At 39.3% G+C, this 72089-nt stretch overlaps 2 protein-coding genes across 4 annotated transcripts; both read left to right on the top strand.

Annotated features, from left to right (window-relative positions):
- The first annotated feature begins 22840 nt into the window (after positions 1-22840).
- On the top strand, positions 22841-27689 carry LOC143032067 (uncharacterized). Its single transcript, XM_076196532.1, has 2 exons — positions 22841-25089; positions 26908-27689. The coding sequence occupies exons 1-2, from the start codon at positions 24070-24072 to the stop codon at positions 27679-27681; spliced, it is 1794 nt and encodes a 597-aa protein (XP_076052647.1). The 5' UTR covers positions 22841-24069; the 3' UTR covers positions 27682-27689.
- Positions 27690-52380: 24691 nt separating this feature from the next.
- On the top strand, positions 52381-67672 carry LOC143031798 (uncharacterized). 3 transcript variants are annotated; one of them, XM_076196097.1, is made up of 2 exons: positions 52381-52586; positions 64237-67672. In XM_076196097.1, the coding sequence occupies exons 1-2, from the start codon at positions 52396-52398 to the stop codon at positions 65417-65419; spliced, it is 1374 nt and encodes a 457-aa protein (XP_076052212.1). In that variant the 5' UTR covers positions 52381-52395; the 3' UTR covers positions 65420-67672. The 3 variants fall into 3 exon arrangements, with proteins under 3 accessions (XP_076052212.1, XP_076052213.1, XP_076052214.1); XM_076196098.1 differs by lacking the exon at positions 52381-52586 and adding an exon at positions 52748-53041; XM_076196099.1 differs by lacking the exon at positions 52381-52586 and adding an exon at positions 60833-60997.
- Positions 67673-72089: the final 4417 nt, after the last annotated feature.

Raw genomic sequence — 72089 nt, 5'->3', positions numbered from 1 at the left:
GGTACTTACAGCTCACAGTAGATGTCCCGGAAGAGGCCTTTATCAGGCATCTACATCCATCTCGGAGCTCCCTGCTACTATCATGGCAGCAGTAGTTCTTCCATGTTTTGTCCAAGTTGGATTCAAATTCTTTAACTGATTCAGATGTTATTGCAATAGGGGGCAGGAGATTCCAATTATTGATCACCCTATTACAGAAGGAGTTTTTATTCTTGTTTAGCCTCGACCTTTTCCTGAAATTTTTTTTTGCTCTGCCCCCATGTTTGTTGGTCTTCTTGGAGCACAAACGTGTCCCAACAAACATCATCATATATACCAGTAAGGATCTTGCATGTATCTATCATGTCCCCCTTGCTCTTTTTTATGCAAGTGTTGGAAGTCTCAGTTTCCTTAGCCTTTTTTCATATATGAAATAGCAATATAAACATAAATTATAAATACAAAATGGAAACAGAGATGTAGAATATAAATGTATAATAGAAACATATATGTGGCATATAATATAGATACAAAATATAGAAATATGAAAATTTATTTATAAAATAAATAGAAAATATAGAATAAAGATATAAGCTATACATTATGAAATATAAAGTATAAAATATAGAATAGAATAGAAAGTAGAAATCAAATCAAATTGTATGAAAGTCGCAGTTGCTGACAAGTCTACCAAAATAAACATGTACTGTACTTACCTAGTTGCAATATACGGAAGGGAGCTATGCTCATGGTGACCCATCTTTGCATCTCTCCGCATCAAGTTTTATCTTAAAATCTTGTATCGTGTGTGCACATACTGTTTTGTTGTCTAATTTGTTCCATGTATATTTATCACTGTGTGGGAAACTGTTCCTTTTCAAGTTTTTTCTATAACTATCCTTTTTCAGTTTTTTTCCGTGTCCTCTCGTTTTACCGTTGTCCCACACTAGCAAGTCGTTCCTGTCTAAAACTTCCATTCCTTTCATTATTCTGTAGATAGTCAGCAAATCTCCTCTTTTCTTTGTTCCAGAGTTGGTAGATTCAATTTGGACAGTCTTTGCTCATATGTTAGCTTGGCGAGAGTCAGTGCTAGTTTGGTTGTCGCTCTTTGTAATCTTTCTAGTTTCTTAATATTTTTTTTGGTACTGGGTGTCCAAAGTGATGCTGCGTACTCAAGTTTTGGTCTTATTAGTGTAGTTATTTTCTTTATAATTTCTTCATCCATATAAGCAAATGCCACTTTGATTGACCTCAATAAGTTGTATGTTTCTCTGAATATTTTATCTATATGCTTATCTGGTTTCATGTCCTTTCCAATCATTACTCCAAGATCTTATTCCAAGTTTGCTTCTTTTTTTTTCTTCCCCAATTCTGTAATCTTTTGATATTCTGTTTTTACTCTTTCCAAATTCATTTATACTGCATTTCTTTATATTAAATTTTACTTCCCACTTTTGAGTCCAATTCCATATCGTGTTCAGGTTTTGTTGCAATGAGTTGCAGTCCTCTTCCATTTTTACCTTCTTTAGTAATTTTGCATCATCTGCAAAGAAATTCATATAGTACTCCAAGCTTTCATTCATGTCATTAATGTACCGGTATACAGCGAACATGATTGGGGCCAGTACTGATCCTTGCAGGACACTGCTTTTTACTTCTTCCCAGTTGGAGAATTTTTCTCTAATTACAACTCTCATTTTCCTCCCAATCAGGAAGTCTTTCATCCATTCCAATAATTTTCCTCTGATGCCACCTTTTGACTCTATCTTATTTATTAGTTTCCTATGAGGTTCCTTATCAAATGCCATTTGCAGGTCCAGAAAAGCACAGTCCGCCCACCCATCTCTTTCTTGTATTATATCTACTAATCTTGAGTAAAAGCAGATCAAATTTGTTGTACATGATCTCCCTTGTCTGAATCCAAATTGATTTGGGTTCAGTTATAGATTTTGTGAAAGAGTTGTCAAAAACAGATGGGTTAAATACCCATCTGTTTTTGACAACTCTCACAAATTTTTGCTATTGTGCTTGTTAGTGAGACCAGTCTGTAGTTAGATGGATCTTCCTTATCACCTCCCTTATAAATTGGTACAATGTTTGCCTTCTTCCAGTCCAATGGCACTTTTCCTTCTTTAAGTGAGAGTTTGATTATATTATATATTTTGTCAGTTAATTCTTCCATACATTCTTTCAGTATCCAGTTTGCAATTCTGTGTGGGCCATGTGGTTTTCTGACATCAAGGGTTTTAATTTGGTCACTGGTTTCTTTTTATGTTACATTTATTTCTTTCATTGCTGGGGATAATTCTCTCTATCTACACTGTTAGGCGAGTTTTCTATTGTGAATACTGATCTGAAGTGGTTCATAATTTCATCCATTTCCAGTTCTTCTGTATATTCCTTTTTATCTTGGCACAGTTTTTCTATTTCTTGTTTGTTTTTCAGTTTTCCATTTACATACTTGTAAAATAGTTTGGGTTCTTCCTTACATTTGCCTATTATCTTTTTTCGTATTTTCTCTTTTCATCTCTGCGTATTTTTACATATTCGTTTCTTAGGACAGAGCCTCGATTAGTACAACATTTCGCTTCTTACAACTTTATCAAATACATAGTCATAATCAGGGATGGACTGGCCATTAGGCCATCATTTGGGCATTGCCGGGTGGGCCAGTTCTTTTGTGCCCAACTGGGCCAGTACAAAGGTCAGCTCTGCGTAGGAAAAAGCTTTTTTTTTCAACTATTTTTCAATTGTATAATTATGATAGATATTGTCTAAAATAGTCTAATTATGCCCTTGCATAGGCCTCAAAATGCCCCTAAAATTGCTTAGCTCACTTCGCCCGCCATTCGTCCCTTCTCACGAGGCTGCTCTGAGTGAAAAATGCCCAAGCTGCTTTAACATCCCAGTCCGCCCCAGGTCGTAATACACATGACAGATTAAAGAAGAAGAATGGTGGGTGGGGGGTCACTGAATATTAGGAAAGGTAAGGAGAAGGTGGACCAAATGTCCAGGAACAGGAAAGGTTAAGGATAAGATGGGTGAAGGACATACGCTCACAACCAAGGAACAAAAGGAAGAAGAAAATATGAAGGGTGGGCAAATGCCTACTGGGGGATGGATTTTGGAGGGCAACTAGGAATAGCTTAACATTTTGTGAACAATGTGTATTAAAAGAATTGGGTGTGGTGAGATACTGAACATGCCCCTCTTTTGTTCAATTGTGTTGGTTCCTTGTATGATGGCTGCTTCCAAACATTTTCTACAGATCTTGTCGGGTTCGTGTACTAGAAGTTCTGCATTTTCCCAGTCCATCAAATGGTTGCTACTGTTCCCATGTGCAACACACGCGTTGGTGGTGACATCATGGCGGATATCGTATCGGTGTTCTACTATCCGGGTTTTTAGATTGCGTGATTTTCCCCCCAATGTAGGACTTTTTACATACCGAGCATGGACTCCGATAAACAGCGGCTTTATTATTCAGCGTTTCGCTGATGTTTATGCTCGTCCTCGTGATGTGTTTAATTGTCCTACTGGTCTGGCACACTACTTCCAAGTTGGTGATTTTTAGAATACGAGTGAGGTTAGTGGCGACGTCGTTGGTTGGTAACACGAGGCGTTGACTGCCCAGCCAATTGTTCCATCTTATCCTTAACTTTTCCTCTTCCCAGACATTTGGTCCACCTTCTCCTTAACCTTTCCTAATATTCAGTGACCCCCTCCCCCTTACATCCCTTAACCCCTCCCTCCCTCTCACCATTCCCCCAGTTCTTATTTAATCTTAGTCATGTGTATTACGACTATGTACTTGAAAGAGCCGTGACAATTAAGCGAAACGTCGAACTGATAAAAGCTCTGTCCTCGCATGTTTACTTCGGTAGACAAACCAAATGAGCCATCCTGAGTCCACTGCTGAACAAAGGCCTCCTTCATAGTATTCCATTATTCGCACGACCGCGCCAAGCTCTGCCACGTCACTCCTGCAAACTTCTATCTCGTCTCTCCGCCTGTCTGGTCTCCCTCTTCCACGCTAATCTGCCTATAGCTACTATGGTCCTTATGATCTCCTTTTTTATGAAGCAAAATCCCTATAGCATTACACCACGATTCAGGAACGCTTTTTTTACTTAAGCACATTTAGTATAAATTTTCCCTGCGTCGTTCAACAGATCTATCGATATACCATCTTCCCCAGGTGTTATTCCCCGTTTCATATTCTTTAGAGCAAATTCTACTTTGTAATCTCTGGAACAGTACTAATATCTACGGATGAATTTACTGACTCAACTACGGTCTTCGACGACTAAAGCTCTTGATAAAATTCTTCTTCTCTTTTTATTATTCTATCTCCGCAGTTAATGATCTCTCCGTTTCTACCTTTCAAACACATCATTTGCTGTCTTCCTAAAGCATGTCTGCGTTCGGTCCCTTTACCTTTCAGAATAGTTTCCTCTATTTCATCCATGTTTATCTCTCTTTTCTCGATCTCTAACTTTTGTTGATAAGCTTGTTTAGTTCTACACTCTCTATTTTGTCTCTCATGTTTATAATATGCATGGTTCATCTTCTTTTAATTAAGTCATTTGTAGCTTTGGAGTATTTGATTTCTCTAATACTTTTTGTACTTTCCACTTTGCCAATTCCCTAATGATATTCACTATATTCAAATTCATATCCTGGACGGTTTTCTCATTAGTTTTTAGCGCTTCGAATCTATTTTTGATTTCTAAATTAAATTCCTTTCTTATTTGTGACCTGTGCGACTCTTCTTTCTCATAAAAGGTTTCTCTTACACAGCATACGAGGGAAGCCTTTCCGATGTAATCTGTGCAATGCAGCTTTTTCACGAAAGGATGACCTCAAATTTCATATGGCTCACACTGGAGAGAAGTCATTCCGGTGTGGCCTGTGTGATAAAGCTTTCACACAAAGGTGTTTCCTCAAAAATCACATGATAACCCACCCAGGAGAGAAGTCATGCCAGTGTGACCTGTGTGATTCTGCTTTCTCTCATAAGAGTTCTCTCACACAGCATATGAGGACCCATACAGGGGAGAAGTCTTTACAGTGTGACCTATGCGATTCTGCTTTTTTCACAAAAGGGTGATATCACAATGCATATAAGGAGCCACACAGGAGAGAAGCCTTTCCAATGTGACCTGTGCGATGCAGCTTTCTCACGAAAGAATGATCTCAAATTTCATATGATGACCCACAAATGAGAGAAGCCATTCCATTGGGGACTGTGCGAAAAAACTTTTCACATAAAAATGTTTCCTGAAATATCACATGATGACCCACACAGGAGAGAAGCCTTTTCAATGTGACATGTGCTGTTATGCTTTCCCAACAAAGGGTTATATCACACGACATATGAAGACCTACACAGGAGAGAAGCCTTTCCAGTGTGATCTATGTGATTCTGCTTCCTCTAAAGATTTCTCTTATACACCATATGAGAACCACCACAGGAGAGAAGCCTTTCCAGTATGACCTGTGCGAGTTTGCTTTCTCAATAAAGGGTTCTTTCACAAAGCACATGAGGACCAGCACAGGAGAGAAGCCTTTCCAATGTGACCTGTGCGAGTCTGCTTTCTCAGGAAAGGATTCTCTCAAAAACATATGAGGACCCACAGGGGAGAGGTTTTCTAATGAGACCTGCGTAGCTCTGCTTTCTCACAAAAGGGTTATCTCACATAGCATATGAGGACCCACACAGGAGAGAAGCCTTTACTGTGTGACCTCTGTGATTCTGCAGCTTTTGTACAAGAGTGTCATCAGACTTCTCATGATGACTAACATACTGGAAAGAAGCCATTGCAGTGCCATCTGTGTGATGCAATGTTCTCACAAAAGAGAATGGTCTCAAATCTCACATGACAGCCCACACAGGAAAGAAACTATTACAGAATACTCATATCAAACGTCATGTGCTTATATATGTATATATATATACATATAATTATTATATATATATATATACGTATATATATATAATTATATATATATATACATATATATGAATATATATATATATATATATACACACACACACACACACCCATAAGGGAGGTAAACAAAATAGCATAAAATCCACTCCCACCCATACCATCCTAACATACTACATGTATATATATCACAACAAAGATATGTCGTAGCACATTTGTAAAATAATACTGATGACCCACTTTCGGAGAAGAATAAGCGAAGATATAGAGATCTGTATATTTCGATCACTTACTGTGATCCTCTTCAGCAGATATGAGTTACAAAGTAGAGAACAATGTGTATTTATAATGAAACAGTGAGGTAGCAAGAAGGGACGGGGCTCAGGTCACATGCCCGGCACACATGCTCGAATCTTGGTGGCTCAGGTCACATGTCCGGCGTTGCATGGACCTTGGTGATTTTTGTCCACCGCTAATGTAAATGGTAACATTTTATTTATAGCAAAAGAAGAAATACAATCTGGTGACCATTGACCATGGGAAATGTTGTAATTTGGAAAATTGTTTATTAAGGAGGATTCTACTATTTTTCTTCTGAAACTACATTTGAATTTGTAAATTATTTCAGCATCGTCCCAATTTATCCGGTGGTTTTTATTGGCGACGTGCTGAAATACCGCCTTTGTACCTCGCAGTGTCTAATTTGCTTTTAAGCTCATGAATGGTTTTTGCGCACACTATTTCCTTGCCCAGTTTGTTCCAAGTGTCTAACACTCTATGTGGAAAACTGTTTTCTTCAGATCTCTGCTGTAGCTATGTTTTTTTTTCTTTCCATGTCCTCTTGTGCTTCTCCTATCCCAGTTTAACAAGTCCTCTCTATCAAGTATTTCTGTGCCCTTCATGATTCTGTAGATGGTCAGTAGGTCACCTCTCTTTCTTCTTTGCTCCAGAGTCGGTAAATCTAGTTTAGCCAATCTCTCCTCATATGACAAGTTTGCGAGTGCAGGTGCCATTTTTGTGAGTGCTCTTTGGATTCTTTCTATTTTCTTTATATTCTTTTTGGTATTGGGTGACCACAATGTCACCGCATATTCTAGTCTAGGCCTTATCAGTGTGACCAATATATTTTCAATCATTTCTTCGTCCAAATATGTAAATGCTACTTTTATTGATCTTAGCAAGTTGTAGGATTCTCCAACAATTTTGTTCATCTGTTTGTCATAGGACAAGTCGTTTGAGATGATTACACCCAGATCTTTTTCGGATCCCTCCTTCTTTACCTTCTTGGTTCCAATTTTATATTGTCCTGATACTGTATTCTGTTTTTGCTTTTACCAAACTCCATTATGCTACACTTCTTAATATTGAAGTCCACCTCCCATTTCTGACTCCAGACCCATACTTTATTCAGGTCTTCCTGCAGTGATTCGCAATCCTCTTCAGTTTTTACTTTTATTAACTGTTTGGCATCGTCAGCAAAGAAACTCATTTAACATTTCACATCCTCATCCATGTCATTCACATAAATAGCAAAGATTATTGGAGCTAGTACTGATCCTTGCGGTACTCCACTGATCACCTCTTTCCAATCTGAATATTTTTCTCTGAGCACTACTCTCATCTTTCTACCAATCAGGAGGTCCTCCATCCATTTTAGTAGGTTCCCTTGTATCCCTCCTATATGTTCGAGTTTCTTTAATAATTCTTTGTGTGGTACTTTGTCAAAAGCTTTTTGTAAGTCCAAGAAGGCACAGTCAGCCCATCCATTCCTTTCTTGCACTATGTCTATTAATCTTGAGTAGAAACATATTAAGTTTGTGGTGCATGATCCTCCTTGTCTGAACCCAAATTGTCTTGGGTTTATTATATTGTTGTCTTCCAGGTGTGTGTGTGTGTGTGTGTGTGTGTGTGTGTGTGTGTGTGTGTGTGTGTGTGTGTGTGTGTGTGTGTGTGTGTGTGTGTGTGTGTGTGTGTGATTCACCTTAGTCTTTGGATTACGTGTTGGATTCGTGATCGACAGCTATTTCCCTCCCGGAAGAGAGCTCAGAGCTCGTATGACCGATCTATGGGTAATGCTGACCTTACACACACGCCCACGAGAGTTAGAGCAACGACTCGAAGCGCAGCAATACTGAAATAATTTCAGCCCTGGGCAGGATTCGAACCAGGTACCGCTGTCACCCCCGTGCTGACAGTCTGACACTCTACCAACCGCGCCACCGGTTGTGTGTGTGTGTGTGTGTGTGTGTGTGTGTGTGTGTGTGTGTGTGTGTGTGTGTGTGTGTGTGTGTGTGTGTGTGTGTGTGTGTGTGTGTGTGTGTGATTCACCTTAGTCTTTGGATTACGTGTTGGATTCGTGATCGACAGCTATTTCCCTCCCGGAAGAGAGCTCAGAGCTCGTATGACCGATCTATGGGTAATGCTGACCTTACACACACGCCCACGAGAGTTAGAGCAACGACTCGAAGCGCAGCAATACTGAAATAATTTCAGCCCTGGGCAGGATTCGAACCAGGTACCGCTGTCACCCCCGTGCTGACAGTCTGATACTCTACCAACCGCGCCACCGGTTGTGTGTGTGTGTGTGTGTGTGTGTATGTGTGTGTGTGTGTGTGTGTGTGTGTGTGTGTGTGTGTGTGTGTGTGTGTGTGTGTGTGTGTGTGTGTGTGTGTGTGTGTGTGTGTGTGTATGTGTGTGTGTGTGTGTGTGTGTGTGTTTACCTAGTTGTATTTACCTAGTTGTATTTTACGGGTAGGGGAGCTATGCTCGTGGTGTCCCGTCTTTATATCTCATTTTATCTAAGCTATTTTTAAATTCATGTATTGTTTTTGCGCACACTATTTTCTCATCTAACTTGTTCCACTATGTGTGTGTGTGTGTGTGTGTGTATTCACCTCGGATCTGCTGCAGCCTCTTTTCGAGACAGCCAGACACCACCCTACGGCAGTGAGCTCAGAGCTCATTATTAGCAGATCTCTGGGTAGGTCTGAGACCACTCACACTCCACACACCGGGAATGCAAGGTCACAACTCCTTGACTAACGTCCCGTACCTACTCGCTGCTAGTGTGTGTGTGTGTGTGTGTGTGTGTGTGTGTGTGTGTGTGTGTGTGTGTGTGTGTGTGTGTGTGTGTGTGTGTGTGTGTGTGTGTAATTATATATGGTAACAAGAAACGCTGGTAACTTGTGTTCAGTTATTCAAGAATGATCGCTGGGAAATGAAAACTAAAGGAACCAAAGCGCTTCAGTGCAAAGTACATGAAAAGGAAGTCAATTAGGTAATTGGGTGAGACGCCAGTTCCCTGTAAAAAAATTCTCAGCAGATTTACGACCAGCCCGGCGGTCTAGGTAGAGGTTCTTCATTCGTGCCTGTAGAGTCATATAGACCCTTTTCTGGCGTTTCTTGGGAAGCTCACCACGAGATTCTTGCAACATCTGAGTAGCTTTAGTAGCATGGTCAGCTTGGAACCGGCCCAGTCAATATAGTGAATGTAGGAAAAATTGATGACGAAATGTTCGAAAGAATGGTTCCGATTGTTAGTGTAGTTTCATGACAGCGAAATACTCGAAACCCAAATGATACCTATAATTACTGAAAACCATACTGTAACATGCAAATATTTTTGTGTACTATTTTTTTCCTATGCCGAAAAATGTGCTGTATTTTCCCGCGCTATATTTTCTTGTACCATTTATCCCTATATTTACATATAACGTCATGGCCCGTCAAGCCTTGAGTTACACATTCTCAGCTATTTGAAGAATTTGTTTTCGTAGTTGTGCTTTGTTCAGAACAAACAAGTGCGCCTTCTTCTTGAATTTGTAAGTTAAATGGTAAGGTGGCATAGTGCATGCGTAGTGTGTTCGCCGTTGGCATTTGCTACACTTCAATTCCCGTCTGGAACTTTGGTAGTAGATAGGTTTACGGCAGTAGGATGCACAGAGATAAAAATGCAATGCATGAAATTGTGAGGATAACACAATAAAGCATATGAAACTTATTTCCATCGTGGTAGTGTATTTGGCATTCTGAGCAGGAGTAAACATGTGGGAGATAGTTGTCCATCTTGTCTTCCTCAAGATGTTTGCCAGTCTCATAGCTACAGTTACCTATATCTTTGGCTAGCTCTCATCATTCTGAGTATTTTGAACCCCAACTGAAGTACTGAAAACTAATAGTAATGTTAGTAGCTATTAAAAATAAATTGAGATGGGTGTACATCTTTATATTTACCATGGGAATAGATTAGGTTAGGTTAGGTCAGGCCAGGTCTCTCAGCTGCAATTCTAACTGATAATTTTAAGCCCCATATAATACTGTAAATAATATTAATGACATTAGCAGTTTAGAAAATATTTTGAGACTGGCAAGCACCTATGATTATCAATGTGTGTATCCTGTTTGCATACATTGTTCTTACATTCTTATTGGGGAATAGTAGTCCATCTTGCCTTTCTCAGTATGAAAATCAAGAATCTATGAAGTTCACTCTGAATTCAATGTGCACTGATTATGATACTCTTGTGAGTAAAATCTTGGTATTCACTCCACAAGTTCATTTTACATCAATTACAAGTCATTGCATTATAGTATGAGCAGTTATACCTTCCTTTACATTATCTTACATAGATACTGGCTACAGATTATATGACCTATATGTACAGATCACTTCCAGCTTGGGTAGGTTAGGCCTCTGATTTATGTCCTCTGTGTCCTCCCCCAATTGACCTCAACTGTTAGTTTAAGATGGTCTTCAAAATTAAATTTACTCTCCTGATTTGCCCAGAATTGATCAAGTCTTTTTGAATTGTATTACTTTAGAAGCCTGATTAACAAGTCGTTATTTAGCAGAGGCCAGATTTAATGGAAGTTTAAAATAACTGGGGGGAGTATCTTAGAAAGCTTGAATTAGTGAACATAATTCCATTAAAAGAAGCATATTTCATTATTTACAGCCATCCCCCAATAATACCAGGTTTCATGGTCTAAGACTGCAATAGGAGAAAATCTGCAATATAGAGAGGATGCCCAAAAACATTAGTTTTTATAGTCTAAACCTAAGAATACCCTCCCAAACTCTTGAAACACATTCAAACTAACTTAAACACTTTTTAAACATATTCTAAAAACATTTAAGCACAAAAATTTGCAAGGATAAAAATTTCCAGAGAATGTGTGCATAATTAAGTGCATATATATATAGATATATATGTATATATATATATATATATATGTGGGTGTGGGTGGGTGGGTGGGTGTGGCAATTTTATGCAGCTTGAACGGATCTCCCTGTCATCTCGTTTTCTACATGAGAGTGGACAGAGAGAGGGGGTGGTCATCGATTAACCCATTCAACTCCGATGACAAGATGTCTTGTCATTTGGTCAAATAAAACAAAAAATCATAAAACACCAAAATGTTTGATCAAACACCAGAAAAATATGACGTCATATTTTTCTGGTGTTTGATCAAACATGTTGGTGTTTTATGATTTTTTGTTTTATTTGACCAAATGACAAGACATCTTGTCATCGGAGTTGAATGGTTTAAATGAAGCTGCCTTCCTGTGGATGGACTGTGTCTTGATGCAATGTGTCTGACCCATCAATGACTGGGATACAGGGATAACCCATCATCTATGAGGAGCTATAATCATAAGAGGGAGGAAATGGTGGTGGATGGGAGTAGAATGGGTGGGAGTGGTTGTGTGCCTTTTGACTTAGTTACCTCCCTGCTCAGAAGTAGTGTCGCAAGACACAGCACATCCACAGCAAGATTGCTTCATTAACTCGGTGATCCCCCCTCTCCGTCCCCTCATGCAGAAAAAGAGAAAATGGGGAGAATCCTTTCAGGCTGCATCAAGTTATTTTTTCACACATACTCCCATACCCCCCAATACACACACACTCCCTTTCATGCATCACAGCATCATCCATACACAACCATTCTCCATTCACCTCTATTTTCTGTCTTCTCCTGTCCTTCCTCAACAGATATTCCCCTCTTTCCCAATGCCCATCTTACCCCATCCATCCATCCATCCATCTCATCCTTGGTCGTCCCCTCATGTTCACTCCTACCTCTACCTTCCACACTTCTTTTACTAATCTTTCTTCACTCATTCTTTCCATGTGTCCAAACTATCTCAATACTCTTTCATCAACCCTACCTCCCAACTCCCTTTCCACCCCCGTTCTCCTCCTCCTTACCTCCTTGTTCCTCACTCTGTCTAGCCTAATAACCCGTATCATACTTCTTAGGCACCTCATCTCAAACACATTCAAGCTCCTCCTCTCTTCCTCTCATATGTTCCATGTTTCTGCCCCATACAGTGCTGTTGGCACAATCACTCCTTCATACAATTTCCTCTTAGCATCCATTCCTAAATGTCTTTCTCATTACACTTTTTAATCCCCCAAGGCATTTTCTTGCTTCTCTCAGTCTATATTCTGCCTCCACTTTGACTCCTCCCTTTCCCGCCACATTTGCACCCAAATATCTAAAACTACCATTTCCTCCAGCCTCTCTCCCCCTTAATACTCTCTTCCCATCTGCTGCCACTCTTTATCTTTAACTTGCTTTTTATGCACACCTTCCAAAACTCTGTCATTAACTTTCTCAATCCCTCCCCTGATCTTACCATGAGTACAGTGTCATCAGCAAACAACCACTGGTTTATCTTCCACTTTTCTCTATTTCCTTTAACCATCTTTAATCCCCAATGCATACCTCATTCATCCATCCATCCCATCCTTGGTTGCCCTTTCATTTCATGTCTACTCCCTCCACCTCTGCCTTCCAAACCTTCCCCACTAATCTTTCTTCAATCATTCCATCCATGTACCCAAACCATTTTAACCCCTTCAATACGGGCCACATCACACGTCTGGCAGCATTAGCTGCCAGACGTGCGATGTTGCGTCATAATACTCACATGATAAAAAATAAAGTCACTGCTCTATCGCTCATTCTCTTTCACCTGTGAATTTTGATAACCATAGAAAATATGATGAAGCCAGTTTACAGAGTATGGGGGTCATGGAGGTATGACTACAATAAATATAATTAAGATGCCGACATCGGCATCCTCTCATACCCACTTGCTCCTCATGACGCCTATGTAGGCGTCACCGTATGGAAGGGGTTAACACTGTCATTAACCCTATCTCCCAACCCCCCTCCATCGCCGCTCTTTTCCTCAACTCGACATTTCTCACTCTATCCAGCCGGCCCACCAACTCCCACCCTACTTCTCAGGCATTTCATCTCAAACACATTTAAACTCTTTCTCACTTATATACCCCACACAGAGCTGTCACCACGACCACCCCATCATACAGTCGCATCCCTGCATCCACTTTCAAATGTCCACCTCCCATCACACTCCCCAATCTCCCAAGGCATTTACTTTCTTCTCTCAATCTACATTCTATCTCCACCTCCACTCCTCCCATTCCTGCCATATTCACCCCCAAGTATGCTATCCACTTCCTCCAGTCTATCCCCTTAATATTCATTTCCAATTTGCTGCCATCCTCTCCCCTTATACATCTCATGATCTTACTTGTACTCTTATCTTCAACTTCCTTCTTCTGCACACCTTCCCAAACTCCATCACTAAGTTCCTTAATCCCATTTTTGATCCTGCAGTGTTGTCAGCAAATAACAACTGGCTTATCTCTCATTTTTCTCCATTTCCTTTAACCATCTCCAATCTCATACCCATTACCCTAGCATTTACCACTCTTGCCTCCCCATCAGTGTATAAATTGAACAGCCATGGCAACATGACACATCACTGGTGAAGTCCCACCTTTATCTCAAACTGTTCACTCTCGCCAGTTCTAATTCTAACACAGGCTCTACTACTTCAAAAAAAAAAAACCTCTTGACTGCTCTTAACAGCTTTCCTCCTTTCCCATATATCTGCAGTACCTCTCACAGTACCTTTCTGTCTACCCTGTCATAAGCCTTTTCCAAATCCATAAAAGCCCAAAAAATATCCTTACCTTTTCCTAAAGCTTTCTCACATATCTGCCTTACCTTGTAAATCTGACCCACACAACCCGTACCTTTCCTAAACCTACATTGTTCCTCCTCACCATTTACCAGAGCTGGGTGCATTACCCTCGGACAGGTAGTGCATTACCAAAAAATCTGGGGTACATATCTGTCAGTGCATATTATATACATATATATGAATACATATGTATATACAATGTGTATATGTATACACATATATAGATTTTTTGGTAACACACTACCTGTCCGGCGGTAGCGCCCCCAGCTCTGCCAATTACTCTCTCTATTCTTCTCCTAAACCTCCTAATCAAGCCCTCTCATAAGCCATCACAGCTACACTCAGCAAACTGATGATCCCTCTGAAACTACTACACTCATACTTGTCCCCCTTTCCCTAATAAAGTGGAATTATACAGATGCTCCTCCAGTCCTTTGGAACATTTTCCTCATTCATCACAGGTAATTTTCTTAGCATTTCCCACTGCAACTGCCTTTCCCTCCCTATCCTCCTTCACATTTAGCAACTCTCTAAAATACTCTGCCCATCTTCCTCTTACTGCCATCTCTTCTATTATCATCTCTATCTGCACCTTTTACCTTTTCTTCTCTACTTGATCTTTGATCCTCATATGGCAAGTACATCTACAATTTCTTAGACCGATTTATTATGTTTTGCTAAAATAATAACACAGGTACACCACTTACCAGTGTATCTTAAATGATGTGACTTGCAGTGGTGGATCCAGGATCAAAATTTTGGGGGGAGTGGTGCCTAACCTGAATTTTGTAAATGTAGATGACACTTGAGGTGGGGTGGCTAATCTGAATTTTGTAAATATAGATGACACTTTTAAAGAGATATACTCTGCAGCACAAATACAATGTTTTTGAATATAAATTGCAGTATACCCTCTCTTTTTTTTCAAATTGTGGGACAAAAGTAATACAAAATCTTACATTTTAAAGATTTACCCTCAATGATGTATTGAATGTACTTCTGCCACTGTAATACTGCTTTGTGCCATGTACTGGTGTACACATGGTAGGTTTCTCAATCTCTGCAATGAGCCATGAAATAAATGAATAGAGTAGGTCATATTTAGATTGAGGTCATGTGAGTCAAAATGTGGGTAAGTTACGGAGTTCTATTAAAATGTGACTGCTGTGGCCAGTTGGGCCTTTCCTTACTTCCAAATCTCATGATGTGAGGAAAAATTTGAGTCATTTTGGTCAAGGTGGGGTGAGTGTACATGTAGCTGTTGGATGGTTTTCAGCACATTTCTGATGAAAAAGAAGAATAACACTGTATCTGTCAGCATTTCTACCTATTTTATGTTATATGATGGCATGTACAAAGGGACTTGAGTATGAAGTAGTTTATGTACAAAATATCCATAATCCTATTACAATGTATTATACAATATTATGTATATATATATATATATATTTTTTTTCCAGGATGAAGGTAACTATCAACATTTCTTTGGAAGAGTTATCCATAGATTCCATACATGTGATATGATGAAAAGGACCTGGTGTGATATCTGTGGCATAGCTATATCACAAGTCATCTTGATATTGCATGGTGACCTACATTGGAGAGAAGCCTTTCCAGTGTGACCTGTGCAATTCTGCTTACTTTTAAAAGGGTTCTCTCACACAGCATATGATGACTCACATAGGAGCCTTTCCAATGTGACCTGTGTAATGCAGCTTTCTCACAAAATAATCACCTCAGATTTCATACAATGACCCACACTGGATAGAATCCATTCTAGTTTGACCTGTGGGATAACATTTTCACAAAAGAGTGTTTCTTCAAAGAACACATGATGACCCACACAAGAGAAAATCCTTTCCAGTGTGACTTGTGTGATTCTGCTTTCTCAGTAAAGAGTTCTCTCATACAGCATATGAGAATCCACACAGTAGAGAAACCTTTTCAATGTGATCATTGTGATTATGCCTTCTCAAAAAAGGATAATCTCACACAGCATACGAGGACCCATACAGGAGAGAAGCCTTTTCAATGTGACCTGTGTGATTCTGCTTTCTCACGAAAGGATTATCTTGCACAGCATATGAGGACCCATACAGGAGAGATGCCTTTCCAGTGTGACTTGTGCAATTCTGCTTTCTCACAAAAGAGTACTCTCACACAGCATATGAAGACCCACACAGGAAACAGGCCATTTCAATGTGACCTTTGTGATACTGCTTTCTCACAAAAGAGTACTCTCACGCAGCATATAAGGATCCACACAGGAGAGAAGCCTTTCCATTGTGACCTGTGTGATTATGCTTTCTCACAAAAGAGTTCTCTCACACAGCATATGAGGACTCATACAGGAGAGAAGCCTTTCCAATGTGACCTGTGTGATTCTGCTTTCTCAAAAAAGAGTTCTCTCATAGAACATATGAAGACCCACACAGGAGAGAAGGCTTTTCAGTGTGACCATTGCGATTCTGCTTTCTCACTAAAGGGTTATCTCACAAAACATATGAAGACCCACACAGGAGAGAAGCCTTTCCAGTGTGACCTGTGCAATTCTGCTTTCTCACGAAAGGGTACTCTCACACGGCATATGAAGACCCACACAAGAGAGAAGCCATTCCAGTGTGGCCTGTGTGATAAAGCTTTCGCACGAAAGGGTTATCTCCCAAAGCATATAGCAACCCACACAGGAGAGAAGCCTTTCCAGTGTGACCTGTGTGATTATGCTTTTTCACAAAAGTGTAATCTCACACAGCATATGAGGACCCATACAGGAGAGAAGCCTCACCAATGTGACCTGTGTGATTCTGCTTTCTCACTAAAGAGTAATCTCACAAAGCATATGAGGACCCACACAGGAAAGAAGTCTTTCCAGTGTGACCTGTGCCATAGAGCTTTCTCACAAAAGAGTTCTCTCATAAAGCATATGGGGACCCACAAAAGGAAAGAAGTCATATCTGTGTGATGCAGCTTTCTCACAAAAGAATTGCCTGAAATATCACTTGACCCACACAGGAGAGTAGCCTTTCCTGTTTGACCTGTGCAATTCTGCTTTCTCACAAAAGGGTTCTCTCAATCAATCAATCATCACATGGTGACTCACACTGAAGAGAAGCCATTCCAGTGTGACGACATGTGAAATGAAAAGTGTTGCCTGTAAGTTTGATGTATGTGTGCACACACACGTTTTGCAATGAGCACCCAAGGGGAAAAAATATGTGCACACAAGCTTTTCAAGATGAACTTGTAATTTTTTTTTATTAAAGAAATCGATTGTATAATTTCATAATGATGAATTCAAAATGAAAGATGTGATTTTGAGAATTTGTCTATGACCTTTGAAATGGAAGTGTACAATTTCATTATTTTACATGTAGTTTTGAGATTGTACTGTGTTCAGCAGCCATTTATCAACCGTATTTGTTCAGTCAAGTGAAATGAATCAAGTAGCATGTTATCAATATCAACCCCTCAACTTAAATAGTCCAGATGGCCTGATTAACTGAACTAATAATAATAAGAAAAAAAAAAAAAAAGAAACAGTGGTATTTTCTATACAGACCTACTCTTCAAGAATAATGAAAAAAAAATGGAAAAAGGCTACTAAAAGAGCTTTGGAGTCGTACAAATTTTATGATAAAAGTGCAACACTGAAACAAAGCCGAAGCAAAGATCGGAAGTCAAATTTATGGTCAAGTAAAAGGGAGCTATTGGAAGGCCCATTCTGATTTTCTACTTGCCTTTACCTAAAAATAAAACAAGGCAACAACCATAATCAATGAATACAGCACACAGACATGGCCAATTCTTTAATCTGTAGCCATTTGTAAATTTACAAAACAATAAAAAAGTATTCTAATAAAATTGCAAAAAATTGGTGCACCATGATGTCAAATTCAAAGGAAGCAAAAGATGTGAAGGAAAAATAAACTGGAATAGCTGCTAGGGAATAGCTAGATGAAATCATGAAAACTGCTATACCCATTTACAAGACAGATTCCCTAAGGATGAAGTACAAGAATGGTCAGTGTTTGATATCTCGTCTATTTTACATGATTTTTCATTTGGTAGTGAACATGTTAATGCCCTTTGTCTTGAGTATTATGATTTTCTGGCTGATACTACAGAAATAATTGAATAATTTCCAATTTTCTGTGCAAGAACAGATAAATCCATAATCATAGAAAAATTTATACAAATGGTGGAACTTGCTCAGAATGGATAACTCTGTGACTTGGCAAAGTTGATGGATATTGGAGGAACCTTTCTTGAGTCTAGTACTGACTATGAAGTTTTAGTCAAATGAAAAACAAGCTAAGAAACCATAGGGGAGAATGTAATTTGGGTATGTTTATAAGAATGAAAAGCTACAAACTATATGGAAATTCAATCTATTTAAATAACGTGTATAAAGAGTGGGTAAGTGCCAAAGACAAAAGAGAAGAAATAAGAAATATGAAGCTAGAACTAAACAAATTGAGCATATGTAATGGTCTTATTTTCTATGTATAGTTATGTATTTACCTAATTGTATTACATAGGAAGGGGAGCTATGCTTGTGGTGACCTGTCTTTGTATCTCGTGATATCTAGTATGTTCTGAAATTAATGTATGGTGTTTGCACACACTATTGTTTTGTCCAATTTGTTCCCAACATCCTCCACTGTGTGTGGAAAGCTTTTTTTTTTTTTAAGATTTTTCTATTACTGTCCATTTTTAGTTTCTTCTCATATTCCCTTGTTTTTCTTCCATCCCAATTTAATAAAGCTTCTCTGTCAAGGACTTTCATGCCTTTCATAATCTGTAATGGTCAATATATCCCTTCTTTCTCTTCTTTGTTCTAGGGTTGGTAGTTCTAGTTTAAACAATCTTTGCTCATATGTTAGTTTTGAAAGTGTTGGGGCCATTTTTGTCATTGCTCTTTGGATTCTTTCTGTCTTCCTTATATTCTTTTTTGTACTGGGTGTCCATAGTGTTGCTGCATGCTCCAATGTTGGTCTTATCAGTGTAACTAATATTTTCTTTACCATTACCTCATCCAAGTAATTAAAAGCCACCTTTTTTTTATCTTAATAAATTGTAGGTTTCTCTGACAATTTTGTTTATCTGCTTGTCAGGGGACATGTCATTGGTGATAATTACTCCTAGGTCCTTTTCAGAACCAACTTCCTGTACTTCCTGTGCACTCACACCAAGAAACATTAAAACAACACCCAAAGACCTGTATCACACACAGATACTCTCCTCTCTTCTTCCACAACCACCAAATACCAGCCTCCGGAAACATATTCATAATCATATCACTCACCGCTCCATTAACACACTGAAAGACAACACACTGCTGCATGCCAGACCCCCTGATATCCACCCTTCTGAATCCTCTCTCCCACGAAAGGACAGAGTCCACCTGGCCAGACTGTGGTGCGGCCAGCACCCAGCACTTCTAAGCTACCAGAAGAGGGTGGATGACCACATTGTGAACAGCTGCCCAGGATGTAACACTTCACCCCATACCATACAACACAATGGAAGACTGCATTATACACAATCATGCACGCAAACAACACAACATACACTCTATAAAGGATTTGTGAGAAAACCCAGTTTCGGCTGTGGCATTCCTTGGGGAGACGGGACTGCTCGGACAGACAGTCTAGGGAACGACAACAACAACAGCCTTTCCCTCCCTATCCTCCTTCCCATTTAGCAACTCCCTAAAATACTCTGTCCATCTTCCTCTTATTGCTGTCTCTTCCATTATTATCTCCACCTGCACCTTTTACATTTTCTTCTCTACTTGATTCTCCTCCTCTTCCACTCTTAATTTCTTTCCAAAACATCTTTTTATTACTTTCACATTTTTCTGTCACATCTCTCCTCTTTGCCCCCTTCATCTTATGCTTTACTTCTTTTTTTCTTTTCCTTGTACCTCTCATATGATTCTCTCATCCTATTTTGGAACCAGTATGTTGATTCTTGCTTCTTCTTTTCTACAACCTTCTTTGCTTCCTCATCCCACCACTCACTGCCCTTTTATTCCTCCTGCCCTCCTTGTTCCACAAACCATCCTTGCACACCTTGTGACTCCCTACTTGAACCATCCCCATTCCTCCACTCCTAGTTCTACTCTATCCTTCACTTCCACTTCTCTTTCAGCTTTTTCTTGTACTCCTTTTCTTTCTCATTTAAGCATTTTACTTTAAGCACCTCCCTACCTTCTGTCCTTTTCCTCTTTCTACTTCTGTCCTTCACTCTCAACTTACATTCCACAAAAAAATGATCTGATATTCTCCCACTCTCCTAAGAATATGTACATCCAAAATTCTCCCTGGGTACCACTAAATTGAATATACAATATAAATGAAAAAAATATATGGAAATATAACATCCTATCTACCACCCTTCCATCCACCACCCTCTCCCCAGTGTACTTATGCTTGACTTTCTTCCTAAACACTATATTTGCTATCATCAACGCTCTAGACACATCACCATCAACTCTCCACTTCGATTTTTTCCTGGAGCTCCACACTTCCCAACCACTCTGTCTTTTGGTTCCTTTCCTACCCTAGTATTAAGGTCTCCATATACCACCACATTGACATTTCTCCCTAAACCCTCTATGCACTCATTTAAATCTATTCATAAACCCTCCCTTTCCTCTACACTCTTCTCACTACCAGGCCCATATGCACTTACAAAAACCCACATCTCCCTTCCCAGTTTCACTTTCATCCACATTAACCTTGAAGAAACCTCCTTCCACTCCACCACACACTTACCTATCTATTCAATTACCAGTTTATCCACCTCTTCTCTCCCTTGTCCTCTCTTCACTCCTGAGGCCCTCCCAACTACACTCCCAAACTCAAACTCTCCCCTCTCTTTCAACTTTGTTCCACTCAATGCCAACACATCCATTGGTTTTCTCACAAACATACTGTCTATCACTTCCCTGTTACTCTCATCTATACCACATCCACACACATTAAAAGACCCAGCCTTAGACTTTTTCTTGTACTACTTTTTCTTCCCTTTTCATTTAAGTATTTTTCTCTGAGCTCCTCCCTATCCTCTGTCCTTTTCCTCTCTCTACATCTATCCTTCACTCTCGACTTACCTTACACCAAAAAATTATCTGATATTCCCCAACTCTCTCTCCTCAGAATATGTACATCCAAAATTCTCCCTATTTTTCTCCTGGGTACCACTAAATTAAAATAGAATGTGAATAAAAAAAATATGGATATAGAAAAATAAATATAAGTTTAGATAAAAGATAAATGAAATTGAATATAAGCTATAAATATATGAAAATATAGATATATAAATAAATGTAACAGAAATAGAAAAATACATAACATGTAAAACAAATTGTAAATTATAAAAGATAAAGTATAAAACTATGGAATTTAGAAGAAAAAACAAAAACAAAACAGGAAACTAAAATATTGAAAATGGAAAACTTACGTCTCCACAGGTTTGGGTTTGATATGTATTGCCTGAAACTATTACACTCACACTGGTCCCCTTTTTCCTCATGAAGCAAAACTATACAGGTGCTCCTCCAATCCTCTGGTAGTCTACCCTCTTATAGACAAATATTAATCAACCTCACCAGCCAGTCCACCATCACTGTACCTCCCTTTTTAAGACATTTTACATGACACCCATCTAATCCAGGTGCCTTACCTGCTCTCATCATTTTAATAATTGGTTTCACCACATCTTTTCTTATTTCCCTTCCATTTACCTCATTCATCACTGCCATTTTTTTTAGTTTCCTACTGCAACTACCTTTTCTTCCCCATCCTCCTTCATATTTAGCAACTCTCTAAAATACTCTGCCCATCTTCCTCTTACTGCCGTCTCTTCAATTATTATCTCTCTGTCTGCACCTTTTACCTTTTCTTCTCTGCTTGATCTCTGATCCTCATATGGAAAGTACAGCTACAATTTCTTAGATCAATTTTATTTATTCTGTTTTGCTAAAATGATAACACTGTTACACCACTTACCAGTTTATCTTTAATAATGTGACTTGCAGTGGCAGATCAAGGATCAAAATTGGGGGGGAGGGGAGCTAACCTGAATTTTGTAAATGTAGATGACATTTGGGTGGGGGGTGCCTAACCTAAATTTTGTATATATGATTCTTTTAAAGAGGTGAAATCTGCAGCATGAAAAAAAATATTTTGAATATGAATTGAAGTATGTCTTCTCACTTTATTTTTTTCACCCAGAATATTGGGCAAAAGTAATACATAATCTTACATTTTAAAGATTTACCCTCAATTATGTGTTGAATATACTTAAACTTCTGCCACTGTAATACTACTTTCTGCCATATACCAGTGTACACATGACAGGTTTCTCAACCTCTTCAAAGAGGTAATGAAAGAACAAAATTGGGGGTAGAGGGGGGGCGGGATTCAGCCTCCTCAGCCCACCCCTTTGGATCCACAATTGGTGACTTGCATCACTTGTTTGAGTCATATGAGTGAGATGAACTGAATAAACCTTCCTGTTTAGATTGAGGTTTTGTGAGCCCAATCATGGAATGTTATGGAGATGTATTAAAATGTGACTGCTGTGGCCAGTTGGACCCTTCCTTACTTCCAAATCTCATAATGTGAAGAAAATATTAGTAATTTTGGTCATGGTGGAGAGTATATGCATATAGCTGTTGGATGGTTTTCAGCACATTTCTGATGAAAAAGTAGAATAGCACCATATCTGTTAGTATTTCTACCTATTTTATGTTATGTGATGGTATGTACAAAGGGTCTGTTAGGTACAAAGGGACTTGAGTATGAAAAGATTTGTGTACAAAATATCTACAGTCCCATTACAATGTATTACACAATATTATATATATTTTTCCAGGATGAGGGTAACTATCAACATTTCTTTGGAAGAGTTATCCATAGACTCCATACATGTCATATGATGAAAAGGACCCAGTGTGATTTCTGCAGCATAGCTATATCACAAGTCATCTTGGATGTTGTGTGGTGACCCACACTGGAGAGAAGCCTTTCCAATGTGACCTCCTGTGCAATTCTGCTGCTTTCTCGTAAAAGGGTTCTCTCGCACAGCGTATGATGACCCACATAGGAGAGAACCTTTTCCAATGTGACCTATGTAATGCAGCTTTCTCAGATTTCATATGATGACCCATACTGGAGAGAATCCATTCCAGTGTGGCCTGTATGATAAAGCTTTCACAAAATAAAAAGTGTTTCCTCAAAGAACTCATGATGACCCACACAGGATAAAAACCTTTCCAGTGTGACCTGTGTCATTCTGCTTTTTTAGTAAAAAGTTCTCTCATACAGCATATGAGCATTCACTCAGGAGAGAAGTCTTTCCATTGTAGTAATTGTGATTATCCTTTCTCAATAAAGGGTAATCTCACACAGCATATGAGGACCCACCCATACAGAAGAGAAGCCTTTCCAATGTGACCTGTGTACTTATGTGCCTAAGTGCTGCCCCAGGGTATGTGCCCCCCTTCCCATGGCGGTGATGAGTAAAGGTTCTCTGTGACAGACGGCGTGAATATGTAAAGATGACATCTGGGGATTTTCATGTTTGTTTGTGTGGGTGTGGGTGGAGGTGTAAGTGGGTTGTTTATTATTTTTCATAATCATTTTTTGCTGACAGGCTGAAGAAATGAGGCTTCCTTTTTGTGTCATTTTGCGAGAAGAAAATGGGGGTGAAGGGGACCTGCTCAAGGTTGTCCGTGACCTTGGTAACAGAAAGGTCAGCTACGGGGAGTTTTGCCATTGTGTGTTGTAGTCCATAGAGGGTGCCAGTGATTTGGCACTATTCTAGCATAATAGCTTAAGTGCCGCCCCCTAAATGTGCCGCCCCAGGGCATATGCCCCCCCCCCCATGTGAGGGTCATGCCTGTGTGATTTTGCTTAAAGAAAAAAAAAAATCACTCAGTATATAAGGATCCACACAGGAGACAAACCATTCTAATGTCGCCTATGCAATAAAGCTTTCACACAAAAGTGTCGCCTCAAAAATCATGTGATGACACACTGGAGAGGAGCCATTCCAGTGTGACTTGTGTGGTAAAGTTTCACACAAAAGTGTTTCCTCAAAAATCAGATAATGACTCACACAGGCATGAAGCCTTACCAGTGTAACCTGTGTGACTCTGCTTTCTCAAGAAAAGATTCTCTCACACAGCACATGAGGACCCACACAGGAGAGAAGCCTTTCCAGTGTGACCTATGTGATTCTCCTTTCTCACAAAAGGGTGGTCTCACAAAGCATATGAGGACCCACACAGGAGAGAAACCTTTCCAGTGTAACCTGTGTGATTCTGCTTTCTCACAGAAGGGTTCTCTTACACAGCATATGAGGACCCACACAGGAGAGAAGCCCTTCCACTGTGACCTTTGTGATTCTGCTTTCTCAAGAAAGTGTTATCTCACACAGCATATAAGGACCCACACAGGAGAGAAGCCATTCCAGTGTGGACTATGCAATAAAGCTTTCACACAAAAGTGTCACCTCAAAAATCATGTGATGACTCACACTGGAGAGGAGCCATTCCAATGTGATCTGTGTGATAAAGGTTTCACACAAAAGTGTTTCTTCAAAAATCACATGATGACTCACACAGGAGAGAAGCCTTTCCAGTGTGACCTGTGTGACTCTGCTTTCTCAAGAAAAGATTCTCTCACACAGCATATGAGGACCCACACAGGAGAGAAGCCTTTCCAATGTGACTTTTGTGATTCTGCTTTCTCACAAAAGGGTGGGCTCACAAAGCATATGAGGACTCACACAGGAGAGAAGCCTTTTCAGTGTGACCTTTGTGATTCTACTTTCACACAAAAGAGTGGTCTTGTAATGCATATGAGGACTCACACAGGAGAGAAGCCTTTCCAGTGTGACCTTTGTGATTTTGCTTTCTCACAAAAGGATGGTCTTAAAAAGCATATTAGGACCCACACAGGAGAGAAGCCTTTCCAGTGTGATCTGTGTGATTCTGCTTTCTCGCAGAAAGGTTCTCTTACACAGCATATGAGGACCCACACAGGCGAGAAGCCTTACCAGTGTGACCTTTGTGATTCTGCTTTCTCAAAAAAGGGTAATCTCACACAGCATATGAGGACTCATACATGAGGGAAGCCATTCCTGGACAATTTTTTTTTTATGCGGCTTATAAAAGAGTTCTCTCACAAAGCATATGAGGACACAATGGAGAGAAGCCATTCCTGTGATGCAGTTTTCTTGCAAAAGAATCACCTTAAATATAATGTGATGACCCCCACAGAAAAGTAGCCTTTCCAACGTGATCTGTGCAATTCTGCTTTCTCCCAAAAGAGGTCTCTCAGTCAACACATCGCGATTCACACTGGAATCACCATTCCAGTGTGACCTGTGAGATGAAGAATTTTTGCTCCAAGTTTGTTGCATGTGTGCATATACATGATTTACAACTAGTTTGCCATATACAGTATATAAATGACATGGATGAAGGACTGGAGTGTTATATAAATTTCTTTGTAGATGACACAAAAATACTAAAGTAAGTAAAAATAGAGGAAGATTATGAATCATTACAGTTAGACCTAAACAAAATCTGGAAATGGACTCAAAAGTGGGAAGTAAACTTCAGTATCAAGAAGTGTAGTATAATGGAGTTTGGAAAAAGTAAAAATAGAATATCAAATTTTAAAATTGGTGTAGAAGTCAAAAAAGTGAACTCGGAAAGAGCCCTTGGAGTATTGATCAGCAAAGACATGACACCGGACAAACACATCAATAAAATAGTCAGAGAAACCTTCAACCTATTAAGGTCAATGGAAGTGGCATTTGACTACTTGGATGAGGAAATTATTAAAAAATATTAGTTACACTAATAAGAACAAAACCAGAGTATGCAGCAACACTATGGACACCCATTACTAAAAAGAATATAAAGAAATTAGAAGGAATACAAAGAGCAACGACAAAGTTGGCACCAACTCTCCAAATTAACATATGAACAAAGGTTGTCCAAATTGGAGCTACCAACTCTGGAACAAAGAAGAGAAAGAGGAGATCTACTGACTATATATAGAATCATGAAACGAATGGAAATCCTAGATAGAGATGATTTATTAAAATGGGACAATGGAAAAGCAAGAGGATATGAAAATAAACTAAAAAAGAATAACTATAGAAGAGATCTGAAAAAAAAATATATATATATATATATATATACATATATATATATATATATATATTTATATATATATATATAGCTTCCCACATAGAGTGGTGGATACCTGGAGTAAATTAGATAAGGAAACAGAGTATGCAAACACTATTCAAGATTTTAAGAAAAAACCTTCCCATATAATATAACTAGGTAAATACATGGTGGATTTCTCAACCTCTTTAATGAGGGAAAGAACAACTTGGGGGGGGGAAAGCTTCGGCCCCCTCAGCACCCCCCCCCCCCCGATCCACTGGTGAGTTCCATCACTTATAAGTCATGTTTAGATTGAGGTTTTGTGAGCCCAAACATAGAATGTTATGGCGTTATATCAAAATATAACTGTTTTGGCTAGTTGGACCATTCCTTACTTCCAAATCTCATAATGTGAAGAAAAATTTGAGTCACTGGTTGTGGTGGGATGAATATAAATGTAGATGTTGGATGGTTTTAAGCACAAATCTGATGAAAAGTAGAATAGCACTATATCTGTTAATATTTCTACCTATTCTATGTTATGTGATGGCATGTACAAAGGGTCTGTTTAGGTACAAAGGGACTTGAGTATGAAGTGGTTTGTGTGCAAAATATCCACAATCCCATTACAATGTATTACACAGTAATATATATATATTTTTTTCTCCCAAGGATGATAACTATCAATATTTCTTTGGAAGAGTTATCTGTAGATTCCATATATGTCATATGATTAAAAGGATCCAGTGTGACATCTGCAGCATAGCTATATCACAGTTCATCTTAGACATTGCATGATGACCCACAGAGGAGAGAAACCTTTCCAATGGGACCTGTGCAATTCTGCTTTCTCAAGAAAAGATTCTCTCACACAGCATATGAGGACCCACACAGGAGAGAAGCCTTTCCAGTGTGACCTGTGCGATTCTGCTTTCTCACAAAAGAGTACTCTCACAGAGCATATGAAGACCCACACAGGAGAGAAGCCATTCCAGTGTGGGTTGTGTGATAAAACTTTCACAAAAAAGGGTTATCTCCCAAAGCATATAAGGACCCACACTGGAGAGAAGCCTTTCCAGTGTGACCTGTGTGATTGTGCTTTCTCACAAAAGAGTTATCTCACAAAGCATATGAGGAACCACACAGGAGAAAAGCCTTTCCAGTGTGACCTGTGTAAATCTGCTTTCTCAGTAAGGAGTTCTCTCATGCAGCATATGAGAATACACACAGGAGAGAAGCCTTTCCAGTGTGATAATTGTGACTATGCTTTCACACAAAAGAGTGCTCTCACACAGCATATGAGGACCCATACAGGAGAGAAGCCTGTAAAATGTGACCTGTGCAATTCTGCTTTCTCACGAAATAGTAATCTCAAACGGCATATGAAAACCCACACAGGAGAGAAGCCATTCCAATGTGATCTTTGTGATACTGCTTTCTCAAAAATGGGTACTCTCACACAGGAGAGAAGCCTTTACAGTGTGACCTGTGTGCTTATGCTTTCTCACAAAAGGGTAATCTCACACAGCATATGAGGACGCATACAAAAGAGAAACCTTTCCAATGTGGCCTGTGCAATTCTGCTTTTTCAAAAGAGAGTTCTCTCACACAGCATATGAGGACCCACACAGGAGAGAAGCCTTTCCAGTGTGACCTGTGCGATTCCGCTTTCTCACAAAAGAGTACTCTCACACAGCATATGAAGACCCACACAGGAGAGAAGCCATTCCAGTGTGGCTTGTGTGATAAAACTTTGACAAAAAAGAGTTATCTCCCAAAGCATATAAGGATCCACACTGGAGAGAAGCCTTTCCAGTGTGACCTGTGTGATTATGCTTCCTCACAAAAGAGTAATCTCAAAAAGCATATGAGGAGCCACACAGGAGAGAAGCCTTTCCAGTGTGACCTGTGCAGTTCTGCTTTTTCAAAAAAGAATGATCTCACACAGCATATGAAGATCCACACATGAGAGAAGGCTTTCTAGTGTGACCATTGTGATTCTACTTTCTCACTAGAGAGTAATCTCACAAAGGATATGAGGAGCCACACAGGAGAGAACCCTTTCCAGTGTAACATGTGTGACTTTGCTTTCTCAATAAAGAGTTCTCTCAAAAACCAAGTGATGACCCACCCACACAAGGGAGAAGACTTTCCAGTGTGACCTGTGTGATTCTGCTTTCTTAGAAAGGATATTCTCACACACCATATGAAGACCCACACAAGAAAGAAGCCATTCCAGTTTGGCCTGTGTAATAAAGGTTTCACATGAAAGGGTTATCACCCAAAGCATATGAGGACCCACACAGGAGAGAAGCCTTTCCAGTGTGACCTGTGTGATTCTGCTTTCTCACAAAAGGGTGATCACAGCATAAAATAAATTACTTGGGAGAGATCTCGTTCTAGTGTGACCTTTGTGATACTGGTTTTTTTTTTCACAAAAGGGTTATCTCACACAGCATATGAGGACCCACTCAGGAGACAAGCCTCTCCAGTGTGACTTGTGTGATTCTGCTTCCTCAAAAAAGGGTCATCTTACACAACATATGAGGACCCACACAGGAGAGTAGCCTTTCCAGTGTTACCTGCACAACTCTGCTTTCTCTTAAAAGGGTAATCCCTAACAGCATATTAGGACCCACACATGAGGTCACACCATTTGTGTGTGACCTGTGTACTGAAGCTTTCTCGCAGAATTCACAAAGCATGAGGATGCACAATTGAGAAAAGCCATTCCCATGGAACCTGTGCAATAGAGCTTTCTCAAAAAAGAGCTCTCTCACAAAGCGTATGAAGACCCACAAAGGAAAGAAGTACCTGTGTGATGCAGCTTTCTCACAAAAGAATTGCCTGAAATATCACCTGACCCACACAGGAGAGTAGTCTTTCCAGTGTGACATGTGCAATTCTACTTTCTCTCAAAAGGGGTATCTCAATCAACACATGGTGACTCGCACTGGAGATAAGCCATTCCACTGTGACCAGTAAGGTGAAAAATGTTCCCTCTAAGTTTTGTACATGTGTGCGCACACACATTTTACAATTAGCACACAAAGGAAAAAATGTGAGCACACAAGATTTTGAAATAGAAGTGTACAATTTCATCATTTTACTTGTAGTTTTGAGATAATTTGTACTGTGTTTGGCCTTCATCACTTGTTCAGTCAAGTGAAATAAATCAAGAAGCATGTTAGCATTGATATTACCCCCCTCAAATTATATTGTCCTGATGGCCTGATAACTGAATTGTTTATATATATATATATATATATATATATATATATATATATATGTATATATATTTAGAAGAAAAAAAAATAAAGAAACAGTGGAATTTGCTACTCAAACCTACTCTTCAAGAATAATGTAAGCAAAAAAGATACTAATGAAAAAAAAGCTGCTGGAAGAACCTTAGCAGAGTAGAAATACTGAGATAAAAGTGCAACACTGAAACAAAGTCAAAGCAGAGATCAGACATTAAAATTTATGATAATGGAAAAGGGAGCCATTCGAAAGGCCCATTCTGACTTTCTACTTGAGTTTACATGAAAATAAAACAAGGCAACAACCATGATCAGTAAATATGCACATAGACATGGTCTATTTTGTAATGTGTAGCCATTTGTAAATTTACAAAAATAAAAAACAAAAACAAACTGGTAGCTGCTAGTGAATGGCTAGATGAAATAATGAAAACTGCTACACATTTACAGGATAGATTCTCTGAGAATCAAGTACAAGAATGGTCAGTGTTTGATAGCTTGTCTATTTTACATTTTTATTTTTTCATTTGATAGTGAACATGTTAATGCTCTTTGTCTTGAGTATCATGATTTTCTGGCTGATGCTACAGAAATAATTAGTTTAATGCTTTCACAATTTCTGTGTAAGAAAAAATAAATTAAAAATAATGTCAATTTTTCTACAAGTGGTGGAATTTGCTCATTAGAATGCTGAAACCACTGGGAAAATTCAGCGGCATACTAACACAGGACATTAATATTTGTGAAGGTTATGTGTACTTGGGTTTATCCATGTCGTGTCCTCTAAATATACCTAAATGTTTCTTTACTGCTTTCAAGAACTTAAAAAAAAAAAAAAAATTACACATTGCGAAGGCAGAGAAAAGCAATTGCAGTCATAGTTAACAAAATGACCACTTAGAGATGAAGACATTATTAAGTGATGAAGAAATACAAAAATCTGTAAGAATCCTCTAGAAATTGTTGATAGTGATTTTAATAAGAACCTTAAAGCCTCTTTAGAAGGAAACATCGATTTGATTAAAATATGTGTCAATGTGTCTCCTTCACTTCCGTATATCGTATGTATGGTTTAATTGAAAACCATAAAGTGAATAATCCAGTCAGACCCATCACTTGTACAATTGGGTCATGCACCTAAATGTTATCAAAATGGCTAGTATCAATTTTAGGTCTTCTGGTTGGAACAATGTCCCATTTGCACATTAAAGATAATGTTGTTGTTGTCGTTCCCTAGACTGTCTGTCCAAGCAGTCCCGTCTCCCCAAGGAATGCCACAACAGAAACTGGGTTTTCCCACAAATCCTTTATAAAGTGTATGTTGTGTTGTTTGCGTGCATGATTGTGTATAATGCAGTCTTCCATTATGTGTTGTATGGTATGAGGTGAAGTGTTACATCCCAGGCAGCTGTTCACAATGCGGTCATCCAGCCTCTTCTAGTAGCTTAGAAGTGCTGGGTGCTGGCCGCACCACAGTCTGGCCAGGTGGACTCTGTCCTTTCGTGGGAGAGAGGATTCAGAAGGGTGGATATCAGGGGGTCTGGCATGCAGCAGTGTGTTGTCTTTCAGTGTGTTAATGGAGTGGTGAGTGATATGATTATGAATATGTTTCCGGAGGCTGGTATTTGATGGTTGTGGAAGAAGAGAAGAGAGTATCTGTGTGTGATACAGGTCTTTGGGTGTTGTTTTAATGTTTCTTGGTGTGTGTGGGTGTTCTGCTCTGTAGTGTAGCGGGTGTGATGTGTTTGTGATAGCTGCGGCAAGTGTTTGTGTGCCTCTCATGTCGAGGTGGTCCTTGACTTTGAGGACTTTTGTTTCATGGTGTAAATGGTCTGTAGGTGTTGTATTTATGCAGCCTGCAATCGTTTTTAGGGGTTTCTTTTGTATTATTTGAAGGGTGTTGTGGTGTGTCTCACTGAGATTAGGAGCCCATGCAGGACTCGCATAATTCATCACTGAGCGTATGCATTGTTTGTATATTGTTGTATTAGTTTGTTTTGTCCAAATGTTGTTCCAGTGATTGACTTAAGTGCGTTAAGTCTAGGTGTGCATTTGTTTTTTATGTTTGTGATGTGTTGTTTGAAAGACATGGATGTATCATATGTTACACCAAGAATTTTCGGTGTGTTTGTGTGTGGTGTTAGAGTGTTGTTGATGTAGAGATGAGGTATGTATTTGTGTTCTTTTGTCCAGTTGGTGAGAAGTGTTGCTGTAGATTTGGTTGGAGCTATTTTGAGCCTGTTTGTGATGAACCATGTGTTGAGTGTATCAAGGTATGGCTGGATTATTTCTGCAGCTTTGTCTGTGTTATGATGTGTGCATGTGATTGTTATGTCGTCCACGTAGGAAGAGATTTGTATTTCTGAGGTGTCTGGTGTGGGTATGTCATGCATGTATAGATTAAAGAGCGTGGGGGATAGAACAGAGCCCTTTGGTACTCCATTCTTAATATTTCTGATGTGCGATGATTGGCCATTATACGACACATAAGCATTTCTACCTGCCAGATAATTGGCCAACCATCTTTTGGTGTTATTGTGCATGTCTGTGTTATATATTTTATTTGTTAGGTTGTGGCGGGGGATAGCATCTAAAGCTTTACTAATGTCTAATGTTATAAGAAGTGTTCTTTGGTGGGGCCTATCTGAATTGATGCCATCTAAAATTCTTTGTGTGAGGTTTATCAGAAGAGTGTTTGTGGAGTGTAGTGGCCTAAAACCATGTTTCGAGTCAGCAAAGTATTAGGCATTCAATGACTTTAGAGGTGGTGTAGAGAAGTGTGATTGGGCGGTGCGATGTTGGGTCTTTGCTCGGTTTTGGAATGGTGACTATTTTACCATGCTTCCAGATGCCGGGTATAGTGTTTTGTGAATAGCTGTAGTTTGCAATGTTTGTGAGTGCGTGTATACCTTGAGGTCCAATGTGTTTTAGGTGGATGTTGCTTATATTATCAGGGCCACAGGCAGATGAGTGCTTGAGATTATGTATTATGTGTTTTGTCCAACTGTTTATGAACGGTGTATAGTCTGAGTCTGTGGGAAAGTCTTCCTTACGTTGAATAGTGCGTCGGTCGTCAGGGTGAGAAGTGAGATGGCTTGTCTGTGCAAGATGATTTATGAGTGTGCTTGTTGTCTGTTTGAGGGTAGATTGCCTGTTGTTGTGATTATTGCTGTGTGAGAGCATGTTGTGTTACTGTTGGATAGTGTAATGCTGTTGAGTGTTTTGTCTGTGCCACCGGCTCTACGCAGGTGGCACTGATCCCCAAGAGGAGCTACAACTGCCTTGGGGAGTACCACAATCCTTTTTTAAAGATAATGTTGTTGTTGTTGTTGTTGTTGTTGTTGTCGTTCCCTAGACTGTCTGTCCAAGCAGTCCCGTCTCCCCAAGGAATGCCATAGCCGAAACTGGGTTTTCCCACAAATCCTTTATAGAGTGTATGTTGTGTTGTTTGCGTGCATGATTGTGTATAATGCAGTCTTCCATTATGTGTTGTATGGTATGGGGTGAAGTGTTACATCCTGGGCAGCTGTTCACAATGCGGTCATCCAGCCTCTTCTGGTAGCTTAGAAGTGCTGGGTGGTGACCGCATCAAAAGCTTTACTAATGTCTAATGTTATAAGAAGTGTTCTTTGGTGGGGCCTATCTGAATTGTTGCCATCTAAAATTCTTTGTATGAGGTTTGTCAGAAGAGTGTTTGTGGAGTGTAGTGACCTAAAACCGTGTTGTGAGTCAGCAAAGGGAATATGTGGTGTGACAAGTTTAAGTATTAGGCGTTCAATGACTTTAGAGGGGGTGCAGAGAAGTGTGATTGGACGGTGCCATGTTGGGATTGTTGGGTCTTTGTTCGGTTTTGGAATGGTGATTATTTTACCATGCTTCCAGATGTCGGGTATAGTGTTGTGTGAATAGCTGTAGTTTGCAATGTTTGTGAGTGCGTGTATACCTTGTGGTCCAATGCGTTTTAGGTGGATGTTGCTTATGTTATCAGGGCCACAGGCAGATGAGTGCTTGAGACTATGTATTATGAGTTTTGTCTGACTGTCTATGAAGGGTATATAGTCTGAGTCTGTGAGAAAGTCTTTCTTACGTCGAATGGTGCGTCGGTCGTCAGGGTGAGAAGTGAGATGGCTTGTCTGTGCAAAATGACGTATGAGTGCGTTTGCTTGTTGTCTGTTTGAGGGTAGATTATCTGTTGTTGTGATTATTGCTGCGTGAGAGCGTGTAGTGTTACTGTTGGATAGTGTAATGCTGTTGAGTGTTTTGTACAATTTGCTGGTGTTTGTTTCGTGATCAAGTGTATTGATAAAGTTTTGCCAATTTTGTGTTTTTTGTTCATGTATTTTATTGGCAATCACAGTGTTTAGTGTTTGTATTTAGTCTGCTATGTTTTGAGGGATAGGTGTGGGGGTACCGTGTTTAAGTGTGTCACGTTGTCTGATGAGGCTTTGGATTTCTGGTGTGAAGTTGGGGTTGTGTGATTTTCTGTTGCCTCTAGGGATGTATCTCTTGTCTGCATTTTGTATGATTGCATCAAAAGTGTGCACAGCATTGTTTATGTTTGTGATTGGTGTACTGTTAAGTGTTTCAAAATGTTGTTCTGTCTCTTCAGTAAAAGCTTCCCAGTTAGCTCTCTTGTAATTGGTGTAAGTGTGTCTGTGGCCGACTGGGGTGCATCTTGTTTTGGTGGTGATGATGATTGGAAGGTGGTCAGAGCCAAGGGTTCCGACCACTCTCCATGATGTTGTTGGGGTTAGGCAGGGGGAGCAAAAGGTGATATCAGGAGAGGAGGGAGTGTAGAGGGCTTGGTGTGGGATATGTGTATGATTATGTGTGTTGTTCATGATAGTCAATGAGTCAAACTGAGTCTGTATATCAAGCCCTCTGTCTGTGTCAGGGTTGTCGACATACCGTATAGGCAGACGACTTGGCGTTGAAGTCTCCACCCATGATCAGGTTGGGGATTGAGGCTAGTTGGCTAAAATGAGGCCTGAAGGTGTCTGAAACTGTGGGGGATGATTGGGGGGGGGGAATGTACATGTTAACTATTGTCAGTGTTGATTTGTTGCCTGTGCGGATTCGAATGGATTGGATTTCTGTTGTGTTATCTGTGTTAGGGAGGAGAATTTTGGTTGTGGCACTTGTGTCCACAAAACAGATGGAGTGGTGGATCAGGGTGATGAGTCCACCGCCATAGCCGTCAGTCCGGTCTTGTCTGATGGTGGTGTAATTATGAAATGATGGTGTTTTGTGTGAGTGTCTTAGTTTTGTTTCTTGTAAAATCGCAATGTGTATGTTGTGTTGTTTAAGAAAGTGTTCAAGTTCATGTTTTTTCGTGTTAATACCGTCAATGTTGTGTTGTAATATGTTGATGTTGTGTGTTTTGTATGTGTTGTATGTTGCCGTTTTGGGGTTGAGGTTGGGGTGGTAGTGGGGAAGGTGTAGGATCTGGGTCAGAGGGGGGGAAAGGAGAGATCGGGGACAAAGGAAGGGGAGTACTAATCGGGAGTAAGGGCAGAGGGAAATTGTGAGTGGGTGAGGGTGCTGGCTGTGGTTGGGGGGGGGTGGGAGTGGAGTTACTGGAGGGCAGGTAGAACATGTCCAAGTGTTTGTGTATTGGTTTGTGTCAGCAAGTGTTATACAAGTGAGGTGGGCCCAGTTTTTGCACATATTGCACTGAACTGAGCCCTTTGTCTGTCTGCTCGAAGTAATGGGTTTAGAGCATGTTGGGCATGTGTATTTTGTGGTGGGCCCAGGATTGCTCTCTACATCTCCGGCTAAAAGTAGAAGAAGAGGGGTGATCGCCGGAAAATCACCCCTTGGTGCAGAAAAAACGTAATATTGCATGTTGGGAAAAAGGATTGTGGTACTCCCCAAGGTAGGCGTAGCTCCTCTTGGGGATCGGTGCCACCTGCGTAGAGCCGGTGGCCAGGGGTAGTTGCTGCCGTTTGGCCCCCAACTCTTGGGGTTGGGGGGTGGTCCCACGACGTAGACGCTGCAGCTCCAGGACCTAAAGATAATGTTGATCTTATTGGTTAGTTGTAGGGGCAAAATATCACATTTGGTTATAAGCTGCTTAGTTTCTACATCACCTGTCTACAAAGGATTTCAAAGGTGAAGCAATCCGACAGGAGACCTTTTGGTCCATAACTAGGTCGGATGCAGAAAAACTATAATAAGTTATAGTATTAGATTTATTAGAATTATTAGAAGAAGAATTAAATATGATTTAACACTCCCTGCCCACTTAATCATGAAATTAATAAGATTATGATAGACTCCACATTATAATTTAATAGAATTTTTCCACTCAGAAATTTGGAATGGGTATGGGGAGCCCTCTGTCACCCATTCTGAGCAATCTGTCGATGAGATTTTTTTTTTTTTTTTAACCTAACATTCTTCCAAATAATGACATGTGTTATAAATATTTTGACAACATATTGTGTTTTGGCTTATTGACCAACCTATGGATTCATTCAAGATGGAATGAAATAACTTGGTGCCATCCATTGAATTTACAATTGAAGCAGAACAAAACAGCAGATTGGCCTTTTTAGGTGTCTTGATTTACGGATATGGAAAGAGTTCAAATTTTGTTCAGGAAACCAATGTCTTGTCATATATTCACTTTTATTCTTATCACTATTAAAAAAGAAAAAAAAAAAAAAGTCTGTTTTTCATCCATGTTTTTAAGGGCTAAAGTTTGCTCACCTGAGTTTTTAGATAATGAAATTAAAACTATTTTTGGCATTGGAAAGAATTTAAAATATCTGAAATGATTGATGAGGCACAAAAGACAGTAAGGAAATATCTTAATGCTTCTCTTAGAAAACAGTTTAGTAATAAAAACATTTTAGCTATTCCATTGCATGGAAATCTAATTGGCCTTCCTCACAGAATTAATATTTTTGGGATCTAGTGTGAAGTCTCAACCGCCGACGCCGGCCACACCGGAGTTTTCTGCTTCCCTATCAGGTCCAACCCAGACTGATGACGTCACCAACGCAATCGGAGTCGTATCCACTCGTCAAGGGTCACAGTTCGTTTATGGGGACCACAACCAAAGGGAAGGCGGCATAAATACAACATTAGAATGGGGCAAATGTTGAGTGGGCTGTTCATAAAGACTATAACTATAGAACTGACTGGGAAAACTCAATAAAACTTGTCTTATTATAGAAAGAAACAATTGGATCTTGTTATATAAAAAGTAATTTTAAAATAATATGAGATTGAGTTTATACAAACTAGACAATTTTGTCATTAAAAAAGTTGATAATTTTGTAACGAGACTTTTTGCAGAATTGTTTACTTGTGGACCTTTCTGGATTCCCCATTTTTCATGTTATGCCCTTTAAAATGTCTTAATAGACGAAAATGTGCAGTCACCATTTTTTCATTTTCCCGGCAGATTTAGTTTATCATGTGTTAGTGTGATTGCTTTGCACACACACACACACACACACACACACACACACACACACACACACAGCATAAATACAATATTAGAATGAGGCAAATGTTGAGTGGGCTGTTCACCAAAAAGCCTATAACCATAGAACTGACTGGGAAAACTCAATAAAACTTGTCTTGTGTTATAACATTATAAAAAGAAACAATTGAATCTTGTTATATTAAAAGTAATTTTAAGATATCATGAGATTGAGTTTATACAAACTAAACAATTTTATTATTAAAATAAGTTGATAATTTTGCAACTTGAGACTCTTTGCAGAGCTGTTACTTGGGGACCTTTCTGGATTCCCCATTTTTCATGGTATATTATGTACCCTTTAAGATGTCTTAATAGACGAAAATGTTCAGTCACCATTTTTTTTTTTTCATTTTCCCAGTAGTTTCGGCAGATTTAGTTTATCATGTGTTTATGTGATTGCTTTCCACACACAACTAGGTAAATACACTTATGTATGAATGTAGTATAGACCGGGGTGCGGAGTTGGCACCCCGGCGCGGGGTCAAAAGATGGGAGTGCCGCTGGTACGCCAGGGCGTCGGGGCCCCCAGTGCGTGTGTGTGTGTGTCTGTGAGATGAGAGAAGGCAAGCGGAACTGTGCTAGGATTAGGTTTATGGGTAGGCAATGGAGTTAGGTAAACTAGGATAACGAGTGATAGAAGTGTGTGGGGCGAAACGAGAGGGGGATTTAAGAGTGAAACAGAAGGAACGGGATTTCTACATAAATCAGATAAGTGATCGACAATTTCCTACAAGCTATCTAGGCGCCAAAGGTGCCCGAGACAACAAGCACAAAGGAATCATTTATGATGAACAATATCACCTTAAGGCCATTTGACGGTAATGGAGACGTCGCTCAAAAAGGCGGAATTAGTGGCTAAATTGACAGGGTGACGAATGTGGCCAACTATATTGCCCTTAATCTAGAGAACGACGCGTTAACTATCTACCTGGAAATGGAGACTGGTGATCAAGTGGATGCGGGGAAGGTAAAGAAAATATTACAAGAAGCTTTCAGCGAGAGTCCGTTCAAATCGTTTAATCGGCTGCAAAGAATGCGCTGGGCTGGCAAACAGGTTGATGTTTTCGCCAACGAAATTGGGCGAAGGTTTGGATAGACTCGTTAGGATGGTGTTTGTGAATGTCTTTCCAGATCGCATATCTGCTGGACTACAGGAAATAAACAATGCCCTGGGACCCATTCAGTGTTGTACAAATACTTTCCCGCGTTGTATACTTACCAATTGTACTATCATGGTGGAGATATGTTGAACGCAAAATTTCGTGTACGTGTAACTCGACCATACAAATATATAAGAAAAGTTGCGCTCAATTGATGGCGCAATAGGTTAACTCCCTAACACTTGTCACGTGCTAGCGGAAGTTCGAGTCCCTGGCTTTACCACGTTTCAATTTCTGCATTATGCCTCGAGTCTCGATGTTGATGGCTTAAAATCAAAGTGAATTGTGGTTGATAAATGAGTAATATAAATATATATATATATATATATATATATATATATATATATATAAATATATATATAAATATATATATATATATATATATGTGTGTTAGGGGAGGGTGAGATGAGGGTAATGTAGGTTGAACGATGGGATAAGGGTGCGGAGAATGGAAGGAGGAGGAGGTTGGAGAGAAAGGAAAGAGGAGGAAGAGGAGAAGGTTGGAATGGAAGAGGAGGAGCTTGGTGAGGGGAAAGAGAAAGATCGGGTGGAAGAGGAGGAAAAAAAGGGGCAAGGAGAGGAGGAAGAGTAAGAGGCGGAGGAGAAGAGATGTGTTATCTAGTAGTGTGATATCATGTCTATAGGAAAATCATTTGCATGTGTTCCTAGTAAGAATTTTTTTCACTTCACCTAGAACGGCAAGAAAACTGTGTTTGTGTTTGTGTGTGTGTGCGCATGTGCGTGTGTCTTCTCCAGAACAAAAGGTTTGCTAAATTACAGGCAAAACCTTTCCCCTCTCCCCCTTCCCACTCTGAACTCCTCATCCCCATCCCTCCTATGAGTCCAACATATAACTTTTTATCACACACACACACACACACACACACAAAACCAAAACTTCCCCCCCTCTCAATAAAAGAACAATAAAAGTGGTATTTACATACCTGGACGAAGAAATGATGAGGAAAATACTAGTCACTTTAATAAGGCCAAGATTGGAGTATGCAGCAATGACGTGGTCACCAAGTACAAAAAATGTATAACAAAACTTGAAAGAATACAAAGAGCAATTACGAAATTGGCACCCCCACTCTCAGAACTATCATATGAAGAGAGACTAGAAAAACTCGAGCTACAGACATTAGAGCAAAGAAGAGAGAGAGGAGACTTGATAACTATTTATAGAATCATGAAAGGCATAGAAACTACTGGTAGAGAGGATCTAATAAAATGGGATAGTAGAGATACAAGAGGACACGGAAAGAAAATCAAGAAAGTTATAGAAGAGACCTGAAAAAGAACAGCTTTCCCCACAGGGTAATAGACGTTTGGAACAAGTTAGATGAGAAAGTGGTGTGTGCAAAAACAATACACGAATTTAAAAACAGTCTAGATAAAACGAGATATGAAGACGAAACACCACGAGTATAGCTCCCCTTCCCGTAAAATACAACTAGGTAAATACACACACACACACACACACACACACACACACACACACACACACACACACACACACACACACACACACACACACACACACACACACACACACACACACACACACACAAATATATATATATATATATATATGTGTGTGTGTGTGTGTGTGTGTGTGTGTGTGTGTGTGTGTGTGTGTGTGTGTGTGTGTGTATATATATATATATATATATATATATATATATATATATAAACACGAAGAACCCACAGTTGGAATAAAAGGAAACTTTACCTAGAAGAAAGTGTAACTTCTATATTTCGGCTATTAGCCGAAATATAGAAGTTACACTTTCTTCTAAAGTTTCCTTTTATTCCGACTGTGGGTTCTTCGTGGTTATATTTACAAATGTGCTACAACATTTTGTCTAAGTAATATACATACATACATATATATATATATATATATATATATATATATATATATATATATATATATATATATATATATATATATATATATATATATATATATATATATACATATATATATATATATATTTAACCTAGTGCCATTTAGAAGGATGAGATATGGGTCTGGTTAGGTTAGGTTAGGTTAGGCTAAGTAGAATCTATAAGTTTGTTCTCTGTAGTGAAAAACTAGTGCAACAGTTTACATTACATTACTTTCAACATTAACATCTGTCTAAAGGCTATTTTTCAGAGCTGGGCACGTTCCTCGGTGCGTTCTTAGGTGCGCTCCGCTTTAGTTTGGCCGCGGTTAGCGCTCCCAAACTATTAAAGCTTAAAAGACAGGAGGTTCATGCCGAAATAAATGCCCGGTAGGTCACATATTATACCAAAGAAAACTTTCTTAGGCCACATCCAAAAGGTAGTTGGCCACATACTATACCGGCATCTATATTGCTTTAATAGTTTGGGAGCAACGCGCCCAGCTCTGTTATTTTCTCCTTCGACTGTTAGTAGTTTGCAGCTTTTGGGACGGAATCGGAATATGCTAGAGGGAAATTATTTCCCTCCAGCATACTATATGACATTCCATGTTAATTGTTGAGAAAACAGAATAGTTTGCCATAGAGTGATTTGACGGCGGAAAAAGAAATGCTGGATGTAGGCGGTGCAGTGAGTGGTACGGCCGATGAGTTGGAGGTTGGAAGGAGAAATACCCCAGTGCGATGGTGCCTTTGAAGAGGTCCTTCCTTACTTGTTGTCACACCATTTTAGATTTGTTCATTCTTTCTCTTTCAACAACTGTTGGTTGTAAGAAGGTTAGATAACTTTATGGACGGAGATGATAGGTGGCAATGGATATGGAACTGCCGAGTGACGTAGGCCTTATGGTCTCTTGTAGTCTCCGTTCTTATGTCTGGGAAATTGAGATGAGAGTCCTTCATTACTTCTTCCTTCTTTTACTCTTCATTCTTATTACATCAAGTGTCCATAAATCTTTTTACCCCCCCCCCCCAAAAAAAAAAAAAAAAAATAGCTTCTCAATTTCTGGTCGTGTTGTGCACTTCATTATCTTAAGATTTCTCTACATTTGGATGGATTAAATTTCTTCCAACTTCGGTTTATAAGTTCAGCATTTGTATATCCACCATTTACCAAGCGGACAATTCTGCCAGCTTTTCACAAGTACATGTGTTTAACGTACATATAACAAAACAAGCCGGATAAAGTTAAAATATTTCTTTTGATAATATCATTTAATATGAAATGTAAAAAACTTATAATATGTGTTTAAAATAATATCTTTATATGTGTAACTTAAAAAAACATATAATTATAAAAATAATGAAATAAAAATAAAGCTGTTATGAAAAAAACATAGAGAATTTATTTCGAAAAAAAAACTAGATATTTTCAAAAAACTACGATATCCAGAAGGTCTTTTACACAGGTTAAGGGAGAAGGCCCTAAGAATAAGTAAAAGAAGCAGAGGGGATAAAAGAGGAGAGAGTGAGGAGGGTGACAGTGGTGGGTTTTTGTCCGTCCCCAACTCAAGACGCGCGAGTGAAATGGAACAGTTGTTCACCCGAGCAGGGCTAAAAATTGCGTTCGGTACAGGTACCAGGATAGGAGAGATTGTGAGGAGTAAGAACGATAGTAAAGCCGATGCAGTAGAGAACAGCTTGATTTACAAAATTCCATGTAAAAGCTGTCCCATTAGTTATTTCGGAGAAACCAGCAGAGGGATAAAGAAACGTACCTATGAACACAAAAGCGACATCAGAGCTCACAGAACATCAAATTCGTTAGTGGTCCACCTTGTCAACTTTGGCCACCTACCAGATTGGGAAAGAACAGAGGTGCTGCATAAAGGTCTAACAAAACAGAGAAGAAAAGTAATTGAGGCAGCCTATATCAATTTACATCCATGTAGCAACCACCGTGATGGATTTGTAAAGTTGGCGAGAGTAACGGCCAGCTTGGTTATTCGTGATGCCGAACGGGGGTGCATGAGGAGCGAAGACGAACGGGGAGGAACGGGTTAAGCTGTGGGTATATAAGCTGTCAATTATTTGTTTGTGTACACTCTGAGGAAGTCCTTTCAGGACGAAACGTTAGAAATAAAAGCTCCAACGGTTCCTGGTGTTTACCTCACCACCCTTCCACTCATTCTGTCCTACGTACTTCAAAAAAACTTGAATAAGATTAAGGGGAAACTTTAATAACATATTACTTTAATTCCTTCCTTCAGTTGTCTGTTATTGAATGCTTCTTATGAGTTGGTCTGCTAAGCCATGTAACTCCTGCAAACTTCTCTCGTCTTTTCTATCTGATGTATACCCTGTAGCTCTGATTCTTTTTAACCAATTCAACTCCGATGACAAGATGTCTTGTCATTTGGTCAAATAAAACAAAAAATCATAAAACACCAAAATGTTTGATGAAACACCAGAAAAATATGACGTCAGTCCTCGCTTCGCTCGCAGCGAAGCGAGGACTGACGTCATATTTTTCTGGTGCTGTTTGATCAAACATTTTGGTGTTTTATGATTTTTTGTTTTATTTGACCAAATGACAAGACATCTTGTCATCGGAGTTTAATGGGTTGATGTATGGAATGGTGTACCATCCAACGTCATTGGTTGTTCCACCGTATAGGTATTCGAAAAGCGTCTCGACATTTACTTAATCCTCGACTAGAATGATTTACTTAAAAAAAAGTATTAATATGTCAAGTAACAGAACAGCCTTGCAAGAACCAATAGGTAGGTCTTTTATTGTCACCCCCCCCCAGACTTGGACAGGGTGACAATTCTTCATGTGGGCCATCCTCCTGGGTTTACGATTCTTCGGTTGTATTACTTGATGACAATAAGCATAACCCTCATTCAACCTAACCTGACCTATTGATAATCGGCATACTGGGGTGACAATTCTTCAGGTGGGATCTCATTGGGTGACGATTCCTCGTGTGGGCGGCGTTCTGGGGTGACACTTCTTCAGAGGACCCTCCTCTTCCTCCTCGGAATTTGACGCCTCACATGAGCTATAGGCATACTATCCCATAATATGCCTTGTAACTCATGCAAACTTCTTCCGTTTCTCTTCCCCCCCCCTTTTTTTGAGGGGACGGAAGTTTTAAAATGGTTGGCCCTAGCCAAAACTTCCGTCCCCTCAAATTTTCACCGCTCCTTTAAGGACATTTTAAAAATTCCATTCAATAATACCATCAGTTCTTCTACTAAATTGTTTCCTCGTGAACGTCTCACTATTGCCTATCACTATCCTAACACCGTACGTAAGCAAATTGTGAACGTTCAACAAAAACCGAAGGAAGTTGAGTCACCTGGTGTTTATTGTTTGCCCTGCAAAGATTGTGATTTGGTTTACTTGGGTCAAACCGGGAGAGACTTGAACACTAGATTGGCAGAACATAAAAGGTCAATTAGGTATGGGCAGGAAAATTCGGCTGTATTTCTTCATGTTAAAAATAAGAATCATTCTTTCGACTGGGGTAAGGCCAGATTAGTGTTCAAGTCCCATTGTGGTTTCAGGAGGAAAATAGTCGAATCAGCATTAATTGAGGAATGCCCTAATATTAATATTTCTAAAGGGCAGTGGACACCTGACATAATCTCACGCGCAGCAATAAATAAGCTAGTGCGGACGTTACATCCTCCCCTCTCCTCACCCCCTCCCTCCTCCGCCACCCCAGTTTGCCCCGCGCCTGAGTGAGGTCAACTATCCACATCTCTTCTTACTGTAGTTTATAAGTCCCCTCTGTTCTCTATCTTATGTACTTTCCTGAAGAGGGCTACAGTTGATAGCCGAAATATAGGATTATTCTTTATTCGAAGTTTATTCTTTCTCCGACTGTGGGTTCCTGTGATATATATATATATATATATATATATATATATATATATATATATATTTACATCAATATATATATACAGTATTTATATATATACACCCATAGATATATATATATATAAATATATATATACAGTATATATATATATATATATATAATATGAGGACATAAAGTATGTATAATTTGGTTATTTGCTTCTTTTTAACACAGTATGTAATAATTCCATGTATTCAGATCAAGGAAACTAAAGCCCCGTCCACACGGAGCATCACGCATCAGCGACTTGATGCAGTAGTCGTGTTGAAAACCTGACACTAGCGTCCAGACAGGCTGCATCACTGCGAATACCTTGCGCGAGCAATCAGATCTCAGTCATCGTTTGGCTTTCACAGAAGGAGGATGTCTGCCGACGCTCTACTCATTAAATCATTAAACCACCACAGCTTTCGAGTGTATATATTTTTCATGCCAGCACCAGACTTCTTTGATGCATTGATGGCAGTCATTTCCCTGTGAAACTGTGTTTTCAGTGTATGAATTTTTTTGGTAATGTCTTCATTCCGCACATTACATTTTGTTAAAGAATCTAAGTCAGCTTTCGATGCTTGTGTAGTATTTGGTTCGGAACAACGGCAGGACAAATGAAAATCAACACAAACTATCTAATCTCTTTCTTTTGGTAAATAGCCACAAGGTGCGACACTAGAAGTGTCACATGAGAAATATAGGTGAAGCTCGGACTAAAGCCACTGCTTAATAGAGCTTATGGTTGTAGCTGGACGTGGAGCCTAACGTCAGCGAGGCGGGCGGTAGCAGATGATGACGGCGAGGCTCGATGGGACGGCTAGAAGGCTGGACGAAGAGATGTTGTGTGTGCTGGTAGTCACAGTTCTGGATTCTGGATTCCAAGAAAAGACCACCTCGCTTGCGCGGGATCGGGTTTTGTGGGAGGGGAAGAATGTCTGTTAGAAAATGAAAAGATAGTAGTGTATAAAAGAGGGCTATTGCCACCGGGCGAATTGCGAGCGATTAGGGGCTTATTTGTTGTCGTGGCTTAGGAGAACTGGACCGGGAGCTTGGAGGGCAGCGCTTGACGCCGAGGTTAGGATTACCAACGGGGTTAGGATCACCAACGAAAGTTTAGAAAATGGTAGGAGGCGTAGTAGTAGAGAAAGGTGGAAAAACGGAAAAATCTTTAGTGGGAGGTAAACTGAAATGAGAAGATGTAGTAGAAGAGAAAGTTAGAAAGGAAGCAAATTTTAGTCGAAGAAAAAGTAAGTGTAGATGTTTGTGCGTGATTTGTGGCTCTGTTCGTGAGAGGTGTATGTGTGTATCTTACGAGAAGTGAGTTAATTTCACTTCCCGCGTGTAGAGGGCGGTCCTGATAAGGCACAGGTGGGGCGAGCGTTGCCTGTTTATCCCCAGACTGGGTTTGGATTCCGGAAGAGTCGATTCAGTGGCGGTGCGAGGGGGGGCAGACGGGCGGTGTACACCCGCCTGCCGACGTCAACGAAGAGATCAGTGACCAGAACGGGAGCGGCAAGGAGATAACTCCTCGCCGCCACCGCTGGCGAGCGCGTTCCTGATGAGCCACAGGTGGGGCGAGCGTTGCCTGTTTATCCCCAGACTGGGTTTGGATTTCGGAAGAGTCGATTCAGTGGCGATGCGAGGGAGGGGCAGACGGGCGGATTTTGTATGGTCTCTTTCCTTCCAATCACAACTCTGAAAACAGAGAATTACGCGATTGGGAATTGTGTGTAAATGTCAGAAGTGTAAACTCGCTCACCAGCGTCAGCGAGAGGCCAGCGTAAGGTTGCAGGCCGGTTGGACAGAAAGGTGTCCCAAGTCTCTCGGTCAACCAGCCTGCGATCAGATTGGGCGTACTGAGAGAGACGGTTTGGGCCTCTGCTTTGCCAGCGAGAGAGTGTGCGTGTGCCTCTTTTCTTCCAAGCACTACTCTGAAAACAGAGATTTACGTGACTTGGGAAATGTGTGTGTGTATTTGTCTTGGTGTAAACCCGCCTGCCGACGTCAACGTCGAGGTCGGCCATGTCAGACCGGCAGCAGCTAGGAGATATATCTCCCAGCCACCACCGGCCGGCGAAGATACTTGGAGCTTGTTGAGAGAGTTGGTTGAAGAGACGTCCGACCTCTAGGAGCGCTGAGTTGATTCTGTGAGGAGCTTTGCAAGTTCCTGATTGGCTGACCGCTGGCTGGTCGGGAGGTCCTTGCGACTTACGCTTGCCAACTATGTGTGTGACGGGTCATGGGATGCGTCACGTCACTACACATCAACCTGAATCTGAGGACTGAAACTGCGGAGGTGCAGGTTTTCTATTTTCTATATGTTTTTTTCAGTTTTCCTATTTCTACTCTTTATTCTATTTTCATATTTCATTTTTCATACTTTATAATCTATATTCCATAATTTATGTGTTTCATTTTCTTATATTTTGTATCAATATCTTATATTTTTCTACCCATAATATATATATATATATATATATATATATATATATATATATATATATATATGTGTGTATATATATATATATATATATATATATATATATATATATAATAGCACGATGGCAACTCACAATTTTCTCATTAACTTGTTCAATACAGCGACTATCCACGGCGACGTATATCAAGAGGCAATATATGTAGAAGAAATACACACGACTGCAGGGGTTCTCATTAGGGGCGAAATTCACCCCCAGTTGGGAATCTTGGGTTTTCTGGGGGTCAATTGTCACCACAGTAAGGTTACGGGGTGAGGAAAGCAATTGAATAGGTTTTGGCCTACCTGGCCTGTCACTGACCTGGGCTGGGCTGGAATTATACCTGTGCTGACCCAAGTTAATCTTAGGATTAGAAAAGTAGTGTTACGCCGTGCGATAATATCGCACGCGTAAGAATATCATCGCCCATGGTGATATTATATTATGTGTCCACAGAAACATGTCTTTCTTTTGCATTCTTCTTTGAATTAATGCCTTTCGTTGTTGGCTGCTGAAATCTACGTTGTTGGGAGGTGCTAAAGATGTCAGAAGCAAGGGAAAGGTATGTTACGTCAATTACGTTAAGTCGTAATACGTAGCAAGGAACTTTTTTTTTCATTAGCTTCAGTTTGGACTGTCAAATAGTTCATAAAAAAGAAAAATACTTTTATTCAAGTTTCATATATCCATCAATATTTTCAATTTGCATTTGATTTGTAAAACTTCATTACAACCATAGTCCATGTAAAATTGTAAATGTATATATACTAATTTGGAAAAAGTAAAATTATTTTTAGTAATATCTGCATATTATTTGGAACACACCTTTTGAAACAGACAATCTTGGAAAGGGGGGGGGGAGTGGGGGGTGACATTCTGACAAACGGTGAGAGGGTCAAGCGTGGGCCAAGCATGTAGGGGAGAGAGAGAAACCCTCAATTATTATACAACATTTCTTGCCAGAGGGAGAGCCTCCTGCCTAAGTATACGCATATATACTATATATATATATATATATATATATATATATACAAGCCGTGGGCTTCGCCCTATCCGGCTTCGCCGGGGGCTTGGCTGCGTAGACAGCGGCCTACGGCCAAAGCTTTCCGCGCTCTAATCCCTCGTTTTCCCCTTCGGCCTCGGCCTCGGCCTCGGGGCGGAAGCCCAACAGGGGATCCCCAGCACGAAGATGAACCCAAAGAAGAACGCGAGGAAGAAGAACGCTAGGAAGAAGAACGCGAAGAACACGAATTAGAATGAGAAGAAGAACGCAAAGAAGAACGCGAAGAAGAACGCGAAGGAAAACGCGAAGAAAGCGAGGAAGAAGAACGCGAAGAAAAACGCGAAGAAGAACGCAAAGAAGAAGCATGCGAAAAGAACGCGAAGAAGAACGCGAAAAAAACGCGAAGAAGAACGCGAGAAAGAAGAAAAAGAAGAAGAAGAACGCGAAGATGAACGCGAAGAAGAAGAAGAAGAAGAAGAAGAAGAAGAAGAAGAAGAAGAAGAAGAAGAACGTGAAGAAGAAGAAGAAGAAGAAGAAGAAGAAGAAGAAGAAGAAGAAGAACGCAAAGAAGAAGAAGAAGAAGAAGAAGAAGAAGAAGAAGAAGAAGAAGAAGAAGAAAAAGAAGAGGAAGAAAAAGAAGAATACCACCTAACCCCGACTTACCCAAGTGCTTTTTCAAGAATATTTTTGGGACAAAGTGTCACCGAAATACCACCTGTCCCCGACTTTCACAGCGTTTTTTAGAAGAATATTTTTATTTAGACTTAGATATATTGTATGTATGTATGTACGTACGTACATATGCATGTGTATGTAAGTACATATGTATGTATTCGACAAGAGAAAAGACAAATGTATGGAAAGGGTGGTGTAGGTAGTAAAGTCCAGGAAGGAGCAGAAGTACTGTGAGATGACCCGCTTAGTAAGTATATAAGCAATGTATTTCAATCTGCCTGCTGTACCATTGTCTCTCTGAAGAAGACTCTGTCGAAACGTTAGAGAATAAAGTACTTCTGCTCCTTCCTGGACTTTACCTACACCACTCTTTCCATACATATGTATGTATGTACGTATGCATGTGTGTATGCGTATGTATGTATGTATGTATGAATGTATGTATGCATCTGTGTATGCGTATGTATGTATGCACGTATGTACGTATGTAAGTATGCATGCATGTGTGTATGCGTATGTATGCATGTATGTGCGTATGTATGTATGAATGTACGTATGTATGTATGAGCAGTAATTCACAAGAACGCGTGAAATTAATTTGCAGAAAAAAAAAAACTCACTGGGAAATAAGAAACTTAGACCGAACGTTTTCGTCTATTTAAGACATCTTCAGGAAATGCGTATTCCTTGATAATGTCTTAAATAGACGAAAACGTTTGGACTAAGTTTCTTATTTCCCAGTGTTTTTTTCTGCAAATGTATGTATGTATGTATGTGTGTGTGTAAGAGGCTAGTAGAAAAGGTAGAAAGTGGGGTAGAAGACGGGTGTTACATTTTATAGGTTAGGTATTTATGAAACAGTATAGCAAGTGAGCGAGCGAGTTGCATATGTTCGCATATAGACTTGTAACAACGAATCTGATTGGTGAAAGGGTGGAGAAGATTCAATTGGTTCACGAGTGTAAGGTCACGCCCTTTGGGCGGATCTTAAATATAAAGGTAAAGATCACTGGACTAAAGAAATCACTGCGTCACTGCAAAGCTCACGTAGGATCTTGGATCGAGGGGTTCTTTTGGAGCACGCTGTATAAGAATTAACTGAAGAAATGTAGAGAAAACCCAAGAATTTAATTCTCCTAGACAGAAAAATATATTGAAGTGAGAGGTAGAAAGAAGCCTGTCAATGAAAAGAACCAACACTAAGTGGAACTAACAGTCTAGAACTTGACAAAGTTGGATGGTTGAAGGCAAGAAGAGGGAGAAAGTGACGAGAGGGGCAAAGGAGGACGGAATATGTATGTTTGTATATATGTATGTGTGTATCGTAGGGGTCGGGAAATGATTGAAAGTCCGGTGAGAGCCACTCGCACTGTCCCGGGCGACTCGATTTCTCGGGCGAAGAGTGCCGCCGCCCGATATGTGGAAGACGGACGGACGCCCGAGGGAGGCACTTTTTACCATTGCAATCTATTCTATTGACCATTTCCTCAATATACCTTTGAAAATAGCTTCAAAATGCTTCTAAAATGGTTCACATTTCAAATCACTCGCTTCCCACTCACTCATACATAATTCAGCCCCTCCCCTCCCCTCCCCCACCAAATAAAAAGAAAATATATATATTCAGGATCCGCCATTGGGAGGAGGAGGAGGAGGAGGAGGAGTTGAAAGCGAGGAAGTAATGCACACATAGTAAGCGAAACTGTGAGTCCCACTTTGTGCCTGCACATCAGTGACGTATCGATCTAAAAACGGAAGAAAAAGAAGAATCCAGACAGACAGACAGACAGACAGACAGACAGAAAGGACAACGCGAGATAAGGCACAAGTGGGCAAGACAGACAAGCTATCATAGGGGTCTGCTGGGCGTCAATCAAGCTATTTTGACTCGTAATAGAAACACTGCCACATTCACAATTTTAATTCCACTCCCCCCCCCATCCTCTCCACTTCCCTTCCTACACTCTAGCCCCCCCCCCATCCAAAAAGCACAAGAGGCCCTATCTTGAGCAGTGCGACAAAGCGATATTGATTTGCGATTGAGAGTTGTTGCCCTAGATCATCCATTTGTGTACTGGTCAGTAGTGCTGGGCAAATACCGCTAATTTTCAGTACCGGATTTACCGGTAAAATATACCGTTACCGGTATTACTGGTATTTTACCGGTAAAAGACTGGTGAGACAGTAGTGACGTCCCAGGTTCGAGTCACCTTTATGACTTAGATCTTTAAAGAAGTTTCATCCTACTATGGTGTCAAGTCGCAACTCAAGTTCGAGTCGCCTTTATGACTTAAATCTTTAAAGAAATTTCATTCTACTATGGTGTGAAGTCACAACCTAAGTTTTGTAACGTCGTCACTATAAAAATCCTACTCCTCCTCCTGCAGCACCAACGGGCGAGGGAAGCACCAACCTACCCCACATGCCTACCATTGCTATACGCAAAATGTAAAGGAAAAAAGTATATACATATATATATATATATATGGGTCTCCGTTTGGCGACACGCAGAATTTTTCGATGCAACTTTCACAATTAATATAGTTTCGTATGCTGATTACCAAAATAACATTAACTTTTGGGAGAAATGAAAAAAAGTGCCGAAACACTGCTTTAAATGCGAACTAGTTAACATGGCGTGGGGCAGTCTTAACGGTAAATATTTTACCGGCAACGCTTAATGGTAACATTTTACCAAGACCTTAGCGGTACGCACTCGCTTAAGGGACCGTCAGGTTGCTTTATAAGGGAGCATGTCCTATAACTTTTTGAATCTCTTTGATGAACTTAGGTATAATTACCATTTACATTTGTCTATAATTCCCCTGGGTATTGTATTCCTCACATGTATATATAAAGTGTAGTGAAGATATAATGAAGTTATAATGAAGTTTAATGAAGCTGTAATTAATCATATGGAAATCCTTCCACATAATTAAGCTTGGTATATATTGCAAGCTTAGATTCTGGGGAATATTTGTTATATTGTACATTTGACCAAACTTATACCTCTGATTTTTTTGTGAATTTTCTTTTCTGAACATTTCAAAGATGCTGCAAAATTCAGGTTTCATAAATAGAAAAAAATAAATAAAATAAAATTTCTTTTATTTTTTAATATAGGAAATAAAGAGCATAATTTTATCTTTCAAATGAAACAAAAATGACAAAAATCCATCAAGAACAACCGAAGAAATAACAACAAAAAGAACAAAAACATTAAATGTACATGAGAAGGCATTTAAATTTTGCGCGACATTTTTAAAAGGCCCCAGCCCCATAGTCCCCGCTTTTGGTCACTTTACCACTTTTACTTTTCACTTTTTTTCTCCTCTCGTTTCTTGTCTCTTCTTTCGAGGGCAGACTTATGAATATGGGTGTAGGGTTCTTCAAGAAGAGGAACAACAAATCCTTCTTTATAACCAACATTGTTGGATGCTGTCCTCTTCGTTTGTTTGTTTTTTTCCTTCTCGTTTCTTCATCTGGCACGCAAGGGCCTTCACTGCATTCTTCCTCCTTGCTCGCTGGCTTTTCGTCAATCTTGCCATGATTACCACAAGAAATTACAGAGAGGAATCAAAAATATGAAGCACGGTGAGAGCTTCAAAAGAACGTGACCTCACTTTGACGTTTGGATGGGTACTGATGCCCTGATGTGTGCTATTTCTGGATCTATGCTTGTGGGAGGAGTTGCTAAATACCTCCATAAACACAATTCCGTAGCAAAAAACAAAATAGCTATAGAAAAAATTAACGCTATTCCAATATACAGAATATTTGATACGCAATGGGGTTGCCAGAGGTCGCCAATAATTTATCTATTTTATTCTGTATAGAAAGATTGAAACGAAATACAGCTCTATAACTTTGTAGGAGTATTGCCAACATCATAGAGATTCTTTTTAAATGTTTTCCTAAAATTCGTTCATGTACCAGATTTTTTCGAATAATTGCCCCTGACGGACCCTTAATGGTTAAAGTTTACCGGTAAATTAGCGGGACACTGGTCCCGTCACTCAGTACCACCAAACCGAGACTTACCGCTCTCTGAGTGTTATCAGAGTGCTTATCGGTTAACGGAACCTTAACGGTACAAGTTTTTTTTTTCTACCGGTAAAGTACCGTTAATGCTGTTACCGTTTTTACCGGAAACTTTACTGGTACCTGCCCTGCCCACTCCTACTGGGCAGTGCGTGTGTTGAATGAACGAGGGGAGACAAGAGAGCGAGTGAGAAAAGGGCAGTGGAAGAAAAATATAGAGAATAATTAGCTCAGGTAAGACTGACAAGCGTTACGAGTGAAAGAGAAAGTAGCTAGTAGAGTCTTCGACGAAGAAACAGGAAATAACGATCGTGGATAAGGTAAGTGATATGTCGCCCCGCGACAAGTATCTAATCAGTGTGGTCGAGCTGATTACACCGATTTCAGACTGGCTTCTTTCACAATCACAGCCATTCCAACACATCACAGAAACTTCACATGCACTTCTCACCATACGTAACGCTGCGTGTCCCCACATAGGTCATGGTATTAACACCAAAACTACAAGCCAAGACAATACGTTAGTTTATTTATTTATTTTTGCGGCTTTTTGGATATTATCATGTTTGCAGCATTGTGTATATAGTGTTATTGTGCGTGCCCCTCCCCAAAAAAATCACTATATCTCCCTTCTATATATATATATTTTATAAATTATAAAATCATATTCTACTGGTGAAGTTCATATGAAAATGTCTATATTATAAAAACAAATATGGTCGTGCCTCCAAAGTAACCGGAAACTAAATTGGGAGGTGAATCAGACGTTTGAGATAAGTTTGCAAAACATTGTGCAATCTCGATCTCGGCGAACCCTGCTCAGCAAGTGAAGGCATCACAGTGTTAGGTGTAGAAAACGCAGCAACTCTGTTCATTAGCTGTACCCAGCACTTAAATTGCGGTTTAATAACGCCCATGTTCATGATAATTCAGACTGAATTAGCATGTCTTCGTAATAAATTTGTGCTGAATAAGGTAAGTTTTCATTCTTTACCGTAATTGTTCGTGTTGTGATGGTATTGAAATTATTGACTTGTTGATATTTGATTTATTTGTTTATTCATTTATGTTTATTCAAGTAACATCTTAAATAAGATACAATGTCATATGTATATGAATATCATGCTAGAATGGTGACGACCCATTGTCTCACGTAAAAACGTATTCAGTAATATAATACAGTACTTGTTACTTGTAGTTTTTATTTAAAAAACTGGTCGCACTACACCAACGGTGTTCCGCAGGACCCTCACATCTACTTCAACTTTATAATAATCTGTATTCCTCTCTAATGGTGAGGTCTTCCATATAGTAACACACAGAGAACAGGAACGTCTTGAGTTTATCCTTGAAACCTTGATTGCTGACAGTACGTCGTAGATCGTGTGGAAGACTATTATAAAATCTTGGGGAGGCTGACTTAAAGAGCGAAAACCAACACATGATAATACAACTTGGGGTCCAGTATGTATGGCCTCAGTGAAACACACCATCAAATAAATGCAGTGCAATGAATTTCTTCCAATCAGAACTAGAACACAGGAGTAAAAGTTCAGATTAAAGAAAATACAGAAACAACAATGAAGTAACTACAGGGAAATTCTTATTCAAGGGAACAAACGTAGAACTTAAAAAAAATATTTATACAAATTATGGAAAGTAAGAAAAGAACAAGAAGGTAAAGGAAGCGAAAGGCATATAACTGGAAAGTACAATCAATTGAAACTGAAGTGCTTCTCAAACAATAAGAATTGTAAGTAAATCGCAAAAATAATAATAAAGCCCCCCTCGTCAAATCTGAATGTGAACTTGAGAAGCTACTGGGAATTGACATGACACTTTGGGGGCAGCAGGAAAATGTTCAAGCATGACAAGCCAAAACAAGTGGTTTTAAACAAGTACAGTAAGTAACATCAGGTCAACAGTACTTAGGGAAATTGTTGGTTTTAGTTGTGGGCTGCAACATGGAACATTAACGGCCTACGACATGGCAGTGTATTTGGTCAAAACGTTCCTGTGTCAGAATAGATAAAGTAGTATGTCAGTGAAGATTTGAGCATATATGTTTTTCACTGGTGCTTAATAAGAAACATTACTGAGCGAGGTAATTAGTATTCTAGTATTCCAGTCGGTAAAATGCCAGAATCACGTCTAGTCCTCCTGGTATATGTTAAGTAAAGAAAAATGGGAACTTTTAGTATTTCTTTTGCAGCTTCATCAGTGGGTACCATACCTGGTAGATTTGTGTAATCATTTAGTGTAGCTAGATTTAGTACACAGGGAAGGAACAATGCTCGTTGGGTCCCATCTCATATTTTGACTCTCCACCCCACTCCCAACCACACGGTGGGAAGTGAGAAACCTATCAGTTGCGGCATCATTGTACCTAGCTTCACGGTGCTTGTATGTTTTCTTCTTGCAAATCAAAGTTTTTATGTATCCATTATATTTTCAGCTCTCTGACAATATTTCATTTTACTCTTATACTCTTAGATAAAGTTCTGGAAGAGGCATATGCCCTACTTCAGTCGTCTAAGAATATGGTTGTCATTGTGATATTGATTATGTGGTAAGATTCCCGAATCATGCAAGTAAAGATGTTTAACTTGAAATTTATGTTGTCCAATAGCTCCTAAACTAAAGCCACAGAAAAAAAAAAAATTAGTTGGTGATTGTCCTTTAAATTTTTCAAACGTGGAAGGAGTAAGTGTTATTCATTTATTTTATTTTTTATGGGAATCTAGGGTTTATCATTTGATGACACCCAGGATTAACATAAAAAATGCCTTTGCAAAAGAAAATTGAGGGCGAACTGAAGTTCCAAAAAGATTGTGCGTGGAACTACAAAGATCAAGGACAAATCAAGGTTTAAAACATATTTCAAGATTACATGCAAGTTACTAGTGAAATGATAGAGAAATTAGAAACAACATGAATTTCAAGATTGCCTTGATTTGAGGAGTTTCAGCAAAGCCAGTCTCTACAGTGACTTTAAGACCACTGTGAGGCACCAAGGATAGGCGGCAAATATATAAAAAAAAATGTGCATTTTTTATAGTCGGGTGGGGACAATCACCATTTTATTTTATTTTTTATTTATTTTTTATGGCCAAATATATCCTGACCTGAATTAATGTACTAACCATTCCATAGAAAAATTAGATCTTTGAAATGCAAAAACTATCAGTAGTGTTTTAGAAGTGCACACCTACACAATTTAGCATTAAAAAATTAGATGTTGATTTTGTGAATTGTAAGACATCAATGTAATATACGTTTTTCTTGGTGGAAATCAATAACCGAAACCGTTGCTAAAAGCAGTACATAAACGAATGAAGTTGCGTTAACTCCTTGAGATGCCACCTTTGTTTTGATAGATTTGGAGGCTGACGATGATGACAGTCCTGATGACCTCTAGAATTGTAAGTACTGTACTGCATTACTAAATGCAGGTTAGGTTATAATAGACAAATTTATCATACTTTCTTATCTTCAATTTCCTTATCTACCAAAATGAAGATGGTGTCTCAAACAGTCACAGCTGCTATATTTGTTTGTGTATAGCTTTTAGCAAGTTTTTCTGTTCTTGATTTAAACCAAGAAAAACCTATATTACGTTATGTATTATAAGTTACAAAATTAATATTAAATTTTCTGTTGTTATATCATGTAGGAGTGCACTTTTAAAATTTTACTAAATTGTCTATATACCAAGCAGACATGGACATGATTATGAAAAATGATTAGGATTTGATTTTGATTATGGTCTGGAATACTTTTTTGATTGTGATTGAATCATAATTATTTGTTTTTTCCTTTTTTATTATTTGATCGAAATTACTTGAGTTTTGCTCTTGTTGATTACAAAGGAGGAGCATGCCGACAGGAGACCTTATGGTCCATAACTAGGTCGGATGCAGAAAAAATATAGTAAAGATGAATATATAAAAGAAAAAAAGAAAAATTATAATATAAATAATAAATGAAATAGATGCATAGGTATAGTTAAATAATAAAAAAGCAGGTAAATAGTAAATAATAATAAATTGACAGATAACTAATAATAAATAAAAATCAAGCAAATAATAAACAAATAATAACAAACAAATAATGTAAAATAAATGGCAGTCATTACAGCATCTTGCTTAGGTGTTTAAACAAAACTTAAAGCTTCGAACTGAACTACATTGCACTGCCTCTGCAGGAAGTTTGTTCCATTCATAAACTATGCAGTTGGGGAAGTTGTTTCTACCCATTTCCAGATTAAATCTATTTCCTGACAGTTTGAGACCATTATTTCTTGTCAGCTTCTCATGCTCATTTTTTTGTGCATGATTATGATTATAACCACATTTTGCTGTGATTATTTATAAGAAAAAAAAAAACAGCAATGATTAAGTATGGTACAATGGCTAAGTAGCAAATTTTATCTAATAGGTACGCTTTTATATATTTAGCACAGTGATATATTAAACTGTTTATATCATATACTAATGGTATTAGAAACATACATTTGTGTGTAAGAAGTTTTATTGTATTTATTTTTTTCTTTATAGAACATAATACATTACAAATATTTCCCAGCAAAATATATAACCCTCAGTGATAATGAAAACAAATTATTTCCCTGCAAAATATGTAACCCTCAGTGATAATGAAAACAAAGCATATCCCTGGAAAATATAGAAACTTCAGTAATAATGAAAGTATTTCCCTGCAAAATATAGAAACTTCAGTAATAATGAAAGTATTTCCCTGCAAAATATAGGATTTGTTATGCACTTGATTATTTCTCATATAATGGTTTAGTTTACTATGTGTTTGTTACACTCGATAAACATCAACTCCTCAAAGCGAGCATCAGTTATTCTACATCGTTCAGGACGAAAGACTTTCCCAGTAATAGAGAAAGGTCTCTCAACTGGAGCTGATGATGCTGGGATACACAGATATTGGAGAGCCAGTATTGTTAGTTGAGCTAATGTTGACTGATTCTGTTCCCAAAAGAGAAGGGGATCACTGCCATCCTCTGTTGTTGGCTGACTCAGGTAGGATTCCATTTGTGATAAAGTTGTTGTTAATGTGCAGAGGGAAGAGCTCACCGATGATGATGATGGTGTCATGAATCTGAACAGCAGCCTGCACTTCTTTGGAGCGGCCTCCTTATTTTCCTGAAGAGCATCTTTTTCTTTATTGCCAGTAGATATGATTTCATCCACTTTAGTTTTCAGTAGGGATTTCATTAAATTGACTTCTTCTAGGGAGCACCAGTCCATCTTAATTAAAGCATGGATCTAGGAGTCAAGTCCACTGAAACATCTCCATGTCTTGATAGTTCTTCAATTTTTTCTCAATTGAGCTTCTGAGAGTGGTGATCACGTTTGACTTGTATGTCTGTGACAGTAGTTCAAGCTCAGCTCTCTGTCCACGAATGCATGGAATTACTTTATCTAAAGCACTGATTGTTCTCCGTCTGTTACTTTTGCACACGTAATCTTTGTACACGGATCTTCCTAGCATTGCCATATGGCGACACCTCATATCTCGAAAACTATTGCAAATAAAAAGGGAAAAATTGCAGAGCAGTTTCATGTTAGCATAAATGGCGCACAAAGTTTTGCGAAAATCTGGAGAAAAAAAATGAAAAAAATTCTGGAGGTAATGGGTTAATAATATTGTGCAGCCTCATGGCTAGATAGGTATTCTCATTTCTCACACCAGCCTTGCTTATATTAGCAATAATACCACTCTTCTTTAGAAATTATCCCAACAAAGAACTTGATAAAAGCACAAAGGTATTTAAATTTAAAATATTACAAAAGTCTGAACTTAGATCCCTTCAGTTATTTATTTATTTATTTTTTTCCAGTACCAAAGCTTATGGGTGACTGACATTGTTACTGAAAGATGATATTGTACCTGATGTTTGAAATGACATATCATTGGTGGGAAAGGCAGTGGTCCACTTTACCCCCACCTTCCCCTATACCATGGTAGTTGTACAAGCAAGTAAAAACATGAGGTGGTGCCAATGCTTTCAAAACATACTTTGATCTAAAAGTAAAGTGTTTCATGGAAATTGCAAATAAATAATCACATTTTAACCAACAATTATTATCAAGAACAAATTAATCATGGTTTGATTATGATTATCACCGCAGAGTAAATTTTGATTATGATTACACAAATTTTATGCTTTTTGATTATGATTTTATGATGATTACATAATCACAGCCATGGATTATGATTTTTTGATGAGGATAATCATAATCATGCCCATGTCTGATACCGAGAGCTTACCAACCCCCCACCCCATGTCAGGGAAGGAGCCAGGTCACCACCCCCTCCATGCTCTATTGTGGCTCACTTCAAATCTTGCCACAGATTTTCGTTCACAACCCAATCTGGCAAGTAATTCCAACTGTTGACAATCCTGCTTGAGAAAGTGTATTACCTGGTGTTGAGTCCTTCAGTCACTCCTTGTACTAGAGGTACTGCTTTTGCTGCACATTGCTGAACATTTTCTATTGCCTCTGCATATTTTACCCAGTGGGGGCACCATATCAGATTTGCATACTCCAGATATTGCCTTGCCCAAATATCCTTCTTGGCGTTAGTTTAGTAGGTAATTGGGTCTGTCATGGTGTGCTCCCATTTCTCTACACCTGCTGGCCTTCCCATTCTCATGTATATAATCTTTTCTGGGTGGAATTTGACCATCCATTTTTCGGACCACCACTAGCTCGTTTAGGCCATCCTGGAGCATGTCCTTGTCCTTGTCAACAGTTTTCTTCAAAGCTGCATACAGATCCACCTTGACTTGTGGAAAATTGTTTACATACGAATGTAGAACAAAAGGTCCCTGGACAAAATGTCCTGAAATCTGCACCCCTGGGACAAAATGTCCCCAACGGCGTAGGTGGGTGGTCAAAATGTCCTCTTTTTTTTTTTCCTAAAAATTTGTCAGATGTGTTTTACTTTATTCTTTTATATGTTTTTGGTGAATTTTTGGTTTTTAACTTGATTTTTTTTCATAGGCATACAATACAAGTCCAATAAAGCATAATTGTGTGCTGTAGTTGTACTCATAAGGTGCTTATCACACCTCTTTCACACCCCCATTGCTTGGTTAACACCTCAGATGTGCTCTAAGTTTGCTCACAAAGTGCTTGTCACACCTCTCTTACACCTCTGTGCCTGGTTCACACCTCAGATCTGCTCAGAATTTGCTCAACACCTAGATAAGTTCAGTATATAAACCTGGCATATCCTGACAAGGCATGTCAGTTTTACTGAGCTACTCAACCATGTCAGACGAGCTACAGGTCATCACGTCCCAGAAGGGTGGTCAGAAGATCCTTCTCAAGGGCTTCATGTACACCAAGAAGAACGTTTCCAAGAAGACCGGTGAAGTCATCTGGAGGTGTGTGCGGCGTGATCTCAAGTGTTCCGCCGCTCGCCTGTGGACCACTGAGAGCCTGAGTGACCACAGGCTGGATGGTGAGCATGACCACCTTTCAGACCGTGTGGCATGCGAGGTGGCAACTGTTCGCCAGTCCATGAAGAGGAAGGCTACTGTCACCAACGACCGCCCCAACCAGATCCTCAGCCTCTTCACCATCGCCGACCTGGACGACGAGGTCAAGGCACGGATGCCTAGACCTGAGACCAGCAATCGTGTCCTGCGTCGAGTCCGGTCTGCTAACCGACCTCGGGATCCGTCCGCAGTCTCTGCAGGAGTTGGATATCTCAGGTACCTGGGCCTCCAACCTACCTCCTCTTTGACAACGGTCCTGAGGCTTATGAGCGTGTCATCATCTTCGCCTCCCCTGCTCGTCTGGAGAAGCTCATCGCCTCTGATGAGTGGTGCGGTGCATGGATGGCACCTTCTCCGTCGCTCCTAGACTCTTCACCCAGCTCTATGTCATCCAGGGTCGCGTCGGTGAGGGCTACCTTCCACTGGCCTTTGTTTGCCTTGCTCCAGCGCAAGACATAGACCAGCTACAAGCAGGTCTTTCGTGTCTTGGAGGAGCACGGCTGCGACCCCGCCAGCGTCGTGGTGGACTTCGAGAGGCCTGTGGGGCTGGCCCTTCGGGTGATGTTCGGAGAGCAGATCCAGGTCCGGTTCTGCTTTTACCACCTGAGCCAGTCCATCTGGAGGCAGATGCAGGCAGGGCCTGGGCCTCAAGAACCTGTATGAAGAGGACCCCGAGTTCCGCCTCTTCTGTGGCCAGCTGGATGCCCTGGCGTTCCTACCCCCCCAAGCCCAACGTCTAGGCCATCTGTATTATATATTATATATGTCCTTTATTATATGTGATGTGTATTATATATTATATGTGATATGTACTGTGATTTATCATCTTATATGATTTGTGAGATGTACTGTGATTCATCATTGTGATATTTAATAAAATATCAAATATTATTGTACTTTGTGTTTATATATATTCTCCAGAATTTAAGGGTTGTTATAAAACCACAATTAACTATGACCCAAAATGTATAAACAGTTGATAAAAATCAATATTTGCTGAAAAAAAAAAAAATTGGGGACCTTTTGTCCTAAATATTGGGGACATTTTGTCCCGGGGGTGCAGATTTCAGGACATTTTGTCCGGGGACCTTTTGTCCGTTCTCGTTTACATACAGTACCCAGTACCAAGTGGGTAATCTTGGGATACCTGGTGTGGTGGGTTTGTAGCATTTAATGTATGCCTCTTTTTTATGATGAATACTTGCTTTTTGTCAGGAGGAAGGGTAACAAGTGGTGGGATGAGGAAGCAAAGAAGGTTGTAGAAGAGAAGAAGCAAGCATTCACAGACTGCTTACAAAATAGGATGAGAGAATCATATGAAAATTACATAGAAAAGAAAAGAGAAGTAAAGCATAAGATGAATGAGGCAAAGAGGAGAGCAGATGTGAAATAGGGTAAGAGTATGACAGAAAATTTTGAAAGTAACAAAAAGATGTTTTGGAAAGAAATTGAGAGGGGAAGAGGAGGTGAATCAAGTAGAGAAGAAAAGGTGGTAAGTTTTTAGTTGTACCCACCTACATGATATAGTAATAGAAAATTAAATTATAATACATCAACGTAATATGTGATTTTCTTGGTGGAAATCAATAACAAAAAAGTCGCGGCGGTTGAATGATATGCCATCTTTGTTTTGATCAATGCTGAGGTAGAAGTAAATGAAAGGATGATAAATTCATCTATTCTAACCTAACCTAACTAACCAACATAACCTAACCTATATTTAGAACATTGGCAGTCATTACAGCATTCATGCTATTTAGATATATGCAATGGTTTTTGTTACCTATCCCAAACCCACCAGCTGAGTGGGTTATGGCGTCGTTACTTGCGGTGAAGGTCAAGGGGATGGTGGTTCGAATCCTGCCAACAGCAAAGTTGAACCAAAGGCATGGTTCATTAAATTCCACGCTACAGAGACCTCTGTAAGGGGCACCGTCCTATCCTTCCGATGGGAGGAGTTTGTGACATTAAACCATATATCATCATCCCTTGCAAATGGCAAGGACTGAGTATTCTTCTTTGGATTATAAATATATATATACAGCTAAGAGAAATGTATAGGGACAAGCATTGCCAGTGTCATTGTCACAAAACTGCGGAAGTCAAGACTGTTGTAAACGGGACTCCCTGTACTTCTGTATTTCTGTGTAGCCAAAGACTAGAGGTAGTAAGTATATTTTATCCAGAAATATTTATTTTTTGCAATCTTACTACCCTGTTGATGTTCTGTAGTATGTGTCTGTGTACAGTATATATTCACCTAATTGTAGTATTCAGTAAAGATGCAGCAGTCATTGGCTCCAGTCTCCTCCTTCCAATCTATCCTACCAACCACCTAGCCTCAAATACATGTACAGGTCCAACTTAATCTATATCCTTGATTTCCAATTTTCATATTTAGTTTTGAGTTCATGTGTTGTTCCAGCTCTGGCAATCACCTAAGCCACTCCAAGTAATTTGACATATGTATGGAAAACTGAATTTCTTCATATCCTTTAGATATGTCTAAATTTGTTCTCATGATTTATTGAAACTTTCCTATCCTTAATCAAGAGTTTTCATCTGTCAGTGTAGTCAATCCCCTGTAGCAATCTGAATATTGTAATCATGTCACCTTTCTCCTTGATCTTTCAATGTTAGTACATACCCAGTGCTTTTAGTCTCTCCTTGTGGTGTGTGTGTCTACAGTATATACATGAATATACAGGGAGTCCTCAAGTTACAATGGAGTTCAGTTCCCATGCAACTTTGTAAACCGATTTTCAACATAGGACAGAACCAGCCTAAGTAAGCACTTTCCGTGGTGATTGATGTCCTTCTCTTTGATGCACAGCTATCAGAAGTGTCTGCCTTATGCTTGGGAGCCATAATGAAGGGCAAAATGTTCCCCAAAAGGGCAACATAAATGAGTGAGTGAATAATAGGTAGTACAGTAATCCTAAATAGTGATTCCTTCCTCAGTCCATCATCACCACATAACCATGTATTCCTCCTCCATGCTCACCACTCAGTTTTTTTGCATTGTTAAAAAAGAAGGAAAAAAGTAAGAAATACCAGCAAAAGGGAATATAATGGGACAAATATTGCCAGTGTCATAACCACAAATCAGCGGAAGTCAAGACCATCGTAAACTGAGGACTCTGTATATAAATATGTGTATGCAGACACGCATTGACTTATGAATGAGTGGCATTCTGGATGGCCATTCAAATTTGAAATATCTGTAAGTCATTATCCAACATGGTGATATAAAGTCAATACATGTTTTCTTATCCTAAAACATATTATTAGTGATACATAAAAATAAATTGATTGTGATAATGTTACAGTAATCCCTTTTGTATCAGGGTTAATAGACCTCCTGGATATGGAAAAAATTGGATATGGCACCAAGCCTTCCCGATTAACTCTATGTGCATTTGCATAAGATATACCTTTAGCTACTGTACACACTTCAAATATAAAAATACTACATTCCAGTACTTGGAGTGGCATAAGTACAATGAGCTACATGTTCTGTGAAGAGTCTGCCTGTGATTGAGAATAGAGGTGGAATTTATGATACATATTAGGGTGGTTGCCCTTACTCATTTATGTGGTGCTGACGTACAGTTCTCACTTTCAGTCCCATACCATATTTGCATATCTTGTCTTCAAGTAATATCATTTACTGTTTATGTGTATCCTTATATTGAAGTATAGTAAATAAATTATTGTCTGTGGATTTCATGTCAGTGGTTGATTAATGTGTGATCCAGGGAAAAGTGCCATTACAGCAGTGTTTTGCCTGAGTAGGGTTTAATATGAGCCAAACCAATTTCCCTGGATATGGGGGGCAAGGTCTGATACAGTGTAGTTGGATACCAGAGGCATTACTCCAATGTTTTCCATATCTTTGAAACTGGTAAAGTAGACTTGAGGTGTCATTTGTATGTCTGAAAGTTAGTAAAATGTTTATAAGTAAAGGGCATATATATATATATATACATACATATATATATATAAATAATATATTCCTTTTTCTTTCTTTTGTCTTTCTTACTTTCTTTTTGAGTCTGATGTTTTTTATTTTATGATGGACCAGAAGGCATCCTCTCTAGTCATCATAATTCATCCATTTGTGCAATCCAGTTATTGTGTTTGCATGTGTAGTGCTCATGTTAATGCAAATATGGGAGGGGATGGGGGATAGGGGGAGTAGGGAATGGTTAAGTGTTGATGATATTTTGATACAGCCTGAAGGAATTTCTCCCTGTCTTCTCAATTTTCCACATGAGAGGATGGAGGGGAAGTTGCAGTTTAGATAAAGTGATTTTGTTGTTGATGTGCTGTGTTTTGCTGCATTGCTTCTGACCCAGGGCGGTGGGCAGGGGACAGGGATGACCCTTCATCCATGAGGAGCTAAGATGAGAGGGAGGGAGGGAGGCAAAGGTGGTGGACTGGGTGGGGGGCGGTAGCATGGCTTTTAACTTGACTACCTTCTTTATTAATTAAAGGGGGGGGGAAAGCACTTGGTTTATAGAATGGAATAGTTTTGGCAGGTTGAATTTTGAATATTTCATGAATGTTGAAACATGTTTTTGTATTTATATATCATCAGTTTTATTTCAATTGACATTACTCTCTGTTTCAGGGAGGTGTTTTTACCAGTGGCAATGGATTTGATTTACAAAAGAAGAGCCAAATTTGATGTACTTCAACTGTTCAGAGACATCTTTCAGGCTCTCATTAAAGGAAAGAAAAAGGAAAGTTGGAGTGGAAAGTCACTTGAAAATATCCTAAAGGGAAAAATTGATAAAAATATGATAAACATTACATACAACAAAGAACAACGGAAAATGAAAATTGAGGAGATTGAAGAATATGTAGAGGATGGAAATGACATGAAATTTCTGATCTTCCTTATCAAAGACCTCTTAGATTTCAGTGAACAGGAATGTTTGGATGAGATTTATGAACTTTTAGAAAAAGATGTCAAACATCAATATGATGAAACTGATGATACAAATATAATAATTGATAAAGTAGACAAGTGCTATACCTCACTAGAAAAAGAAAGTAAACAGGATTTTAAAAAAGAAAAAGAAGAAATGATAGGGGCCATCCTCAAAGTGAAGAATGAAAGTTGTAAGAAAAAGGATAAAGAAAATTTTGTGAAAACTGTATCTACACCTGAGGGAACAGATGATATCATAAAAAAGGGACTCTCTGAGTTAGATGCCAAAGTTAGCAAGATATTTAGGAGCAGTGAGCATCCTAAGCCTGGTGGTAAGAACCTGATGGATATAAAAGTGAAACGATGCATTGTTGAAGATTTTGATATCGGTATCGGCATAAGAGACAGTGATCCGCCTATAGAAGAAAGAGAAGATTGTAATTTTAACACAATCTTTGAATCACTCTGTGAGGAACTGGCTATTATATATTCATCCAATGAGACATGGTTAGAGGATGGGAGTTTGATTTCATTAAAAGCAAAACTAACAGAGAGTGTGAACCACGTCATCTTTGTCAGAGGGTCTGAGGTGGAGGATGATCAGTGGGAAAATTTGTTTAAAAATAATATGGAATTTCTAAAGCTCTCTCAATGGGAAGTGAACCAGCTAACAAGCTTAGATATCCTCTTTCTGTTTGAGTTTTTGGGGGACTTACCAGAAGATCAATTGAACATTTTACATTCCCTCCTTAAAGATGTAGTAGAAAAATTTGAATGTAGAAAGCACATTGTCATCACTGATGAAAAGAATGTACGTCATTTATACGATTTCATGATAGGATATGTTGAGACAAAGCTGTATAAAGTATATCAAGTGTAATATTCTTAAATCAGTGTCACCAACGAGTCTCTGTATTTGAGTTGGTGCATCGAATCATAACCCCTGACTCAAACAGTTCCTGCAATCCAGGTTTTAGAACATCTATTCAGCCTCTTTTTAAATTAATTAAATCCCACTGGAGTTAAGAAAATTACTTGATTTGATATGTGCATGAATTGCAATTTGTCTCTAATTTACAATGAAGCTGGTGTGAACAGGGTGCGAGTGCGGTAGTCAGGAGGGCCCAAAAATGCCGCCTGCGCATCTTTTTATATTACAGCCGTACAACACCAGTACCGTGGCACAGGTCCCAATGTATGCCAGTGTAACCTATCCTATCACGATTTACCCAGCTCCACGCAATTTACCCATTTCTTTATTTTTGTGTGAAGAAGGATCACAGTATATCCACTATTACTCTAGAATAGGTAAACATGGAGGGGGCTTAGAGGTAACGGTCCTACTTCGAGTCATCATCTTGATTTATGCGCACACCTCTGACCTCTGATGACAGGAGGCTCGAATCGTGTAGTCCTTTGCTGCCTACCGGCTTCCAAACCCTCTGCAACTTGGATGACAAAATGAGATAGGTACTCCTGTCTATGCTATACCTAGAAAGCAGGTGCTGTGGCTCCAGCTAGGACATGGCTTGGCGCCATACTACCCGCGTTCTTTGCCAGTGACATGTCATGGAACATGACATCAGTCATTGTAAATAGTACTTTTATATTGATAGCACTATTGTTTTACCCAGTTGCATGTTTTGGTAACGCTACTATTTGTGATATACACACATATATATATTCCCCACCCTCATTTTCATTCTCTTCATCTATCCTCCAATCCACTGATACATAGTGAGGTGGCTAGGAATAGGAAAAGAACCCATCACTATGTGAAAGTTGCCCCTCATTATTTTTCATGTGTTTCATATCCTGAGTACTGGAAAAGAGTAGGGGGAGAGGAGAAGTCCCTCCCATCTGTTTTTCTAAAATTGGAATGACCCATTTTATGGTTCAACCATGTCCCTGACTTGTGTTGCATCAACTAGTAGATATTCTCCATTGGGAGCCTTTAAGAAGGCTAAATTTTGAAGGATCTGTTGTTGCATGAATCCCATGTGACCTCTCCCAGTGTGTGTGAGTATTTATTTGGTTGTAGCATATGGGGTTGGAGCTTTGCTACTAGGATGTTGCATCAGCTGGTAATCACATCTTGCCAACTCTGGTGTAATTTATCTTTCAGTCACAGCAAGTTACCACATTTAGACCTGTTATAAGATACCTGTGATTGATATTGGTTATGTGTAACCAGTTTAGGACAATTTTATACCTATTCACATAAGAAATAGCTTCTTTTAGGCAACACAAATGTAAAACATGTCATGTTACATCCCGGGTTGTGGAGTCGGAGTCGGAGAGAGTCGGAGGTTTTAGCTGGGAGTCGGAGTCCAAGTTGGATTTCTAAGAGTACTAGGAGTTGGAGTCGGAGTCGAAGTTGGATTTCTAAGAGTACTAGGAGTTGGAGTTGGAGTCTGAATTTCTTATCCAACTCCGACTCCGTAAGTCCAATAAAATTATTTTTTTAACATGGTTTCCCTGTTTGGTTTAACCAGTTGCACAATTTAGCAGTTTCTGTATGGTTTTTCTTTTATTTTTGGAGGCAATAGTGAGTGTGTGCAGTGTATATGTACACTAAGTGGTCTCTCCAGATGGAAACAAAAAAGAATCAATCAATAATAAAAAGAAGAAAAATACACAATACTGACAAGCTGTCGTTGTCAGTCGGGGTAAAAGTGTCTGTGGTTATGTATTTGTAGTTGTTTCTTGAATTTTTGACCTAGTTATTAACATAATAATACGGATGTATTCAAGGTGCAGTACATATATTTTGTTATATTCTTGAAAGCTTTGTCTGCATTTTTACCATTACAGTAATTGGCAAGCCAGCAATAGCTGTAAATACTGTCTATAGATGTGCACTGTGAAATAATTTGTTGCTATTGTGCAAATAGAAAGCAGTAGGTCTCATTATTCCAAGTTTAAAAAATCTAAAAAAAAATTGATATGTTTTGTGTTGAGAAAATTTAATAACTATCCAGTATAGAATAGTTTTATATCTAGTTACAGGATATATACCATTTGTAGAAGTTTCCAGAATGTAGTTTGTATTAATGTTTCATTCATTCTATACTATGGTAGTTATAGCCAGTGGAATGTATTTCTATTGTTAATAAATATTCAATGAATATAATTATTAATTCAAATTCCTGAATAATTTGTCAACTGTCAAGTGGCAGAGATGATTTTTATCTTTAAATAATTTAAACTAGCTACTTTACCTTTGTTGACAGTCTAATTAATTCAAATTATGTTAACATCTAGAACTCCATCATGTACACACGTACATGACAGTGTAGACAATAGTAAATATCCACTACATATGCACTATGCATGTACATCTTCATGTATGTAAAAGTCAATGGAAGTGTTTTTGTGTGGTTTACTGTTTTATAGGAGCTATGTCATGCTGGGATAATGCCCTGAGATAAACTTTGACCAGTCTCAGAGGCCAGATAGGAGTGACATTAGAGCATATGTCACAGCATTTGGTGATGACTGAAAAGGGGAGGAACAACAGCAGCTATGAACAGTGTGCACAGGGGAAGGTTCTCTCTCTCCTGAACTGATTCCTGGTTTTTATGATAACACGGTGAAATTAATTCTGCAGTAAGTACTAGGTAGGGCATCCTCCATTAACCTTTCCTTGTCATGATTTGTCACATTTTTTCCTAATATTGTGATAGAAGGTTTATGAGATTGGACAAATGAAATAATAGATGATTTTTTTTTGGGGGGGGGGAGGGGGACAAAGGAAAAAGAAAATATATATCTTGAAGTGGCAACTCTGCCATGACAGATTTGAAAGTGCTAATAAGCTGGTAGATGATCATGAGCATAAATAATACCATTATATATTTAATATATATATGTTAATACAAATATATGTGCTTGTGTGCATATATATATAAAGCTGGGTGAGTCTATATGTGAGTATATTTATCATACAAGTGAATGTTTCACATAAAGAATTATATACGTGACAAATATTTATAAAATGCTTGCTGAATAGGTGTGGGAGGCTGGTATATGGATCTGCAGAATAGATTTCCACATCATAGGGGTCAAGGAGTTAAGGAGTCGGAGGAATCAAAGGAGCCAGAGTCAGCATCCTAGGAATTCTAGGAGTTGGAGTCAGAGTCAGAGTCAGGCCTTATACCGTCCGACTCCGCAACCCTGGTTACCTACATCCAATTCCCAGTACATCAGCTAATGTTTGCATCCATATATTTGAGGACTGTTTATGAGTGCAAACAGTGTGTTGCATTTGCATCACTACCACAGTTCACTAATACTGTGTAAATATATCATTGAGTATACATTTTGTAGTGCTATAAACATTACCTAGTTGTTGTCATCACTTAGACTGACCGAACAAACCAGTCACTTTAAGGAATGCCATGGTTGAAATTGGGTTTTCTCACAAATCCTTTGTAGAGTGTGCATTGTGCTGTTGGCATGCGTGGTTGTGTGCCATGCAGTCTTCCATAATGTGTTGTATGAGGTGAAGTGTTGCATAATGGACAGTTATCTGCAGTGGAGTCATTGAGCCTCTTCAGGTAATTTAAAAGGGTTGGATGGCGGCTGGACTGCAGTCTGTCTGGCCAGGTGGACTTTGTCCTTACATGGGGAAAGAGGATTTAGTGGGGTGGATATCAGGGGTTTAGCATGTAGCAATGTGTTGTCTTTTAGTTTGTTGGTGGAGCAGTAATATGATTATGGATATGTTTCTGGAGGCTGGTGTCAGGTGGTTGTGGAGGAAGAGAAGAGAGTATTTGGGTGTTGTTTTGATGTTCTTGGCACGTGTGGGTGTTCTGCGATGTCATGCATTTAACTAGTATACCTAATTGTAGTATACAGGAAAGGAACAACACACATTGGGTCCCATCTCTGTTATTTAATTTTCTAACATGCCTAGACCCAAATTCATGTACAGTTCCAACTTACTCTATATCCTTGATTTCCAGTGATCATATTTAGATTTTAACTCATGAATTGTTTGAGCTCAGGGATCTGTATGGAAAACTATTTCTTCATATCCTTTCAACATAGGGTCGTCTTAGTTTACTTCCATGACCTCTTAATTAAAGCCCTCCTCCTCCTCCCATCTTTAATCAGGAGATCTGTCAATGAAATCTATCCCCATTAGTGGCACGAACACTGTCATCATATCACCTCTTTCTCTTCAATCTTTCAAGGATGGCAGACTCGGTGCTTTTAGTCTTTCCTCGCATGGATTAATTATCTGCCAGGCTGGCTTGGGACCAGTTTTGTTGCTGCCCTTTGTCTTCTTTTGATCTTGCTTACACCCTTCACTCTCTGTGGGGGGGGGGGCCCCATACTACTGATGCATATTCCATCCAGTGTTGGACACATCAGGGTTTCGATGATTTTGTTTTCATCATCTCTTCATCCATATAGTGGAATGCCACTTTCATCCCCTGCAGTAGTTTGCATTTCTCTCCCACAATCCCTCTGATATGTCTGTCAGGTGACAGACAGGTTGTCTTTTATCAAGACTCCCAAGTCTTTCTCCTCATCTGCTTTTGCAATGGGTTCACTTCCCAAGGAATAGTTTAAGGATGGATGGCCATTTGATGCTGCTGCCCATTTCCAGTACTTTACATTTTTAGTATTGAACATCGTCTCCCACTCTTGGCTCCATGTAAAAATAGTGGTCTAGATCTTTTTACAGTAGCCTGCCATCCTCATTTTCCACTCTTCTCGTGATTTTTGCATCATCATCTGCAAACATGTTGGCATAGGTTGTTGTTCCTTCCATCATGTCGTTGATTGACATAGACGAGGAACATTATTGCTCTCCATCTTGACATCTTATCCTTTACTACTGTCCTCGTGTATCTTTCCTTAAAAAAAAAAAGTCATCCATTGAAGTAGTTCCCCTCTCAATCCTCCAACATGTTCCAGTTTCCCCATAAGTCGACTGTGAGGTACTTTGTTCAACATCTTCTCTAGGTCAAGGTACACACAGTCTCTTTTGCATTGCATCCATCGATCACTCTCGAGTAAAAGCTTAAACAGTTTGACATACACGACCTTCCAGATCTGAAGCTAAGCTGTCTGGCTGAATATTCATGTTTTCTCATGTTTTCAAGATATTTGGTCAATCAGTCTTTCAGAATCCTTTCACATAAATTCACTGTTGTGTGGTTCAGAGATAGTGGCCTATAATTTAGTGGTGTCTCTTTATTCCCATCTTTGTTAATTGGCACCATATTTGTTCTTTTCTAATCATGTGGCATGATGCCTTCTCTCAATGAACATGTAATAGGACTGAATCAAATCCACTAGATTCTCCCTGCATCCTTTAAGTGTCCAGTTTGAGATTTGATCAGGCCCTGAGGCTTTTGTCATGTCCAATGATCTTGAGAAATTGACCACCTCCCTCACCACCATTATCTTTTATTTTGATTTTATTTATATATTTTATATATCTATTTTATTTCTATTTATTTATTTTTATTTATTTATTTATATATATATACATATATATATATATATTTTTTTGCACTCCTCACTCTCCAAAAAAAGTGTTCCCTTTTTTGAAGACCTATTGAAAACTCGTTCATTATTTTCTGCGTGAGCTAAGGCTTCTTCAAAGGTCTCACCACTCATTATCAAGTTGGTGATTACTTCCCACTGTCTTAATTTGCCATTTACGAACCTGTAAAACAGTTTTGGTTCATTCTTGCATTTGTCTTCTACCCCTCTTTCAGAATTGATTTCTTCCTGTGCGAATTCTTGTATGGTCATTCCTAGCGTGTTTTTAGCTTCTTTTGTTATATTGCTCCTTCCTTCCCATCCATTCTCCCCAAGCCATGTCCCTGGCCTTTATACAATGTCACACTTTTTGTTAACCCATTAAACTCCGATGACAAGATTCTTGTCATTTGGTCAAAGAAAACAAAAAATCATAAAACACCAAAATGTTTGATCGAACACCAGAAAAATATGACGTCAGTCTCCCTTTCCTGTGTGATTCATTCCTTGGCTCTATTTCCTCTTCCTCCAGCTGACACTCGGTTGTCAGTCGGTCACTTTTCCCTATGGGGCAAAGGTAGTTTAGTGAGTGAGCTGATGATGTCTGGCTCCTCTTTGGTTAGTAACGGATCTAATCTTGTGGTAAAATCATCTCTTGCCCAGGTCACTTCTTTATGCCCGACCATCTGTCCACCGTCCTGCCTGTTAGCCTACCTTTATGTGGAAAACTTTCTCCACATCCTTTAGACATGTGGTCTTTCTTGAATGTGTGTGCATGTGTACATACATATACCAAAGGCTTTTTCCCCTATACAAGGGAGGTAGCCAAAAACAGAGGCATAAAAACCACTCCCACCCATTCCATCCCCACACACTCCACCCCCTCCCTCCCTCTTGGATCCCCCTGGATGACGAATCATCCCTGCATCTTGCCCATTTCCCTGGGTCAGAGGCAGTGTCGCCAGGCACAGCACATCCACAGCAAGGCTGCTTCATTAAATCAGTGACCCCTCCCCCTCTCCATCCCCTCATGCAGAAAAAGAGAAGAT

This window comes from Oratosquilla oratoria, chromosome 12, assembly GCF_046742065.1.
Source record: "Oratosquilla oratoria isolate Oo_2021 chromosome 12, ASM4674206v1, whole genome shotgun sequence".
In the NCBI taxonomy this organism is placed as follows: domain Eukaryota; kingdom Metazoa; phylum Arthropoda; class Malacostraca; order Stomatopoda; family Squillidae; genus Oratosquilla; species Oratosquilla oratoria.
Note: the sequence above shows the minus strand (reverse complement) of the source record. Positions and strands in the feature narration are given on the sequence as shown.

Excerpts from the sequence above, each read along its gene's own strand:
- LOC143032067 (XM_076196532.1), top strand. The coding sequence starts at position 24,070 with ATGACTCACACAGGCATGAAGCCTTACCAGTGTAACCTGTGTGACTCT. Across the intron at positions 25,090-26,907 it reads AGCATATGAGGACTCATACA|CATAGCTATATCACAGTTCA; the intron begins TGAGGGAAGCCA and ends TGACATCTGCAG.
- LOC143031798 (XM_076196097.1), top strand. The coding sequence starts at position 52,396 with ATGTCGCCCCGCGACAAGTATCTAATCAGTGTGGTCGAGCTGATTACA. Across the intron at positions 52,587-64,236 it reads ACTACAAGCCAAGACAATAC|GGAGGTGTTTTTACCAGTGG; the intron begins GTTAGTTTATTT and ends TCTCTGTTTCAG.